At 47.0% G+C, this 72,089-nt stretch overlaps 1 protein-coding gene across 11 annotated transcripts; it reads right to left on the bottom strand.

Moving 5' to 3' along the window:
* Positions 1–19,087: 19,087 nt before the first annotated feature.
* Positions 19,088–70,527, bottom strand: CD99 (CD99 molecule (Xg blood group)). Of its 11 annotated transcripts, none has more exons than XR_005215019.1 (10): positions 70,199–70,527; positions 45,350–45,382; positions 43,978–44,031; positions 43,286–43,330; positions 42,637–42,681; positions 41,106–41,150; positions 33,581–33,694; positions 33,395–33,443; positions 22,558–22,614; positions 19,088–21,181 (listed from the first exon to the last, which is right to left on the bottom strand). XR_005215019.1 is itself a non-coding variant. In XM_037824598.1 (9 exons), the coding sequence occupies exons 1-9, from the start codon at positions 70,263–70,265 to the stop codon at positions 21,174–21,176; spliced, it is 465 nt and encodes a 154-aa protein (XP_037680526.1). In that variant the 5' UTR covers positions 70,266–70,525; the 3' UTR covers positions 19,088–21,173. The 11 variants fall into 11 exon arrangements, 8 of the variants coding, with proteins under 8 accessions (XP_037680526.1, XP_037680525.1, XP_037680527.1 ...); XR_005215020.1 differs by having other exon boundaries at positions 22,558–22,611; XR_005215021.1 differs by lacking the exon at positions 41,106–41,150 and having other exon boundaries at positions 70,199–70,519.
* Between the last annotated feature and the right edge of the window lie 1,562 nt (positions 70,528–72,089).

Below are 72,089 nucleotides of genomic sequence, written 5' to 3'. Positions count from 1 at the left end.
CCAGATCTATGGAGGTCACGGACAATTCCACCTGCTATGTGCAGACCTGGAGGTCTTCCTGGAGGAGGTGATGTTCGAGCTGACTGGGATACACTGGCTTACCTCCGAGGAGAAGTTCTGACCTACATCTTTACATGTGTGAATGGTCCCAGGAAATGTGGTTTGTACCACCAGAACCTTTTAACTAACATTTGGAGACATTTTCCTTTTTCCCTAAGGCATCGTTGCCATTCTTCTCCTTGCCCCCTTATCAGGAACTTCTCATGAGGTCGAGAGCCTCCGCTGGGAGGGCGGACACACGGAGCCGAGAAGCCCAGCTGTGGATCACATTTGAGGCATGATTTCCGTGCGAGCTGTGCCAAGGGGGTTCTGAACCGCGCCCCCCTGAGGACCCGAGTGCACAAACATCTGCTTATTGACTCACTAAAAATAATAAAAGGAAATCTGGAGAGAACCCAAAACTGTGTTTTGGCATTTTACTGACTCAACTTGGAGAGAAGCTTAAACAGACTAAAAAAGCAAAAACAAAACCAAAACGAGCCATGAATACGGGTGGGGAGTGCTGAGTGAAAGGGGGCGATGAAAATTTTCTGGAATTAGAGGTGACGCAGTTGCACAGGCACTAAAAATCACTGAATTGTGCACTTTAACATGCTTAAAGTGGTGAATTTCATGTCATATACAGTTTTTTTTTTAATCTCCATAATGTTTTTTTTCTTTACTGAGCTGAGGTTGGGGAGGGGCTGCCCAACTCCTTCCTGCTGACTAAACCTATACTTCCTACATTTTTTTTCCCCTTTCCTGCCTCTAAAATTAGAGAAGCCAGATCAAAAAAACTTTGTGATCCCAACCAATTTGAATCTCATCTTTTGGTAATAACTTTTTTTTACACTGCTTATGGAGACATATAACTAATATGCCATACAATTTATTTATTTCAAGTGCACAATTCAGTGGCTTTTAATATATTCACAGATATGTGCAGCCATCACCACTGTAAATTTTAGAACATTTTCACACCTCAGTAGAAAGCCCTGAACCCATCAACCAGCTATCCCCCATTCCCTCCTCCTGCAGCCCCCAGCAACCACTGCTCTGCTATCCATCTCTATGGGTTTGCCTGTTCTGCATATTTCATATAAATGGAAGCACAGAATGGGTAGCTTTTTGTGCCTGGCTCCTTTCACTGAGCACCATTGCGGGATACTGATTACGTGCTTCAACTTGGCGGGCCTGGGCCAGGGGACCGGATCCGCCCCTGGGGAGGGTGGTGGGCACGGGCGACAGCGCCCTCCACAGCCCCCCAGGCCTGGGAAAGTGAGGCCGGAGGCAGGCCCCATTTCCTCACCCAAAATACCACCGTTAGGGGAGGCTTGCCGGAGGGAACCGCCTTTTCCCCACCCCCTTATCTTGCCCGCACACCCCCCGTTGCCAGAGCAACTCCCGCCACCACCAGTGCGCATACACTGTTGCCAGACACCGTTACCGGAGCAACTCCCGCCCCTTTTCAAACTACCTCCGCGCCCTCTTAGAACCAATCCTAACCTCCGCACCCTCTCAGAACCAATCCTAGCCTTTATCCCCTCAGCATTGGCTTGTAACAACCCCCGCCCTCTCTGCCAGCCTATATAACCTGTGCTCACCCCTAATAAACGCTCTTGGCTTTACCCCCCTGAATAAAGGTCCTTTTGTTCTACCCCTACTGGAGGAAGAGTGTCTTGTCTTTCCCTTCTCGCCGCCCTCCACACCTTGCACGCCACCGCCGGGGACCTGGCCAAGTCCCCCGCCTCGCCTTCGCCTCCGGGAAAGAGCCCCCGCCGCTGGTACCCTCAGAGCAACGCCGAGAGCCGAGGGTTCAGCAACCGGCCGCCATCCCCCCAGACAATTTAACTGCGACCGCACACCATGTTTTCAAGATCTGTCCACACTGCAGCATGCATCAGAACTTCATTCTTTTTCATGGCTGCATACTATTCCACTGCATGGAGAGACCCTGTTTAGTTTATCCATTTTTATGCTGATGGATATTTGTGTTTTTCTTCTTCTGTCTTTTGGCTATCACAAATATGCTGCTTTGAATGCTGGCTTCCATGCTGCTGTGTGGACATGCAATTTCCTTGGACGTCTGGCTATCTTTCCAAACTGGGCAGGATGACAGCCCTCCAGCTCCCACCCTCACCAGGCAACTAAATGGAAATTGCTTCTCACCCCCTGCACCTGCAGACCCACAGCTGGAGCCCTCTCAGCACAATGTCCTGGATGTACTTTCACCTGCATTTCCGTCTTGCCCACAGAGAGGGAGAGACCCCTCCCCAGCCTGCCAAAGTCTGGTAATCAGTGCTAAGACCCCCAGCCCTGGTTCCAATATCCATACAGCTTTGGGATCCAGCATTACTGGCTTGGGCTGCTTTCCATTTCCCCATTATTATATGGGAACCCTCCCCTCAAGACACCCCTTCTCTTCTCCCTCTCCCATTGCCAGCTACCGCCAAGCCCTCAAATGGAGAAGCCTACCTGTGCCCTCAGATATCACTTACTTGGCTTAAAAAATAAAACCTGCCATGCAACCAATAACCCCATATGATCCAGAAAGCACGTCCGATCAAGCTGGAGCTACCGCAACTCCTTGCCTGCCCACGGGTAGAAGCGACAGCCAGCCCCCAAGATGAAAACCCACCTTCCTGCCAACTTGCTTTTGAAATGGCTTAATGGGAGCATCAAGTGAGGCAGCCCAGATAATCAGGGCCAGGAAACCTGAATTTAGTTTTCTCAAACATTTTTTTATTGAGTCAAAATTCACATAACATGAAATTCATCATTTTAAAGCAAATGATTCAGTGACATTTAGTGCATTCACAGTGTTGTGCAACCATCCCCTCTGTCTAGTTCCAGAATATTCTCATTCACCCAAAGGAGACCCTGTACCATCAGCTATCTCTCCTATCCCCCTCCCCCAGCCCCTGGCAACCACTAACCTGCTTTCTGAACCCACAGATTTGCCTAATTTGGACATTTCTTATAAATGGAATCACGCATGTTTTAGTTTCCTGGGTGGAAAAGCAAACACCATGCAATGCATAGGTTAAAGTAATGGGAATTTATTGACTTTCATTTTGAGACTTGGAGAAGTCCAAAGTTGAGGCATCAGCAAAGCAATGCTTTCTCCCCAAAGACTGTGGCACTTGGGGGCTGGCTGCCGGTGACCCTCGATCCTGGGCTCCTCTGCCACATGGTAATGCATATGGCGGCCTCTCCTGGGCTCTCCTTCTCTTCTGGGTTCCACTGATGTTCAGCTTCTGGCTGCTCGCTCTGTGGCTTTCTCTATATATATCTGAATTTCATTCTTTTATAAAGGACTCCAGCAAGAAGAGTAAGGCCCATCCAGAATAAGGTGTGACACTCCTTAACTAAAATCACCTCATTAAAAGGTCCTACTTACAATGGGTTCACACCCATTGGGATAGATTGGCTTTAAAACATGTTTTTCTGGGGTACACCACAAACCACTGCAACAGAAAACTTGGCTTCTTGGTGTCTGCCTTCTTCCTTCACTCAGCCTAATGATTTTGAGGTTCATCTTTATTGTAGCGAGGATCAGCTGGGAAACCCAGATTTGCACGGGAGATGTCTCCACAGTTGCAGATACTTCGTTATTCCAGTGCCAGGGGTCTGACTTCTTATTCTGCCCCCATGTGTGTCAGCACACCCCAAGGCTCATGCCCCTCCTGCTCAGTGTGCTCTCCAGGCCCCCAAGACTGCAAGCCCTTTGTCCCCCACTGCCCACCCCTCATCCCACCACCCCATCCTGCAGAGACAGAACCTCCCGAGTTGTTATGAAAAAACAGGGGACAGAAAAGGCGTCCTTTGTCACGAGCCGTGCGTATGCACTTGTGAAAACTTACAAGCATTTTCAGGTGTTCTGGCCTTTAATCCCTGCACTCACCCCAGGACGTGGGTGTTACTGACAAGCTTGTTCATTTCACCGAGGAAGAGCCTGAGGGTCCAGAAGGCCAAGGACAGAGAGCAAATCCTTGATAGGCGAGGAGCTTGCACGCGGACTGCCAGATGCCCAAGTCTTACCCTGGTCCTGGAAATTGAGCTTATTTGGAAATACAGTCTTTGCAGATGGAATCATTTAAAACGAGGTCATACTGGAGTGGAGTTCACCGTAACCCAATTCAACTTGTTTCCTTTTAAGAAGAGAAGAGACGCAGGGGAAGGCCACGTGAGGACAGAGGCAGAGTTTGGGGTGATGCTCTACAAGCTTGGGAGCACCTGGGGCCCCCAGGAACTGGAAGAGGTAGGAGTGCACCCCAACCGCCCTGACCACACCTCAAAGTCAGACTTCCATCCCCCAGAACCGTCAGAGAACAAACTCCTGTCGTTTAATGCATCCCTGGTTTTGGAGCTTCTTTACGCAGCCCCCAGAAGGTCAGATACTGGGTCAGAAGCATGCTGCTCTGTAAGAACTGGGAATTCCTCTATTTTGGGTCTCCACTAACTTTTGGGGTGTGCCCGTTTTGGAGAAGGCCTTGACCGGTTCAGCCTGGGATCCACTCAGCCCCCGGCGAGACCCAGCCAGGCTGCCGCGTGGGCAGGCTCGGGGACTCCCGGCTCGGGGTGCACACGGCCATCTGGAAATCGCCCACCCTAGGAGCGCCGGGCCAGGGAGGGGTCGCCCGGGATGGGGGCAGGTGCTAGGAGCGGGTGGCATTCCAGGTAAAATCCCAGCGCCGCTTCGCTCAGGCTCGGGGAAGCCCCACGTCTCTCCCAGACGCCCCCTCCTCACGGCATCTTACCACTCCCTGCCCCCCTTCGCCATCACCCGCATGACGTAGGCCTCTGCCCGGGGAGGGGCAGGGCTCCACGCAACGTCTGGAGCAGTCAAGCGTAGTGTGGCACATCCTATGAGTGGTTTGGACCAGCCTACATCCATTTCAACACGCTGACGCACACCCAGAGCCATCCAAGTCCAGCAAACTTGCCACGCGCGGGCCTCACCAATGTGGATTCCAGTAACCCTCCGCAGCTCACGAATACCTTCCGTGCGTCATGCAAATAATCGAGGGCCGCCCTTTGCAACTCATCGCCTGTGTCCTTCCTTTTTCAGCAGCCCCCGAAAGATGCTCTGCATCCCTGATGTGTGGGGGTGGGGCAGAAAGGAGGGGAGCCCCAGAGGAAGCTGAGTTTGGGAGTTTTCAGTGTGGCATTTTGGGCAGAGACGTTGCCACAGGCGTGAGCATGAGTCACGGGGCGGGGTGCTGGTGGCCTCGCCCCGTTCTTGTGACACACCAGGGGCCTCCAGCCAGCTATCCAGTGGCCCCGCATTGAGAAGGACTGGTCCTGGGGGCCGGGAGGGGGGCGGGGGGGCAGCTGCGAAGATTTTGCAGGGGTCCCCCATGCTTTAAGGGGAAGCACAGGCTGAGGACCCCCACCTCCACCCCCAAGGAACGCAAGGGGGTGCTGCTCACAAGGAAACTTCTATTTTGCTTCTTTCCCTCGGGGCGCCAACCGAGGCATGGGAACTCGCCAGCTGTTTCAGATTTCTTTTTTTTCTCTTCTAGCAAGCTTAGCAGCTTTTAATCAAATCCTGGTGTTCTGGATCCCTGAATCCCTAAGGAGAAAGTAGCCTTGTGGGTTCTGAGACCCTTGTGCTACTCCATGGTTGCTGAGAAGCTGGGGAGGTGGGTTTAAATTGGCCTGGGCCGGCAGGGTGTGAGAATTTAGTTTTATACACAAGACTCAACACCCCCCCCCCAAAAAAAGACAGCCTTGAGGCTGTCATTGGTCGAAATCCACATTGAGTGGCACTTGGAGAAATTCTTCTGTTGCCTTGAGTTAGCACACTCCAAGCTGCAGCCCCTCCAAACCCACCTCAAATTCTATCCCTAAATTTGAGAAATTGGGGTTTTCTTGCCCTGGCATTCTTGCTTCCAGTCGGACCCTATGGCAAACACCAGTTGTGCAAAGAATAGAGCTTTTGTGACAATTGTAATAACAGGATTCAGAAGCTGATTCTGGTCAATAAAGAAAATCCACTGGCTGGTGGAGACTCCCAGGCAGAGCAGGAGAAGAAAACCGAGGCACATCCAACCTGTCACTTCTCATCGAATTATTTACTTCTACCTAATGGAGAAAAATCAGCCCCAGGCAGGCTCAGAGGGGAAAGAAAAAGAAAAAAACACAGTTCCTGTCCAAAAGCCTGGCATCCATTACAGTTATGACCAGCAGAATTTATACACCACTGGATTTGATTATCATCTAGTGTGTCTGTCACTGGCCTAAAAGTGCCTGAGTTCCTGCATATGGATTTCATATTTTATTATTTAAGCTAATGTTTTTTTAGTCGGCCTGAGATGTGTCCTTGAGGCAATTGCTTAATTTCTTTTCACAGGATTTTACTGGTCTTCCCTCAGATTCAGCCACTTTGCAAGTTTCCATCTCCATCACCCTTTTTCGACCTTGAGGAAATTTGTAAGGGGTCAGCGACTCAAAGGGAATCCAATATTGATTCCGTTCAGGCAAATTCAAATGCTCCCCTTTAAATCTGGTTCAGGAGTTATATATATATAAAGCATATTATAGCAGCTCTTTCTCAGCAGTGATTTGCTGAGTAAAGAAAATAATCTGCCCAATCTAGTCTTTTAGATTAAAACAGAAAAGGGAAATGAAAAGCATCTCCTAGTGGGAGGATCTGGTCCTAGTTCCTTTTCTTGGACTGTTGGTGTTACTATCTCCATTCAGTTCTCCAATTTCATGAGGTGTCCGTTTCCAGTGGGACAGCAAATACTGTTAAAGAGAGCTGGATTCTCAGCCTCAAGATGGATGTCAACAGATCCAGAACCACTCCACGTGGACCAGATCCTCCAGGCTGGGACCCTGTACCCCACAGGTGGCCAGACCCCCTGGAGGCGAGTCAGCAGCCCTGGTGGGTGGGATGCACCTGCCAGGTGGGCTCTTTGGGTCCGGAATCCTCATAGCCTTGGCTTGCACTTGCAGCTGAGCTCCTCCCAAGCTGGTCAACAAGTTTCCCTGAGTCCCAGTTCCCCAAAGACCCTTGCAGCCATTGTACAACTCAGCCCTTTGCCATGGAACATCCACATCTTGGAGGGAGAAGAGGTGTCTTGTCCAAAAGGACTGAGGAAGAGAGAAACAACAAGAAAGAGACACACCAAGGAGGCAGCCACATAAACAAGGAGGCAGAGCTTGCAGTGATGTAGCCACGAGCCTGGCACCACTGGAAGCTGGAAGAGGCTAGAGCCTCTGATAGCACCTTGACTTTAGAGTCTTGTTCTCTAGAACAGAGACAGAATAAATGTTTGTTTCAAGACACCTGCTTTGTGGTGCTTTGTTACAGCATCATGAAAGGAAGGATGTCTGTCAAAAATGGTCATGGCAACACCTCTGATGAAGACATGGCAGCAGTGGGTTCTAAATCAGCCAAACTGGAGGGGGTGTGCCAATCCCTGGGTTCTGGGAGAAATGCAGACTGTGCTCCAGCTGGTCTGGGGTGGGCCGGGCAGCTGCGTCCCTCACCAGTTCCCAGGGGAGGCAGAGGCTGAGGGGCCAGGACCTCAGTTTGCAAAGTGAGGGGCTGACAGTGGGGATGGCACATACCCTCTGCATACTTCTTTCTTGGAGATGGCATTTCCACCTCCAGTTGCCCCAAATCCCCTCTTCCCAGTGTGCAGGTGGTCCTCAGCCCAGGAGGACAGAACCTTGGCCACAAGCTCAGACCCCAGCTGCCCTTGCTTCCTGCTAGGAGGGAGGAAAACCTCGAATCCAGTGCAGGGACCCCTGGGGATGGAGCCTGCAGAGGGCTGGTGGGCTCAGCTCTGGGACAGCCATGAAACACCGGGAGCAGGCAGTGTTCCTCCTTTTGAAAAATCCTTGCTTCATCACCTTCCAAAATGCCCCAAAAGTGTCTTGAGTGAGGAGGGGGCTTTCCCAGAAGATGGACAGACAGCTTTGCTCTCTTGGAAAAGGAGGACACCCTTTCCGTGAATTCCAGGTGATTCTGAGGGTCAGAGGGGACAGAGGCATGCGCTGTCCTGGAGGAGGGACCCCCCCAACTTGCCGAAGCAGAGAAAAAAGCACCTGAGAAGGAGAAGGGAGCAGGGACTCTGCATTTTAATCCCCTTCCCAGGCCATCCCGCTGCCCTCCAATTTGCCAACTGTAGCTCATAGTGTTCATAGTCTGTCTACATTGTCTCATTGCTGCAAATAACAAAGAGGAAAACTCTAAAAGAAAACATGCAGAATGCATTTGTCTAATTTCATGAGAGTGTTCTTTGGGTTAAAGGCACTACTTTGCATTTTTTGAAAACTTGGGAACCATTTTGTCCGTGGTTGCCTTGGTGACATCAGCAGGATTTTCTTTGCAGGAAAAGCCAAGCAGGTTACGCAGATCCACTCTCCGTTCGCCACCATTCGGCAATTTCTGCAGCAGCTGTGCTCCCTGCAAAGGCGCCCCTTGCAAGGAAGCCGTGAATGAGGTTAGGACATTGGGGTGGTGGGGGGGGGGGGGCAGAAAGATTTAAATGGCACCAGCCTGCTGGGCAGACAACAAACACATGCACTCGTATTTGGACCAGGAGATACTGAAAGCAAGGAAGACGGCCGCAGGCGCCTTCAAATCCTCTGCAGTCTGCCCTTGAGCCAGGGATATTCTTATGCCATCAATACTCGGGGCCCCCTTCATTCGGGGTATTGGATTCCGGGGCACGCGACAAAGTCTGCCTGGCAGAGCCACCTCCCCAGAAGGCCAGGGACCTTGCAACATCTCCCATGCCCCAACACGGGGAGCCAGAGAACCTAGGAGATTCATGTGCTTTTCCAGCATGCCATGGAGGGCAGGCAGTGCAGAAAGACGAAATCAAACCAGCAATCACACAGAAGAAAACAAAAACTACCCCAACCCCTCATCAGGGAGCATCACCGCCACAACTGGGAGCTTATCTTGTGTGTGGGCATGTGCATGTGTTTACAAAAATGCAACCATACTATTTTTATAACTTTTTACGTAGGATTTGGTGTATAACCTGCATAAAATTTCTGCATGACAGGACAAAGCCTTGCGTTCTTGAACATCCTTCGGCCCCCTCCCCAGAAAGGGGGATGAGGTTCCTTGGCCTTGGCACTGTTGAAGTGTGGGCTGGATAAATCTCTGGCCCCTGGCCTCTGGATGGATGTGTTGAGAAACGTCCCAGTGCCGGCTCTGTGGTGAGCATCCCTGTATCATAATCCCCTAGTCAGCCAGCCTGAAGGCTGAGGAGCCGCACGTAAGCCAGCCCCTGGTGGGGAGGGTCCGCTTTGGCCCAAGCCCTCGTTTGTCCTGGGCAGTCTGCTCTCTTCCAGAAAAGGGGGAACTGTTTTCTCGTGTCTGTGCCTGTCTGGCTGTGAGCTCTGGTATTTTCCAAATGTTCCCACAGCCTTGTGCGGTGGAGTCTGCAGTCAGCTTAGCTGACCCCCTGCTGCCCCTCACCCCCAACCAAAAACAGCGATAATGGGTCTGTGCTACGTGGGCTCAAGGCCTCGCAAGTGACAGGGTCCTACGCGAGCATCTGAGCAATGAGGCCATCTGGAAACGGCCTGGCTCAGCTCCCTCAGTTTTGCAGGAGGGGGGCGGTTTCCCACATGTCCCTCTCCCTGCTTAGGAGGCACGTGGCAGTGGCAGAATTTTCCACATCTGCAGTTTGGATATCTGGGGCCAGATGGTTCTCTGTGGAGGGGGCTGTCCTGTGCATTGCGGGGTGTTGAGCAACATCTCTGGACTCCACCCTCTCAACGCCAGGAGCACCCCCAGTTGTGACAAAGAAAAATGTCTCCAGACATGGTCAAGTGTCCCTGCTGCAGTGGTCTCACCCCAGGCTGGGACCTGCCAGGCTATGGCCTCTCTACCTGGGGCTCACCCTTTGTACTGGGCCTGCCCTTTGATACATCCCTAAATAGGGACCCCTGAGCAACACCCCTTAATGCAGGGATCCCTGATGCCCAGCCCAAGAGGAAATGAGATGGGCCAGCCACCCAGTCCTCCTGTCAGAAAGCTTGTCCCTCACCCCAGCCCTGGTGTTGCCCAGAGCTTCTTGCAAAGTGTGTCCCCAAAGCCCCGTCCCACACCTCATCAATGAGCATCTCTGGGGGCTGGGCTGGGAAGGAAGCTTTTCCCCCAAGCTCCCAGGTGACTCGTCTGCACATTAAGGCCTGAGAATCACCCCACGGAATCAGAATCGCCGGGCATGTTTGGCCACCACCACTCTGCAGCCTGCCGTGGGCGGTTGACAGCAGGCAGATTCAATGACTCACTTGTGCTCGGTTCCCACACCCATCCATTTGTCAGGTCAAAGGATCCTTGGCAGAGATTTGAGGGAGGAGGCAGAGTCCAGAGTGGGGACCTTGGGGAGCGGCCACCTGCCTGGGTCCCAGTCCCAGGCTTTAGTTAAGGACGTTAACCTCTGCACAACTCGACTCTTCACTGGTAAAAGCAAAGCAGCCCCTGGTGGCTCCATGGCGAAAGGAGAGTCACCTCTCCAGCAGGGCGCCTAGCTTTACCCATCAGGAAGAGCTCAGAAATATGATGAGTGACTTCAGGAGCTGTGAAGGGCATTCATGCTATTTTATACTATGTATTTGTACAGAGAAAAGCAGTGCAAAGCTTATACAAATGCACACACTTCTTTTCTGATGTCTGAGAATAGAGTAACACACAGGAGATAATGGAAGAGAATGCCAGAACCAATTTAAATTGATACATAGTATGATTGTATATTGTATACTATATATTATACATTGTATATTGTGTATGATACAGTATATATTGTTATAGATTATATTATACATTGTGTATTATGTTATATACTATTATACAATGTGTATTATACATTATACATTGTATAGTGTGTATGATACAGTGTATATTATACTATACACTATATCATACATTGTATACTGTACATGTTATATAATATATAATATACTATATATTATGTAGTATATACTAGATACTATATATAGTGCATATTGTTACAAACTATATTATACATTGTATATTATACATTTTATATAATATACAATATACTATGTATTACATACTGTAAGATACTATATAGTGTATATTGTTATATACTATATTATATATTGTATATATATTAGATACTATATAGTGTATATTGTTATATACTATATTATACATTGGATATTATACATTTTATATAATTTACAATATACTATGTATTATATAGTATATATAGGTACTATATAGTGACATTGCTATACACTATATTATACATTGTATATTATATATGTTATATAATATACAATAAGCTATATATTATATAGTATATATTAGCTACTATATATTATATATTGTTATACAGTATATTATACATTGTATATTATACATTTTATATAATTTATAATATACTATATTATATAGTATATATTAGATGCTATACATTATATACTCTATTATATAGTATATACAATTTTCTTTTTTCTCAACCAATCAAGCATCACTAGTATATATTCTATACATAGTTTTCTCTTTTCTCAATGAATCAAGGACAACTAGCTGTGGGATTTCTATTTCCAGTTCTTCCCTTCTGGTTTTGATGAGCTTTGAGAAGGCCTCATTTGAGCTCATGTCCCTTTAAGCTCATTTGGGTTGCACTGTGGATCCTAGTTGAATAAAGTAGAAATTTGGAGTCACCAAACCATAACCCTCATCTCTGTCCTCCTACTCCAGGGATATTAACCACGACAGCACCCTGCTTTTGTACAGCCTTTGTAAGCAGCATCACGCCAGCCTTGCAAAAGGTTTTGGGGCTTTGTGGTCTTGCTCAATCAGCCCCCAGCTGGCAGTGGCTGGGGAAGTGGAGGAGGGGGTCGGCTGTGGATTTAACTAACTAGCTGGGACCTGGGGCCACACGTGTCCACTATGTGCACATCTTATTTACCCAGAAGCACCCTGATTCCAACTTTTTCTTTTTCATGTCCCCCCTTGGTGGGAGAGGCCCTCCCGAGAAGGGGCCATTCGGATTTCCAGAACGGGACACTCCATATAAAGTAGGCTGCACATGGATTTCAACACAGAAATGAGAGAGGAAGACTTGCAGCCACACGAGTGGCCTTCAACTGCACACCACCAGCCCCTCCTCTGTAAAATGGGACCAGGTCCCCAAGCCAAGCACAGCCAGAGAATGAGCTGCCAGGGGGATTGCTGGTGTGTGTGTTTGCGCACACACACCCAAGAACCAGCTCCCTGTGCAGAGCCCTGCCTCTACTCTTTACTAACAGTGAGACCCCAGGCAAATGATCAAAATGCTCTGGGCCTCAGTTTACCCATCCATAATAGGGCACCCCCATGGCACCTACATCTTAGAGCACAGTGAGAATTCAGTCAACGATGCCTGTAAAGTGTTTAGGGCAGGCTCTGCATGTTGGAAGTGTTGACATCATGCAAATAGCACAGCTTGAACGAAAGGTAACGACCCTCGGCCAATGTCAGTGCCTTCTCTTTTTTCTCTTGTGAGAAATGTCTGTGGATTGAACAAGGTCCCTGCGGGTTTACAATGAGCTGGAAGGTGTCTGAAAGGGTTTGGCGTCCAGTTAATCACAATGAACCGAATAGGCTATCCATTGTAGAGTGAGATTCCTGAAAGCAAGAGGGTTTGACAGCAAACTCCAGCAAAAATAGTCTCAGAAGTGCGTTTCTGGATTGCTGCTGAATATCTCTGCCTAAACCAAAGATCCTTCTTCAGCCCTTGTGTAAACCATGGGACAAACATCTTGCTACATACAGAAGCTTCCATGACTAATTTGCAGTCCATCCCACATACAGGATATGATATAAATATGATGTGGGTTAACAGAAGGGTTTCGCTGAAGATTCTGGGCTTGGAGCACTGGGATCTGTCCCCACATCGCATGTAGGCTGTAAACAACCAACTCTTACATTAATAATATGCATTGCCCTTAAACAGGACAGACAGGAAAGTCACGCTGTCAACATCTGAAGGAAATCGTTTCATCCTGAACTCAACGCTTCTCACTTTTAAGGTTCAGTTGGATATTTCATTCCCTAGAATTAGAACATTAAAACAACAAAAGACTTCACTTGCCATTCAAATCCTATATTTCAGAGATTCATTTTAGCTCCTTGAGTAGTTTACCCCAAATGAACCAAAACAAACAAACAAACAAACAAACCCAATCCTGGAGTCCATGAGAAAGCCTCCAAGCTTTATTAAATCCTTGACATGAACAATTCAGATGATTTTACTTTTCAAACATGAACTCTGACATTTAAACAGCTGAAAAATATTCAGTAGAACCCAATATCTTGTAAGTTATCCAACAAGATGAAGCAGTACCTCAACTGCATTTTTATCATACAAAAACAGTCAGAGCTAAAATTTTAAGTTAGAAACAAATAATTTAAATCCCCCATGTGCCCGGTCATGCTTAAATCACTGAGTGAAAAAGGCCAGTTTTTAAATGCGTGAGACAATCTTGTTTTAGATCAAAGCCGCAGAATAGTTGATTTCTGAGTGTCCTCAGCATCCGGCATTCCCAGCTCTGATTCCCAGATCTAAAATTGGCCCCCATCCCCTCTTCTCCTTCCCCAATCGTCATGTTCAACCTCCTTTCTAACCCAGTCTGCAAAACCATAACAATTGACTTAGCAGAAACTCCTTCGGAAGTTTTTAAAAGCGGCAAAAGGGAAGTCCACACCCACGCGGCTCTCCTCCAAAGCAAAATGGCTCTTACCTCGGACGTGCGTCAGCAAAGTCAGGAGTGCAAGGCAGGAGAAGACCTCCCTACAGCTCCCCATCGTCGGTCCCAGGTCCAGATATCCCAGCCCAAAGCAAAGAGACCCCACTCTCGTTTCGTTGACTTCCCAGCTTGGAAGGAAGAGAAGCGACGTCCTCACCTGGAAACTATTAGCCAGATTCCCATCCCCTGTGCCAAAAGCAAATGGGCCTGAGGCTCAGATTCCAAATGGCAGCACCATGGGCCTCAGGATGAGTGCGTGCATGCGTAGGAATGTCTGGGGACAGCCTCTCTGAGTGGCACCCGCCAATCAGCACGAGGACAGCTGACGGGGAAGCCAGGGATGTCACCCAAGCCCCAATGAGCAACCTGGGCTTCTGGAAGCTGGCACGCCCTCCCAGTGGATCTGTTCCTTGCAGGCGTGGGAGGTGCTGCTGCAAGCTCAAAGGAGCCAGCCCTGCACCCAGGGAAGGCACCGTCTCAAGAGAGGCAGGAGACGGCTCTCCCAGTTCAGCATCCTCCTGCAGGGCGGGGCTAATCAGGTAAGACCAGGTGTTGGGCGAATACCCGAGTCTCAAGTCTCAGCTTTTGCAATTGCCTTCTCCATGACTTAGAAAGGTCTCCTGCCATCCCTCAGTTATCCACAGGAGGGGACATTGGTGTGAGCAAAGCAGATGACACTTGGCCTTCTGTGCATCCACCTGAGTAGCAGTACAGCTGATGAGAAGTCATGGATTTATAAACTCCAGGGTTTCTACTTCCTGGATCTGTGACATCAGGCAAGTTGTGCATTCATTCAACAAACGTTCGATGCACACCTGTTCTGAGCCAGGTAACATGCAAGATACAAGGTGCTAGGTGCACAGCATTTAAGAACTCAAATGTTTACAAAACAGGGGGGATGCAGATAGTTAAACCAGTTTTATTATAATATTATATCATGTCAGGGTGCCTACTACGGTTTTGGGGTTGCTAGAAGATCCTGAACTCTGCCTGACATCAGGTAAGTCTTCTGGACAGGGCAATAATTCCACACTGGCGTTATAAAGCATGGGAAGGGTGGTGGCTTGGAGCCTTGTATCCAGAAAAACACGTTCTTGAACTTGATCCATTGTCATGGGTGTGAACCCATTGTAGGTAGAACCTGTACATGAGGTGACTTCAGTTAAGGTGTGGCCCACCTGAATCAGGATGGGTCTTAAACCTATTTCTTGAGTCCTTATAGGGAAGGTCAGAGAGAGAGAGAAAGCCAGAAGGCAGCATCAGAAACTGGAAGTCAACAGGACCCAGAATAGAAAGGAGAAGCCAAGAGTGACCGCCATGTGCATTCTCAAGTGATGGAAAATTGAAGGACCAAGGACCACAGGCAGCCAGCCCCAGATGGTTTTATCGCCTTCCTGCTGCCTTCATTTTGGATTTCTCCCAGCCTCAAAACCATAAGCCAATTAATTCCTGTTGTTCAAGCCAACCCATTCCATGACATTCTTTTCCGGCAGCCAGGAGACTAAATCAGGTGGAAAAAGTGATTAGGTAAGGAGAGCTGGATGTTGTAAACAGAGGAAAGCCAGGACAGAGGGACAAGGTAGGCTGGAGCCCGAGTCCGACTCCAGAAGGTACTGCACACTGCCGAAGAAAACCCATTGCTTAGAGTCGGAGATTGGCTAATGACCGCACAGCTCCTGGTGACACAGAGAAAGTGTGAATTCAATCATGTAAATCTCACAACACAAGAGGGACTGCTTGTGATATTCTTTACATCCTGGAAAATATATTTTCTCCAAAAACCGTTCTTTGTCCATGTAGCTGCCTGGTGATTTAGGGATTAGGGAAGGTGTGGATTTACATGCTGCTGCAGTTGGCAAATCCACTGCTTTGAGGCTATCAGAACAGAGTGGAGATTTTCACCAATACTTACAGGTCAGAAGAGAGTGTGAATTTATATCAATAATTACAGGAAGTCAGAAGAGAGTGCGGATTCACACCTATACTTATGGGACATCAGAAGAGTCTGGATTTATACCAATATTTATAGGCTTTCACCAACTCTAGTTTTTTTGGTTGCCAACAACCAATTGAAATATACCGAAGACAGTTTTACATGAAATTCCAGCCAAGGTTTAGCTCTATTTGTGAAATGTTTTGTTCTGCGGCAGAAGGGGCTATCGAAAGCGTGAAACGAAGGAGCTGCATCTCGTCATGGAGTAGCCGTGGCTGCCCCTCCGAGGCTCTTGAACCCCGACAAAGCCTTATGACCCTTCCTGGTTGTCAGAGAACTCCAGCCTTAGCACCCCAGAGATGGGGACCCCTTCTCAGGGGACTCAAGGGAGACCCGGGAGCAGGGGGACATGGAGACCCCTATGGAGGGTGGACGGAAGGATGCTGAAGGAGAACTTTCAGCCCTAGTACAGATTAATATAAGGAGCCTCTGCCTTCTGCAGGGGTCTCACAGCTCTGTTAGCAACTGGAGAGCCCGATCATTGTGTTCCCCTAGGTGGGTGATGTGTCAATGATGGTTGATTGGAACTCATTGCATTCCATTCTCTAGGTGATGGGGAGCACTGATCATTTCTTCTCTTTTTCTTTCCTTTCCTTTGTTTTTTTCTTTTTTTGCCTATGGTGATATTGTGGAAGTTGTGCTCTCCACATCACTCTTTTGAAGAGGAAGATGAACTAAGGACAGAATAATGGCTCCAACACCACCACATCCCCATCTCTCTAACCTGAGAACATGGCACCTTCCATGGGGAAAGTGGCTTTGCAGATGTGACTCGTTAAGGACTTTGACATAGGATTTGAACTAGGACACAATCTGGTAACTTTTGAATAACAATGGAGGTGAATAGAATTCCTTTTCAAAGTTCCTATCCATTCTCCTGAAACAGCCAAGAATTCTCCTTAAAAGCAATTCTAGGAACACAAAGCCCAGCTTTCAAGAAGGCACTGGAAGTTGGAGAATGATGAAGAATTGAAGGAAAAAAGCCAGGCTATCATGAAAGATGAAAACCGTAATTGCTGCATTCCATTACTGCTGCCAAACCACTAAACGGCCGGTAAAAGGGACTGCAGTGCAATTTGAAATAATTAACTGCTCTGCCCCCTCAAAGGCTCACTCTGCACCACAGGATGGAAATGTTCCACAGAGGCTTTTAAGCTTGACTTGGGGAAATTTTCTCTTTGCTGTTTCATTTTGGCTTCTTTCTACCAAAAAATCAAAAAAACAAAAACAAAAACCAAAAAGCAAAACAAACGAACAAACAAACAAAAAACCCCCACAAAATGTATGCTTTATAGACAGAACACACATTATCATTATTTAAGTGTGAATTATTTTATGAAACTAACAAATTCTTCAAATCTTCCATTTGAAATCTCCCTCAAGAAGAAATATGGTCAGGTTGAGTCCAAGGATTTAATCCTGTTTTCACAGTTACTTTTGTGCCTACAATTCTGTGAGAGTGTCAGATTTACCCGTATGTGTTCACTGATTAACCCTTGTAAGCTAGCCACCTCAGAGCAGTGGGGAAGATGGAAAAGTTAGCATTTGCAAAAGGCTCTGAAGTCGTCTGATAAATGGAATAGTAAGTGTCTGAGAAGGAAAAAGAAAACCCCAGTTATAACAGCAGTCTCTACAACCCCAGAGAAGCTGGGTTTATGCCAAATGAACCCAAAAGGAAAAGCCAATCTCGACCTTTTCTGCATCCAGCTCTTGGCGCCTGAACATGTATATTTATGTTGCCTGGTGTTTTAGATTTGTTTTCCTTGTGACAGCTTTATAAAGAGCTTTCCTTAGGAGAATGAGGTCCCAGTGCACACAGGTGTGTTGTGTACATGTTGGGGAAGTGCTTTACAGAAACCCACCTGTATAATCCTGACCGTGAGTGGGTCAGTCGGTGAAAGCAGCTAATGTGCTTAGAAAGATGTTGCCCTGAATGTTGCCTGACTGGAGCCCAATCACCTGGAGCAGACACACCTGTTCTCCCTCACCTTGTGGGTCCTTCACAGCAGCTTATGGGGGTGAAAGACCTCCATCCCCCCAAGCATGAGGCTGAGCTTGGGGGATGAATTGGGGGTGCTGAGAGCCTCAGCGAGCCACGCAAAGTTGGCTGTAGGAGGGAGTAAACCATCGGTGACACGGGTCACTCAGGTGGTCACTCACTCATGCACAGGTAAGCTACATGGATGAGGTTCCAGGGATCAGGCTAACTGCTGAGGAGAGAAAGGTGTGCAGGACAAAATGCATCTGCCCCAGTTGCCCTTGGACCAGCAACAAGAAGGGACATGGCCACAAAAATAAGGGGACTGCACAGCCAAGGAACAGAATGCAACAGAAGCTTACCTGGGAGCAGAGAGAAGACTCTTGCATCTGCCTGGGAAGGAGGACAGAGGGCGTCAGGAGGATGGAGATGCCTTAAGGGCTTTCCCAAGAGGACCGCTGCAGAGCAGGAGGGAAAGGGCTCTTCGTGGGGGGCTGAGAGGATGGCAAGCAAACAGCCAGAGGGGCACTTCCTGTTTCCTCATTATACCTGGACGCCAGGTGTGACAGGAAAGGTAGCTGACACGAAGTGCAACAAGGAGCAGGAAGCCAAAGAGGCAGCTGAACTAAGCCATACTACACATGGACAAGCCCATGTGTCCAGACCTGGGAGCCCCCTAAGCACCGTCCAAAAGATTTATTTGCAGATGCAGTGGAATAGATAAGAAAGGAAAAACACCATTGTTGGGTGAATGGCTTAGATTCAGAAAATCCTTGTAGAAGAAAGAAATACACAAAATTATAACTAACACTTTTCATGGGCAAGGCAACACTCAAAGTCTTTTACATATATTAGCACAAGGGTCTGCAAACTTTTTCTGTAAAGGTCCAGATTGTAAATATTTTCATCTTTGCAGCCCAGAGGTTCTCCGTCACATCTACGCCATGTGAAAGCAGCCATAGATGATGCATAAATGAATTGGTATGGCTGTCTGCCAATAAAACTTTATTTAAGGACACTGAAATTTGAATTTCATGTAATTTTCATGCACCGTAAAATATCATCATTTTTCTTTTGAATTTTTCCAACTGTTCAGAAATGGAAAAACCATTCCTAGCCCATGGGTCATTCAAAAGCAGGTGGTGGGCTCAATGTGGGGCACGGACTGCAGGTTGCTGGGTGCTAAATGCTACTCATGTTATATGTTCCCATGTGTTCCATGAAGTACACAGTCTCACCACCCCCACTTTGTCGAGGGGCCACAAATTTATCAATGTCAGATTAAATGACTGTCTATGAGAATATCTGCCCAACCTCCACCAGTAAAAAAGGACCATTTGACATATTTCCTAATCATATATTTTTATTTATACATGATCCAAAATTGGAATCCTTTAAAAAATACCAATCCTTTTACCATTCTGCTTTTTACTTTGAGACATGCATGTTCATAACATGATTTCAATGCTTATAAAATGTCAATGTTATTCAAAGAATGACAAAGTAGGCTTTATGCATTTTTTTTGTAATTATAAAGTAAGCCCATGTACAGGATCAGAGCTAGAAGACAATCCCTAACAATTCATTTGAGAAGACTCTGCACACGCTCCTTTACTTTTATAAAATGTGTTTGTTGCTAGTTAGCAAAAGGCCTGGAGCATGTTTCTAATCCAGCCTAAAGCCTGCTGACGGCTGGGCAACCCCGTTGCATGTTGGCTGATGGACCAGGGAAGATACCTGCGAAACTTCTGTTACATCCAGTGGAATCTAGAATGTCAGGTGCATCTCTGTGCTCACCTGGCCCCTAGGGGGTGCCGGGTATTTGTTGACTGAAATAATGAATGGATGACCACACAAATAAATGGGGTTTTCAATCCATTTTTTTTCCCATTTCATGGGCCCAAAATTTATTCAAGACCAACAGCTCTGCCCACCAACCTTACCCCTTCCCAAATTCAGTTGATTTGTGCTAACCACCAAAGCAGGTCTGATTTTAGTGAACCCTGACTTTGGTGACATACATCAGCTTTTTACACTATCATCAGTGATAACATTAAGCATTTTGCTGAAATTGTTATGCCTCTGTATAACAGCCTTCTAAGACTTTGCATTAGCTTGTCTATAAACATGGAAGCATCCCTGACAAGATCCTAAATCTTCAGGGAAGAAAAGCTTATTGATGAGGTCAACTCTACTGGGGAATATCAGAGCCTCTATCCTTTATAAAATTAAAACAGAATTCAAAATGAGGCCCTTCCCAAGCCTTCACATAAAAACACGGATTTGAAAAGCCTTGCTGTGTAGCCCTAACCTTACATGGAGAAATGCTTCTAAATGAGGAAAAGCCATCCTTTACTGCATGGAGAAAACGATGCTTTCAGCTAATTCCGGCATGTTAGAAACTGTATAAAGAGATCCTCTGTCACAAAGCGACTTTACTGTGTAGTTAAACCACACTCTCACATCAAAGTTATTGAACATTTAGTAAAGACTGTGCAGTTGACAAATCCATGACATTTATTGGCATGAAATCCATAAGAAGGCAGGGGAGTATCTGAATATGGGGGGAGTATCTGTGTGCAGGGGTGTGTCTGAGTGCAGGGGTATCTGGATGTGGGGAAATTTGGATGCAGGAGAGTATCTGGGTGTGGGGAGTAGCTGGATGTGTGGGAGTATCTGAATGTGGGAGGAGTATCTGGATGCAGGGACTATCTAGGTGTAGGGAGTAGTCTCTGGATGTGGGGAGTAGCTGGATGTGGGGGTGTACCTGTCCCTGAGGTGGCAGGACAGTTAGAAAGAAAAGGGCAGAGAAAGGAAACCCTGAAACTAAAGAGCTAGCACTCAGTTTGATCCTTCCTCTAAAAGCCTCTATAAAGGGAACGTGGAATCCACACGCCACTACTTTCTACAGCCTTCTTTAAACATCACCAAATGGCAAAACATGTAAGTAAAAAGCAAATTTCCAATTTCTAATTAGTCTGGTATGAAAAATCTTAACAAATAAAAGAAATTTTGAGGAAACACACCGAAGGCTTACCTTACTTTATAAAAGATCAATTGTATGGAAATTTCAGATGTGTTCAATATTGATATAATTAGTAAATGACCCTGGGTCACTGCATTGACTTGGGTTGTTATTTGAGCACCTGGGGCTTTATAAAGGTCAACCCCTCACATCCCACGAAGAACCCCCACGAGCCTTGGGGAATGAGCTCAAGTTCCCTCTGGTTGCAAAATTCATGGTAAGGAAACCTCACTGCACTGTAACAGGGGAGACAGAGCTCAAGGTTAAAATGAAAGGATCCGACGTGAGTAGACGTGCCTCTGCCTGCAAGATGTTCGCTGGGAATGAGCAGAAGGCTCGTTGTCCGATCCTGCTGTGAAGTCCGGTTTGGTTTTGCTTGCAGAGCTCTATTTCTCCAGAAGAGTTCACGGAACTGCCGGGGCAAAGACACAAGACAAGACTTTGAAAGCATTTCCCAGCTTCCCAAAAGCACAAGAACATTTGCTTTTTACAGTACAGAAGTGGGGGACTCTATCTCTGTATTAGATAAATGGTCTCAAACTCTTCAATGAGGAAAGGCAAAACCTAAATCTAACACATTAAAAAAAAAACAATTTGATACATTTCACTGCATGATACAACTGTAGCTTAGCAAGAATGGATACTTTTGGAAAAGTAAAAAGAAGGCATTTTATACTAGCAACTTCTCTGAGATAGTAAAAATCTCTACCAAATTTCAGAATAAAAACTTTTCTAAATGAGGATGCATGACTTTTATTAATTAACTATGATTCAGGGGCTAAGGCTGTAGGGTTCATTAAAGTATTAGAGGTTTATTTTGCATTTAATTCTTAAAACTTAAGTTTCCTAAATTCTGAATGCTACCTATTTTGGAGGGAAGAGGTGGATGAGAGAAAGAAGAATCATGATATTTTCCTTTCAGATGGGCGGACAGAAAAAGATGGAGAAGGTTGATTCCTCTTTAGGACGATAGACGAAAGAGCTCCCCATCAAGATTAGCATATTAGCTAGTTAAGCTGACCATCCTGAAGGGATTCGTGTTGACACAGTCTTCTTGCCTCCTTAAAGACAAAAGCTAATTTTAAACACCTGTCCCTGATATGAAAAAGTGGTGAGCTGGACGCTAACTTTCTAAAAGTCTCTAATTTTAGAACTCAAAATATTTTGAAATTTCATTAAAAATTCATCTCAATTCAATAGGAACTCCATTAAATCAATGCTGCTTCTCTGGCAAATGAGTATTTACCATCATATACCATATACATGCACACACAAACATACATGTACACACATACACACACATTTTCCCCCCTGACATTTTAAAAAATGGTCCTAACTGCAGAATGCCTGTCTTTGGCCCTGAAAATTCTCTACGTGGTTGGGATGAAAAACTTTTAAACACAGCAAGAAATCCTTGACAAACAATTGCAATTAGGAAAGTTCAGTTTTCATGCTGTTTGCGCACTGGCACGCCATTGACTTTTTGGCGGTGCAGCAACTGGGAGCATCTTGGAAAATTATCTTAATAAACACTTAGTTATAATGTGGGGCTCAAACATAATCAGTCTCACGGGAAGGCTCAAGCCCCCAATATTTTAATCCATTATCTCCTGAATGAACCCCCTGGAAAGCAACGAGACTGAAGTGCACACATCTAAAGCAGTCAAAGGCGCTTTGAGGATGTGCTGAGGGCAGCAAGGCTGCATTATGCTGGGAACAAATAAAAGTTAAAACCTCTGGGGGCGAGTTCCCCACGTCCCCTCCAACCCCCACATGCACTCCTCTTACTCAGTGGCTTGGCTTTGGTGATGGGATGGTTTTCCATGTTGACATCATTTTCATCTGCTGAGAACAAGAACAGAATACACAGAGAGTCTGAATACGACAGAGAATACACTGTGAGATGCATTTAAATCACCGTAGGAGACAGTGAGGTCTAGACAAGATGACAATTCTAAATCCCCAACTGCACTGTGGCATCAGGTCTGGGTTTACACCCACGCTAACACCCTATAAACGAGCCCTTGGCTATAGCTTTCTATATGTGCGCATGTAGGAATGGCCATCGTTAGTGGAACCCAAGCGGTTCTATCTTGCTCGACATTCACAGTCACGTTCTTCCCCCTAAATTCTGACATGCGGTATGGGGAAACCCCGTTGTCAATAAATAGACACAAGTCCATAAAAATAAGAGATTTATCTCTCAGCCCCAGACCCATGGTTAGGGGTTGAATCATGCCACCCCCACCCCCATCCCCCCAAAAAGACACACTCAAGCCTTAACTGCTGGTCTCGTGATTGTGAAAATCTTTGAAAATCAGGAGGTCTCTGAAGATGGGATTAGTTAAGCTGAGGCCAAACTGGAGTAGGGTGGATCCTGATCCCAAAGGACTGGGGTCCTTACACGCAGGGGAAAATCAGACAGACAGACACAGGGAGAATCAGACAGACAGACCCTAGAGAAGGCTGTGTGACAGTGGCAGAGATGGAGCTACAGGTCTACAAGCCCAGGAGCTCCAAATCCACCCGAGACCACCAGAAGCTGGAAGAGGCCAGAACCGCTGCAAGGAAACTGAAGCTGAAATCTACAGATTTCCGAGGGAATTGGCCTCACAGACACCTTGATTTCAGATTTCTAGCCTCAAAAACCCTGAGAGAATGAATTTCTTCTTCTTCTTCTTCTTTTTTTTTAAGCCACGCATTTAGTGTTTCTTTGTTACGGTCATCCCAGGAAACTAAGACTCCCAACCAAGATAAACACATTCTCAGTAGCCTAGTATGTATTCTGCATCTGGGAAATGAGACTCCAACCCACGACCCTGATTGTTATTCTCAAGCAGAAGCCATTGCCCCCTCTCCAACACCATCCCACCTACCTTGTGGCTCCTGAATTTTAAACCCTGACCCCGAAACACAAACACAAAAATTATCATCCCCTAAATGTTCTCCATTTAGCTTCTCCTCTAATGGGTAGTAGCATCATCGGACAGAATCCAAAGTGCTTGGGGGATTTACAGATAAGATATTTATTTTGTGACTGCATTGTCACAAATGTAAACACAAACTATACACTTGAAACATGAAACGAGGCAGAACATGTTCACAAATCTGGGACAATTTGTTCTCCGTTCACAAATCTTTAATATTTGTCATGCCGCATCGGGAGTTAACATACCTGGATGAACAAATATGTACAGTACATCAACACATCTTTTAATGAAGAGGGTAGAAAAATTGATGACAATTTACATTAAATGATTTCGCTGATCTGTCACCCTTTCCCCCAACCACTCAAGGCAAACCATGCTAGAGTGTACAAAATTCTAAGGTAACAAAGAATCTCCTGAAGGGGGAGTTTGAAGAGATCTGTGGGTTACGAGGTCACTTTTTCTGCTGGCTGAGCAGATGGTCAGTTCCAAGCAGGTGTAGTGAAAAAAAAAAAAAAAAAAAAAACAGTTAAAGAACAAAACTGTAAAAATTTGTGATTTCATATTGCAAAGATATTTTCTTATTAAAAAAACTATGAATGGCTAAAAGGGCAAGTATTCTCCCTGGGTTGGGAAAAGCTAAATTCTGGCTACCTTTAAGGAAAAAAAAAAAATTCCATCCAAAATAAGAAATGATCATTGGACCAGACTTTTGGCAAAAGTCATTTCTAACAAATAAAAGCCATGTTGGATTCTCTAAACTCTGAGTAGCAATGTTGGGAGTGGACTAGCACTCGGCATTTTACTCTGGAGTGACAAACCCCCATGTGTGCAGGGAAGCAGACGCCACCCAAGATGTCACACTTATTGTATCAGAATTGAGAAACCTTCTGACTTATCCTTCAAATAATTAGAGAATTCTAAAGGGGATCCCCATGGGATCCTGACTCAGAGCCTGGGGAACAGTATTTAGACCCCAGATCCAGAGTGTTCAACCCTCTTTATGTTTAAACCATCCATCCTAACCCCAAACCTGCAGCTCAGCCATGACTTCCTCCCCTGAAACGGGAGCTTATCCTTAATCTCAGCCCATGGAATAAATCAGAAAAATGATTTCCACACCCAGGGATAAGAAGGCAGAATCTAATAAAGGAGGGCAAATCCAGCTATCATTTAGATATTTATAGGAATACTACAGACTTCAGGGCAAAAATGAAGCACAAAAGAGACTGAATGCTCAGCTGTAAATAAGATTTGCCTTCAACACCTTCTCAAATGACCTTGAAAATTTGACATCCTAAGATTTTTCAGATCATTCCTAAATATACGGTTCTTACTGTTTTCTCTGAGAACTGGGAGGTTTACGTATTTGGAAAAACTGATAATGGAGCTAGGGGCTGCTTTGAGGAAATGAGTGAAAAAGGCACATAAAAATTCCAGGGTTAAGAAATCAGAGGATTAAAAATTGCATCAGTCTCATGAAAGGTGAAATCCTTAAGATCACATGGATTTTGGCCAGGCCACAGCAGGGAACATGGCGGCCAAACCTTGCCTGTCCCCATTGGCAGAGGTGGACCTGGTGTTGAGTTCATCATTACATGAAAGTTGTCCACCTCTTTCTTTCTCTTGGATATAAGTTTAAAAGAAACTATCTGTATTTCTCTTCAGTTTCTGAAGCCACCTTTGCAATAATATATTGTAATATAATAAGCTGTGTATTAAGAAGGGAAAAAACATTCAGAATTCAAGAGATGCAATTTGCTCTCTGAGAATCACGTCATGATAGTGATTTGCTAAAGGAGAGAGGAGAGTGACAAACACAGAGGTTTGCTTGGGGGGCTGAGGACTCTGAGGCTAAGGAGATAAACAGTTATCCATCAGACGCATCTTGAGGCCTGGGCACGGTTCTCTCATCATCCCTAGATCATCGAGTCATCTGAAAAGGAAGGTTGGAAAAGAAAAAAAGAAAAAGTAAACTTCCGATACGTTTGCTTCAGGTATATGCAGGGGCCCTGGGCCACGGCAGCAAGCGGGGGAATTAGAAAGCGATTTTTGGCCTTAGAATAGTGATAGGGGCTTAGAACTGGCATAAAGTGTGAAGCAAGAATCAGAGGTTATGAGGGGAATCAAAATTGGGAAAGAAGATAGGAGGGAAAGAAAGAGGAGGGAGGGAGGGAAGGAGGAAGGAGGGAGGGAAGGAAGGAGGGAATGAAAGAAGGAAGGAAAGGAGGAAGGGAGAGAAGGAGGGAACAAGGGAGGAAATGAAGTAGGGAAGGAGGGAAGGAAGGAAGAAAGAAGGGAGGAAGAGAAGGAAGGAAGAGAGAAAAGAAGACAGAAAGGCAAATAAAAAAGGGAAATTATTATGCAAAGATGAATAGGAAATGCCACCCTGTTGAAATGACTTACTGCGGAAACTAGAAGAAATTTTAGATGGTTTTGTGTTAGCAATAAGAGTGAAGAAAATATGGACCTGGTGAAAAGTGACAGACAAAAGAAAGGATGGGAGGAAGGGAGGGAGGGAGGGAGGGAGGAAGGTAGGAAAACAGGGAATAAAAAAAGGGAGAGGGAAAAGGAGGAGAGAAGAGAGACAGAAAGAGGGAAAGAGAGAAAAGGAAAGAAAGGAGGGAGAGCAGAGGAAAGGTAGGAAGGAAAAGAGGGAGGGAGGGAGAGAAAGAAAAGGGAAGAGAAGAAGGAAGGTAGGTAAGAGGGGAAAGAGAAGAGGGATGGGAGGAAAAAGAGGAAAGAAAAAAGAAAGAAGGGAAGAGAAAGAAAGGGGAAGAGAGGAAGGAAGGGAGTGAGAGAAGGAAGGAAGAGAAGGACAGGGAGGGGAAGAGGGGGAGAGAGAGAAAGAAAAGAAAAGAAGGAAGGAAAGGAAAAGAAAAAAGAAAGAAGGAAAAAAGAAAAGAAGAAAGAAGAGAGGGAGGGAGGAGGAGAGAGGGAGAGAGAGAGGAGGAGATGAGAGTAGAGCTCAGTAGCTCAGGTCACCAAAGCATCAAGAAAATGCCTTTGGGAAGGGACACTGAGGAACAGTTAGAAGTTGACCTGCAAGCAGCAAGAATCAGCCACAAGAGATGCAGAAGGACAAGTTTGTTAATGTCGGGACGCAACAGCCAAAAGCCGGGTTCTGCAGGACAGGCGTCAGCTACGTCTTGCTAGCTGCTTGAGCCAGGTACGTGACGCAACACACCACAAGGCACGAGGCCAGGAGCCCACCAACGGAGACAGCTGCAACTGCTGGCAACAAAGTATCACTTGCATAAAACCAGATTAAACTTCTAGAACCGCAAATACAAATTTCTAGAAATAAAGGACAAGTCTACCAAATTCTGTTGGCAGTGTATGTTTTAATACTTTAGCTCAGAATATAATAGGGAAAAGCTTTTAATATATTTATATTAAGACTGACAATATTTGATCGATTTATCTTGGTGTTGATTTTCCTGAGAGGAATTTTCATACAAACTTAACAGACACTATGAATTTTTGTGCAATAGCACAATTCTGGAAAATCCAACTTTTACACACATGGCCCCTATAGAATAATAGATTCAGGATACTTTCCCCAAAACCACGGACCGAGGCTTGCTATATCCACAGCATTCTTAGGAAATCGCCAAACTCACAATTACTTACTGGTTTGCATGTATTAAAATTACCATCCCTGAAATAAAAAATGCCAAACCATCCTGTATAGACCCTGCAAGTTCTAACATCATATGCCTGATAACTTCATCTCATAGGTCAATAAAAAACATGTAACTGAAACAAACACTGAATTTATTTTATAATACAGATGCAAAGACCAAACTGAGTGTCAATGTAGTCAAGAAAGAGACTCACAATATTGAACTAGGTTCTCAGTTTTTAAATGAGAATAGTCCCTGATTTTCTTTCATTGTTATTACTGGGCATTTTATCTCTGGAGACAAAAACCAAGTCACAAACAACAGCTTCCTCCCCTCTTCATGGTTTACTTACTTACTTCCTTTTGTTTTGCACATCTACTTGAGCTCAAGATCACAAACCCTTTGAAAACTAGAAGGCAAACTAGGATTTAATATTGTGCCTTATGCTAATTTAGCCTAAGAAAAATAAAAGACTGTAGAAAATGTGGTAGGGAAATGAACAAAGCCCCTCTACTGGGTAAAAGTTTTACCCTGGACTGCTCTGAGCCAATTTTCCAGAAAGAAAAATAAGGCAACGATTTCTACTCAGGGAGAGTCTTCTGTTTTCATGTTCTACCCCCCTCACAATGGAGAGAATGCTGCAGCCAAAGACAAAAAACCAAGGCTAATGGATTGGGATGGGAAACACTTTGCCTTTTCTTTTCCTAATTCCATTGCCAAATTTTTGACCAAGCCGAGACTATTTAGATCTCGTGACTGGGATAGTCTGTGACTGGGGACAGGAATACCAAATAGCTCCACAATATTCCAAAGGTTAATATGTCCCAGTCACGAGCCCATAGAAATGATTTTCAACTGGAGAATCCAATTTGAGTATATTTAAAGATTTTCAAAAACCGGTTGGACCAAGACATCTGCCTAATGCTAGAGTGTTCAACACTGTCCAGGATTCTAAAGAGAGATGGAGAATTACAAATAGAATATCACACATCCTCTCTTGAGGACAGAGCTTACTTGTCTGTGAGCTGAGTATTATGCTGTGCATTGAGACCGCTTCAGAAAAGAGGGAAAAAGCAATTGAAGAGGAAAAACAAATTTATTTCCACTGAATCCCTATTAATTTAGCCTCTCAGGTATTTCTAGTAGAAGCAAGAAAAAAATACATTTTGTTTTTCTCGCTCCCCAGTTCTAACCATAGGCTTTTTCTATGCACCTCCTTGAAGCTTGGTCACGTCTCCAATTGGGAACAACTCAACCCTCTTCATCTGATCAACCAACTACACTTTCCAGGTGGAAGGCACCAGGTCATGCAATGCAATCAGCAGCCTTATCCCCCACACTACACCTGCAGAAAAATCCACAGCAGGAAGGGGGGTACAGAAAACAGCAGCCCAGGTTAGACATCTGAATCCACAAGCAGTTTAGGACTGTGAACTTTAGGTCATAAATAATCACGGTGCATATAAAAAACATGGAATGATGGAGGGTGACGGGTCCATTCTATTCCGTGTGATCTAATTTCACCGTCACCAGCAGCTCCTCAGACTGCCTGGGAATTTCAGAGCCTTAGGAGGGTGAGCTCAACCAAGCCTGAATAAGGCCAGTGAGGATGGTTCAGGGTTGATGGGATGATGCAGAAAGCCCCAAAACCACTGATCGTGGAAAGAGTGTATTCAAGATGCTGAGCCCTATGTCTTGGGACTTGCCCCTATGAAGCTTGTTACTGCAAGGAGAGGCTAAACCTGCTTATAATTGTGCCTAAGAGTCTCCCCCTGAGTGCCTCTTTGTTGCTCAGATGTGGCCCTCTCTCTCTCTCTCTAACTAAGCCACCTTGGCAGGTGAACTCGCTGCCTCCCCCCTAAGTGGCACCTGACTCCCAGGGGTGTAAATCTCCCTGGCAACGCAGAATATGACTCCTGGGGATGAATCTGGACCCAGCATCATGGGATTGAGAACATCTTCTTGAGCAAAGGGGAATGTGAAATAAAACAAAAAAGTTTCAGTGGCTGAGACATTCTAAATGGAGTTGAGACTTTTTTTAGGTTTTAATGTATTGGAATAGCTAGAAGTAAATATCTGAAGCTACCAAACTCCAACCCAGTAGCCTTGACTCTTGAAGATGATTGTATAACAATGTAGCTTACAAGGAGTGACAGTGTGATTGTGAAAACCTTGTGGACCACACTCCCTTTATCCAGTGTATGGAAGGATGTGTAGAAAAATGGGGACAAAAACTAAATGAAAAATAGGGTGGGATGGAGGGGATGATTTGGGTGTTCTTTTTTACTTTTATTTTTTATTCTTATTGTGATTCTTTCTGGTATAAGGAAAATGTTCAAAAATAGATTGGGGGGGGACTCGGGCAAGATGGCAGCATAGAGAGGAGTGGAAGCTAAGTAGTCCCCCTGGAACAACTACAAAAAACCAGAAACAACTAGTAAATAATCCAGAATAACTGTGGGGGGACAAACGAGACCATCCATTCATCATACACCAACCTGAATTGGGAGGAATGCCCGAGAACACAGCATAAAATCTGTAAGTAAAACCTGCAGAACCAGGTCGGGAGACCCCCTCCCCCATAGCCTGAGCTGCAGAGCTGCGTGGTGCCACAGAGAAGCTCTCTCCCAGCAAGCGAATACAGCTCAGCTGAGCTCCAGCTGGGGTTTTAAGTAGCAAGTGTGAACTGCTCACTACAGGTACGCAGCCCCAAAAAACAGACAGAGGCTTTGGGTGACAACTGACCTGGGAGAGCCGGAGGGTTGCCTTGACTGGGTCTGAAGGGGACTATCTGTTTCTTTTTCAGCTCAGTGGAGAAAGCCCCAGTCATTTTAACTTTCCAGGGCTGTGACTCGGGGAAGGGCGGAGACAGCACAAGCAGAGAGCAAGACCATTGAAATGCTAATGACCTCCACCTGGGGGGTCTGTCTTCTCTAGGAGGAAAGGGGTGGGGCCCTTTCCATTCAGAACCAGACCCCAGAGCCTGGGGGAACACGGCCATACCTCCTCAAACCAGTCAAGAATTATAGGCTAACAGGTGTCACCTGCTGGGCAGAAAAGCACAGTGACCTGAGGCATCAAAGTGTGGAGCAATTTTCTAAGACACACCCACAGGGAAACCAGATACTGAATATTTCTTCCCTCTGGGACCTGAGCCTGTTCTGGTCTGGGAAAACCTGATTTGGATAACCAAGGAAACCATGCCTAGACAACAGAAAATTACAGCCTACACTACGAAAAACAAAGTTATGGCCCAGTCAAAGGAACAAACGTACACTTCAACTGAGATACAGGAATTTAAACAACTAATGCTAAATCAATTCAAAAAGTTTAGAGAAGATATCGCAAAAGAGATAGAGGCTGTAAAGGAAGCACTGGACATGTATACGGCAGAAATCAATAGTTCAAAAAACCTACTAGTAGAATCTATGGAAATGAAAGGCACAACACAAGAGATGAAAGACACAATGGAGACATACAACAGCAGATCTCAAGAGGCAGAAGAAAACACCCAGGAACTGGAGAACAAAACACCTGAAAGCCTACATGCAAAGGAGCAGATGGAGAAAAGAATGAAAAAATATGAGCAACGTCTCCGGAAACTCAAGGATGAAACAAAGTACAATAATGTACGTATCATTGGTGTCCCAGAAGGAGAAGAGAAGGGAAAGGGGGCAGAAGCAATAATACAGGAAATAATCAATGAAAATTTCCCATCTCTTATGAAAGACATAAAATTACAGATCCAAGAAGCGCAGCGTACTCCAAACAGAAGAGATATGAATAGGCCTACGCCAAGACACTTAATAATCAGATTATCAAATGTCAAAGACAAAGAGAGAATCCTGAAAGCAGCAAGAGAAAAGCAATCCATTACATACAAAGGAAGCTTAATAAGACTATGTGCGGATCCCTCAGCAGAAACCATGGAGGCAAGAAGGAAGTGGTGTGATATATTTAAGATACTGAAAGAGAAAAACCACCAACCAAGAATCCTATATCCAGCAAAGCTGTCCTTCAAATATGAGGGAGAGCTTAAAATATTTTCTGACAAACAGACAATGAGAGACTTTGTGAACGAGACACCTTCCCTACAGGAAATACTAAAGGGAGCACTACAGGGTGATAGAAGACAGGAGTGCGTGGTTTGGAACACAATTTTGGGAGATGGTAGCAATGTAAGTACACTGAACAAAGGTAACTATGAATACGGTTGGGAGAGAAAGATGGGGAGCATGTGAGACACCACAAGAAAGGAGGAAAGATAACGACTGGGACTGTGTAACTTGGTGAAATCTAGAGTATTCAACAATTGTGATAAAATGTACAAATATGTTCTTTTACGAGGGAGAACAAGCAAATGTCAACCTTGCAAGGTGTTAAAAATGGGGAGGCATTGGGGAAGGGATGCAATCAGCATAAACTAGAGACTGTAACTAATCGAATCATTGTATTATGCTTCCTTTAGTGTAACAAAGGTGATATACCAAGGTGAATGCAGATAAGAGGGGGGGATAGGGGAGGCATGTTAGACACTTGACATTGGTGGTATTGTCTGATTCTTTATTCTACTTTGATTTAAGGTTATTTTTCCTTTTGCTGCTTCCTAGCTGTCATTTTTTTTTGTTTCCTCTTCCTTTTGCCTCTCTACCTTCTTTGACTCTCCCTCCTGCCTTGTGGAAGAAATGTAGATGCTCTTGCTTAGTATGAGCAGAATGTTCAATTAGGATGAACTTAAATGTTTGGAAATGAACAGGGGTGTTGGTAGCAAGATGTGAGAATAACTAACAGCGCCGAATGGTGTGTGAATGAGGTGGAAAGGGGAAGCTCAGAGTCATATATGTCACCAGAAGGAAAGTTGGAGGTCAAAAGATGGAAATGTATAAAACTGAATCCTATGGTGGGCAATGTCCATGATCAACTGTACAAATACTAGAAATCACTTCATGAACCAGAACAAATGTATGACAATACAATTAGAAGTTAATAATAGAGGGGCATATAGGGAAGAACTATATACCTATTACAAACTATATACTACAGTTAGTAGTATTTCAACATTTTTTCATAAACAGTAACAAGCGTACTATATCAATACTAGGAGTCAACAATTGAGGGGGGTTGGTTAGGGATAGGGGAGGTTTAGAGTTTCCTTTTCTTTTTTTCTTTTTTCATCTTTCACTTTATTTCTTGTCTGGAGTAATGAAAAGTTTCTAAAAATTGAACAAAAATTAAGTGTGGTGATGGATGCACAGCTGTATGAGGGTACCCAGGGGCAAGTGATTGTACACTTTGGATCTCTGGATAATTGTATGGTATCTGAACAATCTCAATAAAAATGAAAAAAAAAATAGATTGGGGTGATGAATGCCAACTATATGATGGTACTATGAACAGCTGATTTTACACCATGGATAATTGTATGGTATGTGAATATATCTCAATAAAACTGAATTAAAGAAAAAAAAGAGTGTATGCAAGATCCATATAAAGCAGTCTAGAGATGCCTGAAAAATCAGCTGAGTTCAAGACAGACTTATTTACTTTAGGGTGGATGTGACATAACGTAGGAACTTTTATACAAGTGCGTGAGGCTATAAATGCCCACTGGCAGAGGCTGAATCACTGTGGGGCTAACTGTGGCATCTCTGTTAATTTTCTCTCTCTCTTGAGGATATGCCCTTAAATTTTATATCCTGTCTGAGGACTTTCCAGGTACATGTTGGAAATTGGTTTGGCAGAAAGGGTGGGCATCATCTGTTCCATATTTTGATCTTGATACCCCTGGGTGAAGAAAACTATGTGGCTTCCCTGTGGCTAACACTCCTTCCCTAGTTCTGATGAGGATAACGACAATGGCGGGTATCTACGAGTAAATCTTCAGAGCTGGCATTTCTTGAACACACCGTCTGCAGGATGGTGTCTGAAAGCTTTCACGGCTGACCTTATTGAATGCTCACCAAAACTCTATGACAGATGATCTATAATCTCCCCCACTTTATAGACCTAAAACCCAAGGATTGGAGTAGTTAATAACACAGCTGAAAAACAGGCTAACTCTGGGATTCATACCTGGAAAATCTGATGTGGCTGCCATCGTGATTTTATAAAACATCAGCACCTAAAATTTGTGGTGCAAAAACATGAGTCATTTACTTATTGTTATTTTGTTTGTCTGTTTGTTTGTTTGTTTTAAGAAAGCACACACTTGTCGAGTTAGCAATTCACAAAGGGAGAGGAACCGGGTGAGAATCTTACTGCTTTCTTTGAAGCACAGCTTCTTTTTCTGGTAAGCGATGAAACTGGAGATGGCCCCTAGCACCGCCACAACCGCGGGCACCGTGATTCCGGAGAGCATTGCCGTGAGGTCACCTGTGGAAGGAAGGACAAGACAGTCTGGTTGGGATCCCTCCTACAGACCACATCCCAGGACACGCAGGTGGCTGGCAGAGATGCTCGATTGTGAGAGACACAGGAAGTGACCGAGCCAACTGTTTTCCAGAGGAAGATCCCTGAATTGCAAAACACAGACAGAAAAAACCAAGAGACCTTCCTTGAGCACGATGGTCCATTAAGGAGATGGACTCGAAGGACAAGGGCAAAGGGAAACAAAACCTGAAGACCGACAGTGGAGAAGGGGACAAACTCAGCCAAACAAAGACAGAAGATAAAGCAAGACAAAGAAAGACAGAGGAGCAAATAGGAGCTCCAGATGAAAGGGGGGCACACAGGGTGCAGGAGAGAAGAGAATGTCCCAGGGCAAAGCTTGGGGCTTGGAGAGGAATTGAGAGGGGCAGCCAGCATCCAAGGAAGCCAACAGCTCTTATCAGCACCTTACACTTGCTTTAGCTTTCAGCTCAGTTAGAAAACCCCCTTGGCTCCAAGAAGGGTATCTTTGGGTGTTAATGCAAGCATTCCAATTTACCTACTTTAAAAAAATATTTAACGTCAGCAAGAAATTTTAAGACCCCGTATTAAATGGAAGGACTTTGACAAATTCCCTTGGAACCTTGAGGGATCAGAAACCAAGGAGAGGGCAGGGCTTTCTCTCCAGCTGCTTCTCCAAGTGGCTGTGGAGGCTTGGGGACAGGGACGGCTCGGTGGTGACCCCCACTGAAGGTCAGTGGAACCCCCCCCCCAGACTCTGCTGCAATTTCCAAACCAGCCTCAAATGCTTTCCTGCTCTGAAAGAACACCTCCTCCTGAGCCCAGAAGTTCATGGCAGCAATCAGAACTGGTTATACTATGCAGAGCACCCCAAATCCAATTTCTTGGGGAGCCTTCATTGGTTTCCAGTGGGGTGGCAGGTCGTGTCTTCCCAACCCTATGCCCAGGGCACGTCCTCGTCCCCTGGGGGTGGAGAAAGCTTTCCCTGTCGATGATGATATTCCAGCACTGCCCAAATAACTTGCAGCCTTTTTCTTTCCTTTGGAAAAGTGCCCAGCTCGGAAGCTTGGCGCCTTAAGCATTCTTACGCATTCCAACTCTCAGCTCTTCTTCCCCTTTTCAAAAGCCCAAGCAATGACCTGTTAATTATTTTTCCTTTATTTACAACAAGGGCATTTCCACCCATTGTTGATAATTATCAAACCATTTTTATCTGTCCCGTGTCTACAGCTGTTTCTTGGACACGATAAGCATTCAGAAAGTCCTGCTGCATGGATCAGTGAGGGTCTATATACATGGACTTGTTTTTCTACATTCTTTGGATGAAAATGATGATCAGCTCTATGATCTATAATCAAGAGAGAATTCCCAGAGCCACACCAGGATTCCCAAAGCCGCCTTTGTGTCAATCCCCATTAGTGGAAAATGAAAACATTCCCTGTTTTGATAGCTGGATTTAAGACTTAGGTTTTTTCTGCAATAAAAGTCTTAGCAGCCCTTTAGCAGGGGAAAAAAATTATTTTCTGGGTTTCAGGAAAAACACTGACTTTCAACATTGAATATTGGTGATTGGGATTTCTCATCTATATTAACTACATTTAATTAATGCAATTGTATTATTATTGATACAATGAATAAAAATTATATTATTAACATATATGTGACTCTATATTAAAGTAAAGCAGGGTCAGAGCCATGGAAATGTTCTTCAAGTTTATCTTCTCTCTCTGATAAAGTCATACATTAAACATCCCCTATAAATGAGAAGCTAAGAATCATGGTTGGAAATAAATGTGCTACACATAAATTTTCCTATGGTATTTCCTTTTAAATGACCTTCCATCTTAGGTGACAGCTAAAAGCAAATGATTTCCTCTTCAAGGATGGCTTAAAAAACAAAAAGTGCATCGTTAAACATGATGATTACATGAAAGGGGCTCCCGCATGTGACTTGTCTTTTTTCCATGAATATTCATGACTTTTTAAAAATCCATGTTTGAAGAGCAAATAGATGTTAAAATATTTGGCCAAATATCTCCTCTGCCCCAGAAGCTGCTCAAAACCAGGGATGTGGCTGGAAGTAAAGTTAAAGCAAGACCTTGAAAATGTTTAGGGGCATGGGAGATGAAAACATACAGCTGTAGCCGTCACTTGTATGTATTTTTACAGTTTTTTAAGGAAATATTTTCATTGTTATTTCCTCATCAAAAGGAGTATGAAAAAGGCAAAACGAGGTAAATCATTTGTCTCCTGTGTCAAGAAAACAAAAAATCTTTTAGAACAAGGGGGTGGAGGTGGGGGGTGGACAAACTCATGCTTCCCAACTGCCCCTCGTAATTTATTTTACTCAAGGGCAAGTGGACCTGGGATGGCCCAGTGTTCACGAGCTTTAGTTACAAGGACTGAACAAAGGAGCAAGCCTTCTCATTATACGCAGGGGAGTGGAAGAGAGGGTGGGTTTAGCTGTGTCTCTTGCCAGTTGGGGGAATTTGGGCTGAGGGCAGACCTTAAAATGGGGATCAGACCCCCCATTTGCTGGGTCTTTTGGGAGAAGCTAAACTAGCTGCTTCGGCTAAGTGCTTGGGGACATTTGGCAAAGAGTTGCCCTTCTTTGTGCCAACGTCTTTATGGTCAGGATGAAAGGGCTGAATGTACAGTCTGGAGCATTTTCTTCCCCATTTTCTCACAACATGGGCAAGGAACCCCAAGGAAGACGTCAGAAACCAGATGCACTTACCTGACTGCTCTTTATCATGCCTTCCACCAGGAAGATTTTTGGATAAAGGAAAAGTCACACTTAAAGGCAGTTCCCTATTACCAGGGGCTGGGGAGATATCTGAGTGCAATGAATAGGGAACTGGTAAAGCCATTTTAATACAGCAACTGCATACTGGTAGTTGTTCCAATTTTAGCAGGGAGATATTCCCTCTCTGCTGTAACCTCCAGTTGGCCAAGGGCCAAGGGTATCCTGTTTTATGCCTATTCACATGAAAACCAGGCTCAGCTCCCATCTCGGACCACTGCATCCCCAGTTGTCCACGGGACTCTGCGGTGAATCTGGACAGTGCCTCATTTCCCTCTCATTGGTTTTGGAGAAGATGCTAGCTGGGGCCATGCATCCTGCCCAAGACACAGAGCATGGCTACAAGCTCAGCCCTTAAGTCTCCTGTTGATTTCTGGGATCCAGAGAATCCACTGATCTCACCAGCAGTGGCCATTGGCCAAGACCTAACCCTTCACCCCTGGGTGTTTTCTTCCTGCAAACTTTCCCTAAATTTCAGAGACTCTGTCTCACCCCCCCTTTATTTTTTTCCATGTCTAACATCAACATGTATTTGATTTGAAGCCAATGCTTGTACATTTATCAAAAGACGTTTGCATAGTCCAGTAACTCACCCAGTGATCTATAAACTTGAGAGTGTGTCTTTAGTTTTGTTTACTTAATATCAGCTAATCACTTCCTGGGCACCCATTATTCCAGGTCTGCACAGGCATTGCATGTCACACAGCTATAGAACTAAGGACTGCCTGTTACCCAAAAAGAGGAGAGAGCATGCAATATAGTGAAAGAACTCAAGCACTGCTTATTATACTAAAAGGAGGGAGTGCATGCTACAGAATCATAGAACTAGAGAACTACCTGGAACACATAAAAGAGTACATGTTACACAGCTATCAAACTAGAATATTGCCTGTTACACATAAAGGAGGAGTGCATGTTACACAGCTATAGAACTAGAGTATTGACTGGTTCACTAAAAGGGGAGAGGGCATGCAACACAGCCAGAGGATTCAAGTATTGCCTATTATACTGAAAGAGGGGAGTGCATGTTACACAGCCATAGAACTAGAATACTGCCTATTACATTAAAAGGGGGCAGAGATTGAACAGCACATCTAAATGCAGATTTAAATTGGAAAACATTTAATGTAGATTGATAGCAGTTGTGGACACGATTTCAGTGATGAGTCAAAAGGGTTTACTCGGAAAGTTTTTCCAGCTGAAAAGGGAGAGGGGGGCATTCTCAGTGGAAGGTAAACAAGCCATTCACTGAGCATCTCCCAGTGAGGCCCCAAGGAGGTGGTTTACTATGCTTGCAGGATTCATTCATCAATCCATGACAATTCAACATGAAAATATTTTTAATAACATAGAGAACAGACCAGCAGGGCATGAATCCAACATTCTCTTACATGACTGGTAGGACTGTACGTGATTCCAACCATTCTGGAAAGAATCTAGCAAGCTGTCACAGGAGTTAAAAGTGGCAACCCCTGTGAAAAACCTCACTCTGGGAAACTGCCTTAAGGGAGTAAAAATAGAGGATTTCCAACACCAGAATGTAAGGATATGCACAGGGATATCTACAAGAACCCCAAACTGGAATAACCTAAACACCTAACAATGAGGACTTGTTAAATAAATTGTAGCATGAAGGGGAAAGACCATGAAATAAAGGGGGGAGTGGAGCAACCCTACAAGGAAAGTTCATGTGGCTTCTTGTGGAAGTCTCTTTTGGAGGAGGAAGGCACATGGAAAATCTTCACCCCATTTTATTATTGTTTGTGGTTTAGGCTCAATTCTCAAAGAAGGAAATTCACCATTTGTGATGGTTAGGTTCATGTGTCAACTTGGCCAGGTGATAGTACCCAGCTGTCTGGTCAAGCAAACACTGGCCTAACAATTGCCATGCAAGGACATTTGAGGCTGGTTAATAAACCAACAGGCTGGTTTATTAAATCATCAGACAATTGACTGCAGCTGTGACTGATGACTCACCAAAGGGTGTGCCTTCCACAATGAAAGAATGCAATTGGCTGGATTTAATCCAATTAATCAGTAGAAGACTTATAAGCAAGACAGATAGAGGACCCTCACTTCTTCTTCAGCTGCCCAGTGAAGCATTTCCTGAGGAGTTCATCGAAGTTGCCGGTTCATTTCCTGAGGAGTTCATCGAACACATTCGGCGAAGATCCCGGTTCATTTCCTGAGGAGTTCATCGAAGTTGCTGGTTCATTTCCTGAGGAGTTCATCGGACGTCTTCCTTGGAGTTGACAGTTTGCTGACTGCTCTACAGAATTTGGAGTCGTGCATACCCAAAGTTCCGTGAGTAACTTTTACAATTTCATAGTCAGAGACACCTCTCATTGATTCTGTTTCCCTAGAGAACCCTAACTAATACACCTTGGTACCAGGAGTGGGGTCTTGAGAAACAGAATCTTAAAACGGGCTTTTACAATTTGTTTTCTACTCTGATTAGATTCAACGGCACTAATGACTCTATTTCCAATAATCAAGAGGGCACTGACAGTCCATGGCATGAATTGGCAAAGGAGATATGCAAAATAGCACCATTTGATTCTCCTAATCATACTCTAGTATGAAGCAAGGCTCTGGGTGACAGTGTTTTCAACACCTTCACAGAGTTTTGCAGAATTAAGAGGTATAATGATGTTGGCTGGCTGCTCTTAGATACTTTGGCTAAAGTTGTAAGAGAAAGGGATGAGCTAAAGGCTTCAAATTCAAAACTTAAACACCGTATGACAGATGTAAAGCAAATATCATTGCTTTCTTCTCTGTCTTATCCCCTTATCATATGGCATAACCCATACTGTTCATTTTGATCTATTTAAGCTAAAGGGAATCAATTTTAAGAGCTAATGTCACCCAAGGACTTGCACCCTATTCTGGAGAGATTTAGTGCATTTCCAGTTGTATGCTGCACAGAGGAGTATTGTTAGGCAAAATATATGTCTGTTATTGTTATCTACTTAGAGATAAAGTATGGTTTTAGGTGATGTGTATAACTGCCAAGTTGACAAGGGGTGGACTGTGATGGTTAGGTTCATGTGTCAACTTGGCCAGGTGACCCAGCTGTCTGGTCAAGCAAACACTGGCCTAACAATTGCCGTGAGGATGTTTGAGGCTGGTTAATAAACCAACAGGCTGGTTTATTAAATCATCAGTCAATTCACTGCAGCTATGACTGATAACTCACCAAAGGGCGTGCCTTCCACAATGACAGAATGCAATTGGCTGGATTTAATCTAATTAATACATTGAAGACTTATAAGCAAGACAGATAGAGGACCTTCACTTCTTTGGCTGCCCAGTGAAGCATTTCCTGAGGAGTTCGTCGAAGTTGCCAGTTCGTTTCCTGAGGAGTTCATTGAACACGTTCGTCGGAGGTCCCAGGACAGTTCCTGAGGAGTTCGCTGAAGTTGCCGGTTCATTTCCTGAGGAGTTCATCAGACGTCTTCCTTGGAGTTGACAGTTTGCTGACTGCTCTACAGAATTTGGACTCGTGCATACCCACAGTTGCGTGTCACTTTTACAATTTGATAGTCAGAGACACCTCTCATTGATTCTGTTTCCCTAGAGAACCCTAAGTAATACACCATTGCTGAATACGCTGAGGTAGAAATAAAGAATTTCCAAAGACTTTGTGTGGTGGTTTGAAGCTGTATGTACCCCAGAAAACATGTTCTTAAATGAAATCCATTCATGTGGGGGTGAACCTATTGAGTGTAGGAACTTTTTATGAGGTTACCTCAGTTAAGGTGTGGCCCAGCCCAATCAGGGTGGGTCTTAATCCTATTACTGGAGTCCTTTATGAAAGAATGAAAGTCAGGCACATAGAGACAAAGCCAGAGAGGGAGCAGCCCGAAGCTGGAAGTCAGTGGAACCCAGAAGGGAAGGGAGAGGCCAGAAGAGGCCGCCATATGCATTACCATATGACAGAGGAGCCAAGGATCAAGGGTCGCCAGCAGCCAGCTCCAAAATGCCAAAGCATTGCCTTGATTATACCTTGTTTGGGACTTTTTCCCAGCCTCAAAACCATGAGCTAATAAACACCCATTGTTTAAGCCAAGCCATTGCATGGTATTTGCTTGAGTGGCCAAGGAAACTAAAATGTTAGTGAAGAACCCCTGGTTTATACCCAGAGATCTGTAATGATCAGGAACTTGAAATGCATTTTATATGCATTTTACGTCGTACATGTGAGGCAGGTAATAAAACCCTCTTCTCTCAAGGAAGGTCAAGAACATCTGGAGAGTGGAACCAAAATAACCCTGGAAGGAAGACGTGTGGCTGTGATTTAAGCCCAAAGTCAAGGCTGATGTCAAATCTCCTTCCATCTCATGAGGGCAACTGTAAGGGCAAATTCTCAAGGAATCCTGAGCGATTCTGACCTGGTACCTAGCTATGCATTTATATTTACTTGAATACTGCTTCCAAACCCTTGAGGCATCTACAAATAGCAGAGCTCCCAAACCAACTTCCAAACATATGGCTTCACTGAGGGCTAAAGCTGTAGACCATAGATACTGCAGAACAGTTAGTAAACGTGGGATGGGGGGAAAACAGACAAAGAGGATGGGAATGTAACTGTACTTCCATCTGAAGTCCTGTCAGAGGGGTCAGAATCTGAGAAACCATCTAGGAAGGAAAAACACAGCGTCATCTCTCACACTGAAAGTTCTGAGGGGTCATCATGTCTTGGAGTAAAAGAAAAACAACATTAGACTCAAAAGCATTTCTGGGAGAACCCAATAAAGGAATTATCATTTCCATAGAAGCATAAAGGACACCACGAAGGAAATTTTACTTATTGTCAAAAAATAGTGTTAAAAATATTCAAAGACAACAATGAAATGGGAAAACATGTTCATAATGATGGGCAATAATTAACATCCATAATCAATGAAGAAGGCTTATAAATTAGCAAGGAAAAGTGGATGTCTTAAAATATTTAAAAAAGGGCAAAGGACCTGAATAACCAATACACAAAAGAACTAAAAATGGCCAATTGACATACTGAATTTATTTTGTTAATTCTGAAATAAGTCATGAAATTAGGACAATAGTAAAATACCATTTTATGCTCTCTCCTCGACAGAGATTTTCTAAGTGATAATAACCAGTGCTGGACATGATGTGGAGATAAGGACATTTGCTCACACTGCAAGGTGATTTTGTAAAACTCCAAAAGCAATTTTCAAAAATATGTCAAAAGATACAAAACTACTCACAAAAGTGACCTAAATTACTTGACTTCTAGATATCCTTCTAAAAACAATAATAATAATAATAATAATAATAAAGTGCAACAAAGATGACTTAAGTCTGCTTTCTACTTCATAATTCTAAAATATCAGAAGAAACATAACATTTTCAAAATTAAGAATGAAAGCAATTAAAGCATTATATTATATTATATGAGAGTCTTTAATTGCCACTGAAAGCCATATGATAAAATGACTAAATGGCATGAGAAAATGTTTATAGAATCTTGTTAAGCAAAAAATAATGTTACAACTCGGCAGGGTACAAAAGATTGGCACTTTCATTTTAAATTTTTTCATTTAAATTCATATGTAAAATACTGGAGAGAATAACCATCAAAATGTAAAGAGTGTTTATTTCACAGTATTAGGATATGGACACCATTTTCTGCCTTAAAAATTAAAAACAAACATATAGGCAAAAAAATCTAAAAATCTGATATTTCTGCAGTCATTCCATTCCAAAACTAGTGCTGGTCAGATCACTCTGAGAATACTGTGATATATCAGAAAAGCTGATTTATGCAGTCTTAGGCAACGCTTTTAAAAACCGTAACTTTCCTGCAGGAAATGCACAGCTGACACTTTTCTCCATCTCTGTTTTACATCATTAAAATCTCAGAATCCATTTTTGAAGGTTCTACAAAACGTTGGAAGTCAAATCAGCAAGCTGAAAATCAAATCCAAACCGACAGTACCTCTTTGAAAACCATATGTTCGACCCTTTAAAAACTGTAATTACCTTGTGCAAAGAATAAACAGTAAGCACATGCTAATCTACTGTCAACTCTCTCCGCTTAAAAGGAAATCCCTGCTCTTTGAAAAATTCAGAGGGGGCTCATGGAGCCCAAGTGTCTTACCAGAGGAGCCAGGTTTCGGATTCGGCTTCGGCTTGGCTGGGTCATCTGTTCACAAAAGACACACATTTCGATTGTGGACACTCTGACGTGATGACAAGAAAGCATCAGCCCACCAGACAGAATGCAGAGCTCAAGCTTTGTCACAGAGGGGGTACACATAGGTGCACATACAGCCATCTGTCAATTATTTCCACCCTCTCCGAACCACGGCATTTAACTTCATGCATTTCCAAGAGAAGCAAAGGCCAGTGTGTGGACTAGCTACAGAATTTGTAGGCTCCAGTGGAAAATAGAAGTAAGGGCACCTTGTTCAAATATCATTAATAATTTCAAGATTGCAATAGCAGGGTTTGAATCCACTGTCATTTTCCCCTACGGGCAGGGGTTCCTGTGCATTCAAGAAGCAGGCTCTGTCTAAGTGCAGGCATATTTGCCGTAGATTACTCCAAAGTGTGTAAGAGTTTAAAAGAAAAGTAAACATGCAGGCAAAGCACAAAAATACAATGACAATAACATATTTATTCCCTAGGTGTTCACTGTAAAAATGTGCATTCTAGCTATAATTTAAAAGACACAAGACTCTTAAATAATAGTAATTTGGTGATTATGAGCAAGACAGCAAGCCAGTCGGTTTAAATTAAGTATTCACTTTTTCCTCCACCAGTCAGGGCGTCTTCTAAGTTGAAGCCATCATCTGCAAGGGAAAAATGGATTGTGAAGACAGAAGTTCTGAGTGAAACCAGGAAAGAAATGAAATCCTAAGCAGATGGAGGAATCTTAAATCCCACATCCCTAGGATACCTTCTTTTTTCCCCTGAATATCACTTGGACCAGGATCTCACTAGAAAGTCTGCATTCCTGATTGTTTTCACATCATCTTCTCTCAGATGGAAAGAGTACAAAAATTATATACATATATATTTATAATATTGTATATATGTCAGGTCAACAGGTTATATGGGCACCTTAGCCTCAAATATTTATATTTTGTCCCACATAAAATGACCACACAAGGAGAGAAAATCTCAGATACTCAGAGTAAAAGGATCCAAGGATGCTGGCAAGATAACCAAAACTATTTCATAGATGTGCCAGTGTTCCTTTCCTTAAATCATCACATGAGATGACATCAATATCACACAACCATTCAAATATTATTATAACATTCTAATATTAATCATAATATGCCATGATTATAACACCAAAGCATACCCAGAAACCCTGACCTTTCTGTCCCTCCATTATATTTGTTTTCACAGCCACACCCTGCTCTCTGGGGAACCCCAGCACAGAAGGCTTTTTTTTCCACCCTCTTGCATGCTAAGATCAATTCCTTCTTACCAGCCGAGGGGGGCTTTTTGGGTGGCGCATGGGTGGGTTTCTTGTCATCCTTGTCTGAAAAGAAAGACATTTTATCAGTAAAACTTGCACTTGGAAAAAAAAAAAAGGTCAATTCCCAAGGATATTACATCTCATTAAAAATAGTGGGGGAATGCACAGCGTCTTTTTTCCCCACCACCCCCCACAGTGGCCACGTGGAGGCTGGCTCTTGAGCTCGTGTTTGAGGTCCTTAGGCTGGCTGTGGCCCTGGCTTGTCACTGAGACCCAAACCCAGCTCTGGGGGCTGAGGGGGGCTAGGAGGGGACGAGATGGGAGGAAGCTAGGAGAACAGAAAGGTGAGCACCAAGACTGGACTTTGAGGTCCTGGAACCATGCAGGAGGAGGAGGGATAGGGGGTACCCCCTCTTTGCCTCTTGTCACCCCCACACCGAATGCCCCCTCTGGGATGCAAAGCCCAGCAGGCAAAGGTTGGAAGAAGCGAGCAACCTGCTATCGCAGGCATCCTTCGTTCCCATTGTCCTGTCCCATTTCCCCTGGGAAATACTGCAGCTGGTTTGGTCTCAAGCTTTCTGTGCTGGACCACAGCAGTTGAAATGAATAAACACGGAAAGTTTTAGGGCAGAGGAACTATTCTGCATGGTACTGTAATGCTGGAGGTATCATGGTACGCTGCTGTGAAAACCCATCAAAATGTCTACACAAAGAGCGCCCCCTCTTGAAAACCACAGGCTGTAGTTAGTAACAATGTTTCCATACTGGCTCAGCCTTTGTTACATTGTAGCAACTAATGCAAATGCTAATAGGGAAAACCTTGGAGGGAGGGTTTCATTAGATAGGAATTCTGTACTTTCTTTGCGACTTTTCTGTAAACCTAGACTGCTCTAAAAAATGGTTTATTATTATTGTTTAAATATAAGAAAAGGATAAAGGATGGGGGGTGTGCAAGAATGGGAGCCAGAGATGAAAGTCTTAAATGCTTTTTTGTTCGTGTGCATCCCTGAGGGGAGCTGGGACGGAGGAGAAACAAGGGGTGGTGGGGAGGGTCCCCCGCACTCACCATGCACTGACCAGGGGTGGAGAGAAAGGCAGGTGTGAGGGCAGCGGACGGGGGCCGGGAACCCACCCCCCCTTGCACCCCGGCATGCCCAGCGGGTGTCAGCCCCCTCCCCAAGCACCTCACAAATCCACGGAGTGTTTGTGCACATTGCAAGGCAGTACCAATTATTCCACCAGTGAGGGAAGCTTTTTCCTCATGCGGATATTCTGATTTTCCTCACCGTGTGTTGATGGAGCTATCATGACACATACAAATGTACGTACGACATTAAAATAAAATATTTACCGTATTTTCTTAAATGTTATTATGACTTACCAGGAATAGCATCGGATAAATCAAAATCTTCATCTGAGAGAGAGAGGAAAAAAAAAAGTCACGTTAGAAATGAGGAAAATAAAATTAAATTGGAAAATCAACCTAAATGATCTGCTGTTTTTCTGGATATTGCCATGACAGAGGTGTTCAACAGCTTTAAAAAAATGTGTCGTGTGTTGCAATTTATCTTTGTCAGACCCCAGAAAAAGAGTCTAACAAATAGAAGAAATGTCTGATCTATGGGCCCTGCTGCTTATCTCATAGATACCAGGTGCTCCATAAACTAAGGGTTGAAGGCTGTTTTAGGAATCCCAGTCACAGTGGCACCTAGACCGCAGGGGGCGGACAAGGGAAGATCAGATATGCCCATAAAGATGAATGACCATAAACAAGCCAAAAGGCCTACTAACTCCACATAGATAATACAGTGCACATCAAAGAAGAGTAGTGTGTTAGAGTCTTAGTAACCAGTCAGCAGAAACTGATAAGCACTCACCCAATCGAGGCCCAGAACACACTCAGCAGAACCCTTCCCCCCCAACACCCAACGTGGGTTTTTCCTTTAAAAAATGCTGCTCTCAGATAGAGGGCTGGAGCCATTTTTCCTTTCTTTCTTTTCTGATGGCTCCCACCTGCTTTCTTCTGCTTTCTTCCTCTAATAAACCTTAAATTCTCTACTTAAACCATGACGCGCTGCGTTGCATGGATTCTTGAACGGCTCTGGACCTAACAATCTTCTCATTCTGCGGGACACTGTTTACGAGTTCCGACTTGGCGGGCCTGGGCCAGGGGAACTGATCAGCCCCTAGGAAAGGTAGTGGGGCACGGGCGGTAGCGCCCTCCACGGCCCCCCGGGCCTGAGAAAGTGGAGCCGAATGCAGGCCCCATTTCCTCACCCCAAAGTACAACCGTTGGGGAGGGCTTGCCGGAGAAAACCCCCCCCCCGTGCCTTACCTGCACCCTCCACCCTCTTCGTTACCATAGCAACTCCCGCCCTCCCCGTTGCCGAAGCAACTCCCGCCCCTTTTCAAACAACCTCCGCGCCCTCTCAGAACCAATCCAAGCCTTTAACCCCTACAGCTACCCCGCCCTCTAAACCGCCCGATATAAGCTTGTACTCTCCCCTAATAAACTCTCTCGGCTTCATCACCCTCAAAGAAACGTGTCCCGCCTGTTTCTTCTCGCCGCCCTCCACACCTTGCACGCCATCGCCGGGGACCGGGCCCAGTCCCCCGCCTCGCCCTCGCCTCCGGGAAAGAGCCCCCGCCGCCGGTACCCTCCGAGCAATCCCGAGAGCCGAGGGTTCAGCAACCGGCCGCCCCCCCCCCTCAAGAAACAAAAAAACAAGGCCGCAACTGGCGCCCAACGTGGGGCCGGTCCTCTCCACACAGCGGTCCAGTAAACCACCCGCTCGCCCGGACGCCTCTCCAACTCCCCTTCTCCTCGCCTGCAAGGTAAGGGCCGCCTCTCCCTCGCCGCCCCGCGGAGCCGCCTCTCCCTCGCCGCTCCACGTCCGGAGCCGCCTCTCCCTCGCCGCTCCACGTCCGGAGCCGCCTCTCCCTCGCCGCTCCGCGCCCGGGCCGCTCTTCCTTTCCCGCATTAACCCGGCTTTTGCCCCCGACTACCTTTCGTCTTCTCTTCCTATGTCCCCCCATTCCTCCTAACACTCTTCCTCCAGTAGCTTTCCCTCTTCCCCTCCATCACTTTGCTGTAGTCCTTTGTGTCTTTGTTTCTTTGTTTGGCGCCGTGTGCCTCTTTGCAACCGCCCCCCCCCCAGACTGCTCTCGCTACCAGAGGGTCCTGCTTTCTATTCTCGCCGTCTCCTTCGGCCTCGCGGCCACGGTTTACCTCATTTTCTTTACTCAATAATCAACCCCCCCCTTTTTTTTTTCTCTTTCCCCCTCCGCTATGGGTAATCGTCTATCTGCACGCCAAGCACCTCAAGTTCACGCTCTAGCGGGTCTCCTAGACACACATCGCTGTAAGGTGTCTGTCCGGCAGCTGCAAGTATACTGGGACCTCCTGCTGCCCTTTAACCCATGGCTCACCACTTGCCATCTTTGGGACCCTGTTACTTATAATCGCCTTATTGATCGGGTCACCAACGCCATGGAACATGAGAGCAAGCGCTTCCCTCCCGGCTTGCTCCCCACCTTAATAACCGTCCGCTCCTGCCTTCAAGGCTCCCTCCCCCCTGATCGAGGCCCCATTAAATCCAAGGAGGCCCTATCAACTCAGTCAACAGATTCAGACAGCGAGACCAATGCAGACCACGATTCGGACGCAGAATCCTTAGTCGAGCAGATTAACAACGCACTCGAAGTCGCCCCCCAAAAACAAAGCAATACTAAGCCTCTCCAAAATGGCGAACTTCCTCCTTCTTCTTCCACTGAGGGGAGGAAGTGCTCTAGTGATGACGTCAGCCCTAAGCCGAGCCGAAAACCGCATGCGCTTTACCCCGCCCTTTCACAGGGCGGAGTTAGTCCGCCATCTTATGCCTTAGGCCCCGCCCTTTCACAGGACGGGGCTAGTCCGCCATCTTATGCCTTAGCCACGCCCACCGCGCCACCATCTTGCGACGCTTGGGGCCTCCCACTTTCGCCTCCCCCTTCGGCGAGCTCCCCCTCGAAGCTGCTACTGGCAGCTGCCGCCGCTCCTCCCACCCTGCCGACTAACAACCCCTGGCTGCCTTCTACACCTCAAGGCAACCCTTGGGACAACGCTCCCCCTACCCCCACTCCCGTGCCAGGCCCTCTGCAAGCGCGTCCTCCTTTCTCTCGTGCTTTTCGCTGCTTTCCCCTTAACCTTACCCCCACACCACAGAAACCGTATGACTGGTATCCCATTGATTCGGATACTATCAAGCAGCTTCGCAGGGCCGTCAAGGAAGACGGGTTAGGTAGCCCATACGCTTCTCAATTATTGCAGGATATCGCCATGGACTTTTGCCTCCCCCAAGATTGGGCCTCGCTTGCCCGTACCATCCTTAACCCCGGCCAGTTTGTTAATTGGCGTGCTCACTTCCAGGCGGAAGCAGCTAAGCAAAGCGAGCAAGACGCAGCCACTGGAGTCTATCATCACCCCGAAGCTTACTTGGGCACGGGAGCGTTTATAAATGCATCTGCTTATATTAATGCACCTGCCACCTTTTGGCCTATCCTTCGGGGAATCGCCTTGCGAGCTTTTGCCAGCTGTTCCGCCTGTCAGCCTGCCAAATTCACCAAGCTCCTTCAGGAGCCAAATGAGCCTTTTGCCACCTTTGTCTCCAGGGTTGAAGAAACCTGCGCTCGGAAGGTTAGTGATCCCCAGGCCCAATTGGCTCTCGCTCGAGAACTCATTCTCGAGGGAGCCAATCCCCCTTGCAAGCAGGCTATTCTTCCCTTGCGGGAGAAAGGCCTACACGATTGGGTACTCGCCTGCAGCGCCTTTGACCCAGCTGCCGCGTCCCTAGCCCAGGCTGTCTCTGGCGCTGTCACTGCCGCCTTAGCCGCCACCACCGGTTGCTTTAAGTGCGGGCAGAGCGGTCATTTTGCCCAGGAGTGCCCCAACGCAGAGGTCAACCGCCCGCCTTTCATGCAGCGCAATGGGCGCCCCCCTCCCACTCCTTGCCCACGCTGCCAGTGTGGCTATCACTGGGCGCACGATTGCAAAAATAACCCCAAAACCCACTGCCGCTGCCCTGGTGTCAATCAGCGCCAAAACGCTGAGCAAGCTTTAAACTCCAAGCGGAGCAAGCCTCAGCCCCGCCCCTAAGAGGCAGCGTGCCGGCCGGTTCTAATAAAACTAATCACCTCACCGGCAATAAAACGCTTCTCTGGACAGTCCCTATCACTCCGGAAAAGCCTACCCGTAAATTAAGAATAGGGGGGCAATGGTACACGGGCACGCTCGATTCAGGGGCAGAAGTCTCTTGCATGCCCGCTCAGTATGCCACCATGTGCATGGTTCTCGATGGTCCCTCAGTAGTGGGAGCCACTGGTACCTCCACCTCTCTCCAGGCCATGGGACCCATTAAGTGGGAGGATGAAGAGGGCCACTCAGGCACCTTCCGCCCGTTATTCCTACACACCATAGACCAAATTCTATGGGGCCGTGATATCCTCGCCGCCTCTGGGGCAGTGCTTACCACGCAGCCCCCCCAATAATGTGCGCCACTGCTCGTTTAACACCTCCAGCGCCCGTTCCTCTGCAGTGGGATACTGAGGAACCTATATGGGTGGAGCAGTGGCCCCTTCCCACGCATAAATTAGTGGCACTCCAAGCCCTTGTCCAAGAACAATTGAACGCTAGCCACATAGAACCTTCTACTAGTCCCTATAATTCGCCAGTGTTTGTTATTCATAAAAAAGCCACAGGGAAATTTAGGCTCCTCAATGATCTGCGGGAGATCAATAAGCATATTCTTCCCATGGGCTCCCCGCAGCCTGGCCTCCCCCATCCGGTGGCCATCCCAGCCCACTATCATGTAGCCACCATTGACATCAAAGACTGTTTCTTTTCCATCCCGCTTCATGAGCGAGACCGCCCTCGCTTTGCCTTTACAGTTCCCGTCCCCAATCACGCGGGCGCGGCTAGCAGGTACCAATGGAAAGTCCTCCCTCAGGGGATGCGTAACAGTCCGGCCATCTGCCAAATGTATGTTAATCACGCAGTGGCCCCCCTGCGAAAGCGGGCCATGCTCATCCATTACATGGATGACATCTTGGTGGCCGCTGAGGACGCCGAGGCTCTTCCTCTAATCCTTAAAGACCTCACCACTAATTTAGCTGACCTCGGCCTTACGGTTCAGCCCGATAAAGTTCAGATTGTGCCACCATTAGCCTTCTTAGGGTTTAGTATTGATAAAACCATTGCCCCGTCCGCTCCCCAGCTGGACATACCGGATCGGGTCACTATCACTGAGCTTCAACAGCTCTGCGGTCAGATTAATTGGCTCCGCTCTGCGTTGCCAATCACCACTGCGCAGCTCCAACCACTCTTTATGCTGCTGAGTGTCCCAGAAGCCCCGCCGCTAGCAATCTCCCAGCGCATTAAGCTCACCCAGGAGGCAAAGGAGGCCATTGCCGCCATTAACAAGGCGCTCGCCGCCTGCTGTCTCAACAGGTTCAGCACTAGAGAGGGCAATCTTATAGCACTCATCCTTTCTACGCCCGGAACACCCATGGGCTGCCTGTGGCAAAATGGCCCTCTACTTTGGGCGCACCCTGCTAAAAGTCGGCTCAGGAAAATCTGCCCCGCAGTGCGGCTCTGGATCAGCCTAGCTTCAGATCTAGTCACCCTGGCTGTTCATGTATTTGGAGAGCCGCCGGGAAAAATTGTTTGGCCCCTGGACGCAGGCCAAACCCGCCTGCTTATACGTGATAACCCGGACATGCAAATCCTCTTAGAAGGATTCCAGGGGGAATTCAGCTGCCACTATCCTAGCCATCGACTGTTACAGGGGCTCGCCAAGCTTCCCTTCCGCAGCCCCTTCCACCCTTTCCCCTCCTCTGCACCCATCCAGGGTGCCACTACCGTCTTTACTGACGCCTCCAAAACCCGTTTCGCCTTCCTCTCTTATTCCCAGGACCACCCGGAACCCCGCCTATTCAGTTATGTCAACCTTCATTCAGTCCAAGTGGGGGAAATTCTGGCGGTGTCATACGCGCTAAACACCCACTGTAACCACCCAGTTAACATTTTCACTGACAGCCTCTACACTTATCAGGTCTGCCGAGTCCTCGCATTTTCCACCTTTTTCCCCGGGAACTCGGCCATTGATAAAGCACTTTCTGACCTCAGGAGCATCCTGGAGCATCGACAGGATCCTTGGTTCATTAGCCACATTCGTAGTCACTCAGGCCTTCCGGGGCCCCTGGCTAATGGCAATAGTATAGTAGACCAAGCGGTCTCAGCTCAGAATACCCAAGCTATGCTAACTCACACGGCAGCCCCTCCGGGGGATGCTGTTAACCAGGCCAAGTTATTGCATTCCAGGTTTCACTTTTCGGCTATGTCGTTACATCATTTATGTGGCCTCCCCCTAGATACCTGTAAACATCTTGTCCGCAATTGTGCAACTTGTGCGCCCTTTGCGCCGCTTGGCCCCTTGCAACCTCAGGGAGTCAACCCACGAGGCCTAAAACCCAATTCTAGATGGCAAATGGATGTAACTCACGTTTCGTCCTTTGGGCGCCTCAAGTATGTACATGTAATGATTGACACCTTCTCAGCCATGTGTTATGCAGTCCCCCTCGCCGGGGAAACGGCCAAACACTGTATCAAGGCCCTAAGACAGGGAATTCTCTTCATGGGAGTCCCCTGGGACATAAAAACGGACAATGGGCCTGCCTATCGCAGTGCCTCCTTTGCGGCCTTTCTTCAGTTATATAACATCACCCATCATTTCGGCATCCCCTATAATCCACAGGGGCAAGCCATTGTGGAAGCAGTCCATCGCCGCTTAAAAACACAAATTGAAAAAGAAAGGGCAATGCTCCCCCAGGCAACTCCAGGGGACCTTATCATAGCAGCCCTTATTCACCTTAATCTACTCACATTCAATAAAGAAGGGCTTTCGCCCCTACATAAACATTGGGGGCCCTCGTATAGGCCCACCCAGGCCCCGATGGTCTACTGGAAGGACCCAGAGAATAATGCCTGGAAGGGTCCCTCCCCACTCCTCGCCCAGGGGCGCGGGTTTGCTTGTGTTTTCCCAGATGATGCATCACAACCAATCTGGATCCCGGGAAAAGCAATCCGACCCGCCACCAGCAGCCAGACGGCCGACAAGACGAGAACGCCGCCGTCTCCGCAGCCTAACGTACCAGATGACAACCTTGCAACTGGACCAGGAAGGCCGTCCGAGAGCACCCCCGGAGAGGCATGAAAACTCGCAAGAGGAAAGACAAGAAATCGTCCAAATCATGCGCCTATACAGACAGGCAAAAGCCAGCCCCCTACACCTCCATAACCCCCACCCAAGCATTGCTTCCCTTCTAATGGTCATGCTTACCCTCGCCTCTTCCACCCAGGCCAACTCACTACACCAACCTTTTAACTGGACAGTCCATATCATGGGGGGAATAGAGAAGGACCTCCTCTATAATGTTACAGCCGAGGCTCCTTCGTTTACTGCCAGCATTTGTGATTTTGTTCAATTCACAGGTTTATACAATAATAATTGGTTACGTAATCAATGTCAAGGCGGCCTCGTTTCTGGTTATTACATATGTCCCTCCACAGGCAAAGGCTGTGCTGACCCCTCGCATTTTTATTGCCCCTCCTGGGGGTGTGAAACAATGGCCTACGGATGGTCTGAAGCTCCCAATAGAGATCAGCACCTCCAAGTGTCATGGACAAAGCCAAATTGGCGCAATATAACCCTTAAGGTAAAAAACCCCGGCGAGGACAATTGGCTTGGTGGCCGCACATATGGCCTCCGCCTCTACATGGAGGGCTATGATTGGGGTGGTCTCTTCTCTATACAAAAAAGACACCCCACCGCCACCGATCCGAGCGGCGTTGGCCCCAACAAAGTCCTTAACCCCCTTAATCCACGGCCCTCCAGCCGCACCTCAGCTGCAAACAGCGCATCGCCAACTCCACCGCCCCAACCTTTCCTACCCCCCTCTCGTTACTCCTCTCCCCTCCTCGACCTTATCCAAGCGGCCTTCACCTCAGTGAATTCCTCCAACCCCAATCTTACCTCCTCTTGTTGGCTTTGCCTCTCCACCTCTTCCTCCCTGTATGAGCCCGTCGCCTCCAACCTTTCCTTTTCAGAAAATACAGAGAACAGCCCCTCGGAATGCAATTGGAATACCTCTGCCGTCCCCCTAACCTTTCATTCAGTCTCCTTTACAGGAAAGTGTATCCGCCCTCGCTCAAACAACTCTCCCAACCTCACAGCTTGTGCCAACTACTCATCTCCCAGCAGCTCTGCCAAATTTCTTATTCCTCACAACTCCTCCCAATGGCTCTGCTCCTCTACAGGACTTACCCCCTGCCTTAACGTGCAGACCCTTAATACAACTAATGAAACTTGCCTCCTAATTGTCCTTATCCCTAGGGTCCTATACCACAGCGAGGAAGACTTCTTTCTCCGCCTGGAAAGAACTGCAGCTCCTGCCCCACTGCAAAAGCGAGAGCCCATCACCGTCCTCACGATTGCCTCCCTCCTAGGTCTTGCAGGCGCTGGCACCGGAATCGCTGCATTAGCCAGTCAAGGCTCCGCCCTAACTCACCTCCGGGCGGCTGTTGACGAGGACATTCGTCACCTACAAAACGCTATTTCCCATCTTAAAAATTCTGTCAACTCCCTCTCTGAGGTCGTGCTCCAAAACCGCCGAGGTCTCGACCTTCTCCTCCTCAAAGAAGGAGGCCTTTGCGCCGCCCTAGGAGAAGAGTGCTGTGTATATGCCAATTCCACAGGTCTCGCCGAAGACAGCCTAAAGAAGGTCCGAGAGGGACTAGAACAACGCAAAAGAAACCGTGAAACCACCAACTATTGGTCCCACATCTTTACCCCCCTCCTCCCATACCTCCTCCCTCTCATCGGCCCCCTACTAATGATTATTCTAGCTCTCACCCTAGGGCCCTGCATTATCCGCAGAATTGTCCAGCTTGCTAAGAACCAAGCCGATGCTGTCTTTTCATCATTTGTGCAAATCCAGTATCAACAACTCGCCTCTACTAAAGAAACTAACCCTCTGCAGCGTCACCACCCTCGTCCATCCCGCAAGCAGCGAGGCCCCTCTCGAATGCCCGGGCGCCACACCAACGTCGAGCTCCAGCCTCTCTGACTACCATCTACCCCTATCCCTTCCCCCACCTCCCCTTTCCCTCATCCCTTGGCGGATCTCTCCGGTAAGCTTCTTCCTCTAATTAGAAAAGAAGGGGGAAATGCGGGACACTGTTTACGAGTTCCGACTTGGCGGGCCTGGGCCAGGGGAACTGATCAGCCCCTAGGAAAGGTAGTGGGGCACGGGCGGTAGCGCCCTCCACGGCCCCCCGGGCCTGAGAAAGTGGAGCCGAATGCAGGCCCCATTTCCTCACCCCAAAGTACAACTGTTGGGGAGGGCTTGCCGGAGAAACCCCCCTCCCCCCCCCCCCCCCCCCCCGTGCCTTACCTGCACCCTCCACCCTCTTCGTTACCATAGCAACTCCCGCCCTCCCCGTTGCCGAAGCAACTCCCGCCCCTTTTCAAACAACCTCCGCGCCCTCTCAGAACCAATCCAAGCCTTTAACCCCTACAGCTACCCCGCCCTCTAAACCGCCCGATATAAGCTTGTACTCTCCCCTAATAAACTCTCTTGGCTTCATCACCCTCAAAGAAACGTGTCCCGCCTGTTTCTTCTCGCCGCCCTCCACACCTTGCACGCCATCGCCGGGGACCGGGCCCAGTCCCCCGCCTCGCCCTCGCCTCCTCCGGGAAAGAGCCCCCGCCGCCGGTACCCTCCGAGCAATCCCGAGAGCCGAGGGTTCAGCAACCGGCCGCCCCCCCCCCCTCAAGAAACAAAAGACAAGGCCGCATCATTCTATATATTCACTTTCATGCCTAAAAATACGAATAGAGTAGCCCTCCTTTCAAATAACTTATTATTGCTCTATAGCTTAGCAGAAATTAAAATAGTGGGGAAACAAGGCAATTTTGTATATTATTCTTAAAAAGCAGGATCTTTGAAACAGAAGAATAACAATGTCCAATATATAATGGAAAAGACACCCAAAATGCAAAATCCTTCCTTTTATCAGCAACTTGTCTGTAATCCACAAAACAAAATATATTTTTTATAGAAACATGAGACAACCCAGAAAAGCACATATAAAGGGGGAAAAAAGTCTTGTGATTCCACAGGGTTAGAAGACTGCCATAATTTCTTGGCTCTTTGATCTTATTGCTACTTTTCTCGTTAAAACAATCTCAATACCATTTCTATCTGGACATCTCTGATGGATTGTGGGGGTGGGGGGAGAGCCAAGTTAAGAACATTCTCAAATAACTTGCTTGGACTGTTTGGCCAGAGAAACTGAGGGGGACGTGAAAGTCAAGTTTCTCCGTCCCTCACAAGAAAAGGACACAGCCCTTCAATCTCAGTAAGGACTAAATGTTTCAGGCTCCAAACATCCCACAGATGTCATCTTATTATTACGATATGTTCAATTCTATGGAAATGCAAACAGACATGCTGTATTCTGCCATTGTCTATCGTCTGTGTGTGTGTACGTGTGGGTTTGTGTGTGTGCACATATGTACGTGTATATATCTTTCTGAACACGTCTTGAGAATGGATAGGAAGTAGAAGAAACTCAGAAACAACTGATATTGGACCCATATCAGGAAGCACAGCTGGTTGCTTCCACACTTGGAGAACGTGGAAATGACTGTTTCAGAACCCCAAGGCTAACACTGCACACACGGGCATGGGATATGGCAAACACAGTTCCTGTTCTCCCTGTGGTGTGCAACAGATTTTTATGCACCAGCAAGTGGAGGCATTGTGGATGCAAAATATCCCGTCGGGCAAATGCATCAACTATTCTTGTGGACATACATTTCCACGTCAATGTGTAGAGCTATTTTAACTCCTTGACATGCTCCTTGCTTGAAACAGCATCTGAGCTCTCCCAGATGTGCACCAGCCACAGGATTTCTAAATCTTTGGGGCAAGTTTACCATGTCAGAGCAAACTGCCCCATACAAAGGGATTTCAAGAGTAAGTGATCTAGGCTTTAGGGTAGAAAAAGGGACTTAGAAAGAAACAGCAGAGCGAGACTTTAGAATGCTAAAAACCAAACCAAATCCCCACGGACTTGAAAGTCAAACACAATTGGTTTCCTTTTGCTTTTAATGTTTAAATCCTTCTAATTTCTAATAGAGAAGTTAGCTACAGATGCAACTACCAAAGAAACAAAACAAAACAAAGCAAAACATAGCCCTTTATATTGACTCATAGACTCCCACCTTCAGGAAACACTTACTTGGAAAAGGGGAAATAAAGGGAGGCAAGAGAGTTTTTCGAAGGTTTCCACATTGATGGCCTTGTTTCTTTCTGAGTCTCCCCAGAGCCTGCACCAGCCTCTGCTCACAATGAAGTCACCAGCAGATTGTTGGGGTGATGCAGCCGCCGGGCAGCCCCTGAGGTAGTGTCCCGCCCCCAGGTCCCCAGTGTGGCTCTCATGCAAGCTCAAACCCCACCACACCCAGGAAGGGAGTCCACCTCCTTCCGGACCCACAGCCCTGTCCCACCTGCCTGCCTCTCAGTGCCCCCATTTACCCCAACATCCAATGGAGAACACACAGTGCAAGTTCCCAGACCAATACTCACTTCATGTCAAGTGTGAGCTTGCGTGAGGTTGAGGCAAAGCAGAACTGAAATCTTGGCACCTCCGTTAGATGGGAGAGTAAAAGAGTGCCATGCATTCTTCTCTAAAAATCTTTCCCCAGCTGCCTGACTTATTGCAATCAGACATCTGGACCAAGGGGGCCTTTGGCTGCCCACCCCCTTCTTACAGGATGCACTATGTCCCTCAAAACAATATGCCCACGTCCTAACACCTTGTACCTCCCCATGGACCTTATTTGGAAATAGTTTCTTTGAACTGGATTAGAGTGGGTCCTCATCCAATAGACTGGTGGTTTTATAACAGGAAATCTGGAATCACAGACAGACAGGTGAGAAGGGCATGTGAAGATGAAGGCAGAGGTTGGAGGGAAGCACGTGCAAGCCAAGGAATGCCCAGAAGAGGGAAGGAAAGAGGTTCTCCTGCAGCTTCCAGAACTGGGAGAGAATAAACATGTTGATTGAAGCCGCCCAGGGACATGAAAAACCTCCTCCCCCAACACTCCCCCAGCTCAACCACACCCAACTTTACGTCAAAACTGCTTTCCCTGAAACCTCTGTGTGCCGGTTTGAATGTATTATGTCCTCCAGAAAAAGCCATATTCTTTGATGCAATCTTGTGGGGCAGACATAATAGTGGGGATTAAGTTGGAACGTTTGGATTAGGTTGTTTGCATGGAGATGTGCCCCACCCAACTGTAGATGATAACTGATGGGATATTTCCATGGAGGCGTGGCCCCACCCATTCAGGATGGGCCTTGATCATTGGAGCCGTATAAATGAGCTGTCTTAAAGAGAAGGAACTCAGTGCAGCTGTGAGTGACGTTTTGCAGAGGAGCAAGCTTGCTAGAGAGGAACATCCTGGGAGAAAGCCATTTTGAAACCAGAACTTTGGAGCAGACGCCAGCCACGTGCCTTCCCAGCTAAGAGAGGTTTTCCGGACGCCATTGGCCATCCTCCAGTGAAGGTACCCGATTACTGATGTGTTACCTTGGACACTTTATGGCCTTAAAACTGTAACTGTGTAACCAAATAAACCCCCTTTTCATAAAAGCCAATCCATCTCTGGTGTTTTGCATTCTGCAGCATTAGCAAACTAGAACACTCTGGCATCGCCAGCTCTGCATAGGATGTTTGGAGTCCTGCCACAAGGAGGGCTGCATGTGTGATTGTGTGTGCATCTGCATGTGCCTCTGTGTGTGTGTGTCCTGATAACACTGCATATGGACCCTGGCTCCTTCCTTCCCAATCCCCACTTGCCTCTCCCATGTCCCCTTTTGCCTGCTGACACCCACTGGCCTCTGCTCTCTGGGACCTCACTCTGGGTCCCTGTCCTCATCGTAGCTGCTGCCCTAAACCCCAGTCTCACCATGAAGCTGCCCCTCACCCCAGCTACACCTCCCTGCAGAGGCTTAGCCACTCCAGGCTTCCCCCAAGGCCCCTTCTGCTGACCAGGTGCTCTGTACACAAACCTAGCCCACCTGTAAATGCAGACCCAATGGGGACACACACCCCCCACAGTCACCTCCATGACCCCCAGGTTGCAGCAGGTTTCAACCACCCTCTTTTAGGACCATGTCACCATCCGGGGCCCCAAACCCACCCTGGAGACCCAAAATCAGCCAGGGAGGTGTGCAAGACAAGACTTAGCATGGAAACAGGAATCTCCTGGCCCCCTCCCCTTCTCCCACCCTCCACCTCCAACCCCAGGCCTGGAGCACCTCCCCCCACACACACAACCACTCAAGCAAGAGCTCACCTCCGTGCCTTCAGTTCACTCTAAAATCACCGCTGCACATGGAGCACACACAGCAGATACTCAAGCTCTAGTGGGGTGATTCTGCCTCAGGTCCTTGACTTCAGATTCCTGTCTCACAACCTCTGACCCTGCAGGACCCCCTCTTTCCTGGACATACAACCCCACTGTCACCATTTGCTTCTCCCAAGCACATACCTGGACCTCCCCACAAATACCACCCCACGGAAATTAGGTAGGGATGGGCAGCGGCCTGTTCTTGTTTTCATGCAGCTGAGAAGGCTGTCAATGAATCCACCAAAAAGGTTTCATTTCTGTGGCTTCCTGCTCTGCAGAAGCCCCGAGACCCTTCAACCAGGAGGTGTAGTGGGGGCACCGAGGACGGACAAATGCCTTCAGCTGTGGGCTACCAATGTCACATCACCCAGTCATAGCTTCTCAGCATCTTCTAAAAGGGTAGATGGTCAGGAAACACCTGTGGACCCACCCACATCATGCTCACAGGCGTTTGCTCCAAACCACACTCCCAGTTCATCATAAGCGTCCGTCCACCAAAGCTAGCGGCCAGTCGCGACTCCTTCTGTCCAGGCCAAGGGGCAGGGGGCTGGGGGCCGCCAGCCAGAAACTCCCTTCTGCCTCTCCAGGGATGGCCCTCTGGGGCTGGGGAATGACAAGAAAACACCACACAACCCGCCCTGATGGGACGGGAACCGAGCCGCCATTTGGGGAGGGGTCTGCTGGGAGCTGCAGAGAGGCTGTTTTGAACTGTGACTGTGTTTTGTTTCCTAGTCAACTTGAAAACAGACCATCCCACCAGCAAAAATCTGAAGGCCCTCCGTGGTTTCCTCTAAACACTGGAGCATGACAGTGACTCAGAGATGGGAGGCTCTGCCTTTCAGAGAACGTGAGTCACCCTCAGCCCAGAAGACACATCCTTCAGAGGCAAACCGTTGGTTCTTTTTTTAAAAAATCAGCCAGGCGCTTGCAGAAGGGTGATGAGCTTGCTGGACAAATCGTCCCTATAGCTCTGAGTGCCGGGCTAATTGAGGATGCACAACCGAAAACGAGCTTGGCCTGGGATACAGAGATGCTAAAGCGCTCTTTTGAACAGGTGGCTTTGCACACGTCAACTGTCCTGCAACTGGGAGCTCCTAAATCCTGTCGTGATGGAATATTGGTATTTTATATACAAATAAAAAGGCTTATAATAATAAGCTGTAGTCCCTGGCCTTGCCTTGGGTCAATAAATCAGAATATTTAGGAGTGGGACCAGGCTTCAGTGTTTGAGCCTTTTTATGAGACACCTATTTAGACTAACTCTGCAGACCACTGCTAGGGATTTCCATGTGCTTAATATGTTTCCAACCCGCCCCCTGTTTTCCATCTCTGATGTCTGGGGAGCCCCTTCCACCCACTCTCCCTGCTGCTGACCCCAGACGGGTCCTGTGAGCTAAAATCCCACTCTCCTTGGTGGTGGTAATCGACATCACTCACCATCGGGCCCCTGCAGCAACGACCGTGCACAAAAAACTGCAGCTCTCCCCATCCTTAGTGCTTCTGGCTTCCCTAGCATCCTCCAGGCAGCCCACCCACAGCCTCCCTGCAGCTGCAAAAGTGCCCACACCTGGCTGTTTTTCTACACCCAGCCTCCCCCTTCACATCCGGCTTCCCCTCAGCTCACTCAAAGAGCCTCTGCACAGAGCAGGAGCCTGCAAGAAGCCCTCTCTGACCCCTTCGGGGAGGGAGTCTCTGCTCACAAGCCACTGGGTGCTCAGGGCTTACTGACATCCACAGTGGCACATACCTCACTGCACTCACATCAACTCCCGGGCTGAGAACAGAGGATGCGGACCAGGTCTTTCTTCTCTGGAGCCCCAGCCACCAGCAAGGGCAGACTAATCCTTGCAGGTTGGAGGGGTGCATAAGAGAGCTAGTGCAGGGATGGACGAGGGGGCAAATGGATGGGTGGGTGGGTGAGTGGATGAGTGAGTAGATGGGTGGGTGGATGGATGGATAGTGGACAGATGGATGGGTGGGTAGGTGAGTGGATAGGTGGTTAGGTGACTGGATGGGTGGGTGAGTGGGTGGATGATAGGATTGATGGATGGATGGATGGGTGGGTGGATTGATGGATGGGTGGGTGGATGGATGAATGGATGGATGGGTGGATGGATGGGTGGGTGGATGGGTGGTTGGGTGAGTGGATGGATGGGTGGGTGATGGGATTGATGGATGGTTGGGTGAGTGGGTGATGGGTGGCTGTATGGGTGATTGGGTGGGTTGATGGGTGGTTGGATGGACTGATGGATGAGTGGGTGGATGGGTGATTGGTGGGTGGATGATGGGATTGATGGATGGGTGGGTGGGTAGGTGAGTGGATGGTGGATGGTTGGATGGGTGTTTGGATGAGTGGATGGGTGGTTGGGTGGGTTGATGGGTGGTTGGGTGGGTGGGTCAATGGACTGATGGATGGGTTGGTGAATGGGTGGGTGGGTGGATGGGTGATTGAGTGAGTGGATGGGTGGTTGGATGGAAGGATGGGTGGTTGGGTGGATGGATGGATGGGTGGGTGGATCAGTGGGTGGATGGGTGATTGGTGGGTGGATGATGGAAGTGATGGATGGGTGGGTGGGTGGGTTGATGAGTGGTTGGGTGGGTGGGTGGATGGACTGATGGATGGTTTGGTGAATGGATGGTTGGGTGGATGGGTGATTGGGTGAGTGGATGGGTGGGTGAGTGATGGGATTGATGGATGATTGGGTGAGTGGGTAAGTGTGGCTGTATGGGTGATTGGGGGGGTGGCTAGGTGGGTTGATGGGTGGTTGGGTGGATGGATGAGTGGTTGCATGGTTGAGTTGCAGAGGCCTCAGCACCTCATCTGACATGAGTTCACTTCCAGGATAAGAAGCACAGGGAGCTCTCTCCCAACAAGCGTTCTCTTGCAGGCTGTGTTTGCTTTAGCTACCAGAGGTCACTCCCTCTCCATCATGCCCAAGTGTCCTGGCTGTCCCAGCATGGTCCACGTGCCCACTCCTTGAGAGCTTGGTGCTGCCACTCATGAAGCACTCTTTCTGCCCCACCCCCCACCCCCACACACACACCGGTACTCAGGGACAGCAGCTCTGTACTCTGGACCCCACTGGCTTCTGGAACAGGCTTGGCACTCGGTCACCTCACGGCTACAGTCAGCCACACCCAGGACAGTCCGGGACATTCATCTCCTTGTGGCTCGCTCTCTGATCCTATTTCCCTGCCTCTATTTCTCTCCTCCCTTCTCCACCCGATGATTTCCTTCTTAGCAGATCATAGCTTAGAACCTAAGAAGAAATTTAAATGTCACCCTATAATGAAGCTTCATGTTTGCCCCACTTGAAAGAATTGATCAAATTTATGTTTGCTAAAGAAATGAAATACTAATGCCTGTTTTCTGTAGGCTGTTCTTTTCTTTCTTCATTCCTGCAACTCCCTTCCCACTGGAGTTATGCGGGAAAAGGAAGCAAAGTCTGAGCCCACAGAAATGGGATCTGGGGCAGTATGGGGCTGATCCAGAAGTCAAGAAAGTAAAAGGGGAACCAACCAGAAAAGGGTGGGGGGTAAACTGACCACAGCTGCTCCCAGTTGGGCTCACCAGCATCCACGTGAAGTGATCCATGTGAGCCCCATCCAGCATTCTAGTGGATACACTTGTAGATAATTTGGGCATTTAAAGAACAACCCACGTTGAGCATTGCTGAGCAGGCCAGTGCCCCTAGTCACCAGGAGAAGGCCAGCGGGACCATCGGACAGCATCCTCGGGTGCCAGCGCATCGTCCCCGAGCAGAAGTTCCCTCAGTGCTGCCTCTGGTGGCAAAGTCCTCCCACCAGAAAAAAATGGAAAGCATGCAAAAAGGCAGATTCCCAGTAGGCACAGGTTTCTCCTGACCCTTAAAAAGACTGTGTGCCGAGTAACAAAGTTACATTACAGTGTTAGACGATAGGTGCATTGGATAACGGTTTCTCCATTTCTGTTACAGATCGTTGCACGTGTTTATACTTGCCCGTGGCATGGCCTGACATGTGCCAGCTTTTAAAAACCGAGAGGTTCTGATTCCAGAGGTGGGGAGGGGGCTGGGCACCTGCTGTCTGGGGGAGTCTAGAGGTGGCTGCAGTGAAATCCAGGCAGCCGACACCCACGGACACCATCCCCAAAGCCCACCCCGGCTCTACCATCGGTGCCAATTGCTTCTGGCTGCTTCTTCCCTCGAATTGCCTGCATGTTCTTCAGCACATGACTTCATCTTCTAACCTCCACGTCTTCATCCATAAAAGGGCCACATTAAACCTCTCCAGGGCTACCGTGGAGATGACATTAACGCTGTGAACACCCATTGAGAAGCGCAACGCAGCACAGAAGGGCAAGTGGGGCTCAAGAAAACTGTCACAAGAAATCCAGTGTTATGGGGGAAAAAATGGAGTGTTTGGTAAAATGACAGTTCAGCAGTTCTCAACCCCTGAGGGGCTTTTTAAAAACCCCAATGCAGCCAGGACACAAACCGATAAACCAAAGGATGTGGGGTGGGGTCTGTGGAGGTGAGCGGTAGATTTCTACAAGCTCCCGGGGAGCCTGCTGGGGATCATGGCTTCCAGGGGTCCCGGCTGGGGGAGTTGAGCAGATTTTGATGGTCACCCAGGCCTTAAGAGAGAGAAGGAGTAAGCAGGAAGGCAGGAACACAAGTGGCAACATTCAAAGGTTTTTAGCCCAAGCATTGGATACAGCTGCAGCTTAATATACTTAATTTTCTTTGCAATCCTACATATTTTATTTTATGCAATAAAAAAATTATTCTGAGAGAGTCTTTAGGCCTCCTCAAGTGCCCAAAGTGTCCTGGGGACACAGTAATTAGGGGCTCTTGTTTTAGTCCAGGAGAAACATTATTGGGGATGGGAAAGGAGGGGAGTCTGAAATAAGAAAGCAGAAATGAAGAAAAAGGATGGGTCAAGAACGGTTTATCAAATTAAATCCACAGGATTTACTAATAGATCAGATCAGGGACGGAGGAGTTGTCAGGAATGGAGTGCAATGCTTATGTTTGAGAGTCTGAGCACATGGTCATATCATAAAAGATAAGATTGAAGGAGGTGATGCAGACTGGGGAGGAAATAATGAGGTGTTTTGCACAGGGGCATTGGGACACCACCGCTGACCGCTGACCGCTTAGACCCAAAGGAGCAGATCAATCAGCCGCTGACCACGTAACTGTCACCTACAGTCAGGCTTGGACCTGAGAGCCTGGGGGAGCAAGCAGAAACATTCCAGAAGGTGGGCACAGAAGCTTACTCTGCTGTCCCCGGGTTCAGGGTGACTTGAAACTAATCTTCCTCTCTGCTGACCCAGCTCCACAATTCCCTCCCAAACCAAGCCCCAGCTCCTTATCTTGTTGGGATGCAAAGAATGCAACCCATCGCCCTGTGAAAATGCTTGTGGTTTCACAACAGCAAGATAGGGTACATTTCCTACTGCAACCCTTTGCCATATGTTGATGCAGCTGCTTCAAGGGAAAGAGATGTCAGCGCTGGGAGCTGGGGGTGGAATCCGGCTACCTCCAAGGTCCAGCTCAGCCAGGGTCCTCCAGAAAGTTCCCCAATGTGAAGATGCCTGCTCTCGGCCCTCACCGCTGCATCCCAGCCCACATGTCACCCAGAAACGCCATTAACAGCCATCTCCAAACCCCAAACAGGCATCCCCAAACCCTGCCCTCTTCCCACTACAGAGTGTTCTCGGTGTAAAAAGTCTAACAATTCTCTCACCACAATCTTAAAAAGAGAGGGACACTAAAGATACAAGGACAATTAAAATGCAGTGCATGATTCCAGACTGGATCTAATAATGGAGAAAAAAATGCCCAAAGGGACATTATTGGAACAACTGAAAAAAATTGGAATATTGGCTGTAAGCTCTATTCCAATGCTAAATTTCTCGAACTTGATAGCTGTATTTAAGGTGGTTACATAAATGGGCCTCCTTGTTTTTAGGAAATGTACATAGAAATGTTAAATGTTAGGGGAGAATGATGTATGCAAACTGCTCTCAAATGATTAAATAATAGAGACAGGCATAGAGATAGAGGTAAAAAGATGAGTGATAGATTATAGATAGAAAGATGTAGATAGATACAGATGACAGATAGATAGTAGATGTGCATATATAGAGAGATAGATGATTGATAGATATATATATAGTTGATAGATAAAATATGTGATACATTGATAGGCAGACAGACACAGATGGAGACAGATGATTGATAGATAAATACATAGGTAGATAGAATATAGATAGAATGATTAATAAATGGAATGATAGATAAATACATAGATGATTGATAGATAAATAGAATATAGATAGAATGATAAACAGAATGACCGGTAAATACATAGATAGATGATTGATAGAATGATGATTGATAAATAGAATGATAGATACATAGATAGATAGAATGACAGACAAATAAAATCTGGTTGGGGGTATGTTGGAGTCCCATGTTTTGTTTTTGCATTATTTTTGCAAACTTCCTGTAAGTTTGAAGTTATTTAAAAATAAAAAGTTAGGAAAAAAGATCTGACAATCCTCTTTCCTGTACCTCTTCATCAGGTGAGTTACATTTTGTGCTGAATAAATAAAAAAGAGACCATTTTAATTCATATCTAGATTTGAGCCCATGTCCTTCTCTAAAAGAAGAAAGCTAACAACTGCTGACTGGCAATCTTTGGGTTCTGGCAGTGTTTAAAAAACATCTCCTCGGCCAACTCCATTTACTATGAGGACAATGGGCATTAACAATTACGGTTCACTGTGTTCTTGTTGAAAGTTCTGCATTTTCCAGTCTGCAGTCCCTTACGGATGACTATCTTGCCAGAGCACATTTAGACAGTGCCACAAACACTCAGACACGGAAACGGACAAAAGAAGCCAGAGTTCTTTGGCCGTATTCTCTAAAGCTGAGTCGTGTCTTTCTTCCAAGCACGGGGAATTTAACAGCCTCATACACATTCTGCCTCTTCAAGAGGGGCTGCTGTGTTTCAAACAACTTCAGTTAATTCTTTTCTTAAAGCACCCCTGGAATAACTCATCTGCTCTCGAAAGATTGCAGATCGACTGTGACTCTAAGTGACTTCACAAAACCGAACGGAAATGGAATGTCTACTTAGCAAGGTGTGAGTGCTGCCTGCTGATGTTTTCCTACTCAAATCTATTTTTTTTTCCTTTTTAATGTGGCTGGCTTTGTGACTCGCTAACGGGTCTCTATCTGCAGTCTGAGAATCACCGGTTTGAGGGCTTTGTCTAGCTTGAGGAAGAGAGAGGGATGTTTCTGGCTTCCTGTTTAGGAGAATTGTCAATAACTTCCCTGAGGGGACTACAGGAGATGGTAGTAACCCTGAAACAAAGCTGGAACACACCTATGTGTGATCTCCAAAACTAATATGAAAACTAGGCAGAAAAACGTGAACAGGAAATTCAAGAAGAGGAAGTCCTACAGCATGTAAAGAAGCGAAAAGAGAGCAATAGTTCTGTGAATGCAAACAGAATCTTTGATTAGCTACCGTCTTTCACCCAAGAGATTGGCACAGATGAAAAGAAGTGCCAAATGTTTGGTCACTGCAGCCAACCCAGAGATTCCACCAGATAACGACGAAGCCACATCCAATGTGGTGGCACAATCTTGAAGAAAAGGACTTTCTCAAAATATTGTGTGTGGCCTCTCTCCCTAAGCCAGCTTTGCAAATATACTCACTGCTCTCCCCTCAATGTGGGACCTGATTCCCAGGGGTGTAAATCTCCCTGGCAAAGTGGGACATGATTCCTGGGGATGAGCCCGGACCTGGCATCATGGGATTGAGAAAGCCTCCTTGACCAAAAGCGGGGGAAAAAATGAAACAAAATAAAGTTTCAGTGCCTGAGAGATTTCCAGTAGAGTTGGAGAGGTCATTCTGGAGGTTGCTCTTATGCATTATATAGATATTCCTTTTTAGTTTTTTGTGTATTGGAATAGCTAGAAGGAAATACCTGAAACTTCTCAACTGTAATCCCGTAGCCTTGATTCCTGATGATAATATTATAACCATATAGCTTTTACAGGGTGATCATTTGATTGTGAAAACCTTGTGACTGACACTTCCTTTTATCCAGCATATGGGCATATGAGTAATCAAATAAAGACAAAGAAAAAAAATGGGGGGGGAGGTGGTATAAGGGGTATGGGATGCTTTGGGTGTTTTTTATTTTTATTTATTTTTATTTTTTATTTTTTTTTCCTTTTATTTTTGGAGTAGTGAAAATATTCTAAAATTGATTGTGGTGATCAATGCACAGCTATGTGGTGATACTGTGAGCCATAGATCATATTCCTTGGATGGAAAATATGGTGCGTGAATACATATCAATAAAATTACATTTAAAAAAAAGCAAAGATCATGGATGTTAATCTCTCCAAGGTGAAATGTGTTCAAGCTTTATAAGCAGAGAAAGGGGAAAAAGCAAACACACCAAGTTAAATAAAATGTAATTAAATTTCATCAAAGCCAAGGGTGCAGGTGACATATGAAGGCAAGGGCTAGGATGGATGGAGGCTGCTGGACAATTAAAAGGCCAGAAACATTCTCTTAATGGCCTGGACAGACAGATACCCACAGGGGTACAAGACATGGCCAAGAGGAAACTGCGAAAAACAAGCCCACGTCTGCCCTGGCATTGTTGAGTTCCTTTCAGTGGATGGGAGTGTTTGCATTTTCAAATAGCAAAGGCCACTGCCCAAAGGCCCAGGGGAAAAAAAAAATAAAAAAATAAAACTGACTTTGCAGTTGGCTCCATGTTTGGCCCAGGACTGAGCTCCTGAATCCATCTCACAGAATCCCATCCAATATGCTCCAATCACTTTCACACTCATTGATTTCCAGTAACTCCAGCTACTGCAACCACATTACAGTCTGTCATGAATGCAGTTCAGCCAAGGCACCCGCCCACCAGCATCCTACACATGCAAATTCCAAATGCTATGCCCAAGCACCACTGACATTTGCAGCCAGATAATTCTTTGATGCAGGGGCTCTCTTGTGCATCGTAAGACATCTGTGAGCCTCCCCACACCTGCTAGAAGCCAGTAGCACCCCCCTCTCCCCCAGTTGTGGCAACCCAAAATGTCTGTAGGCATTGCCTGGTTGGGAAGTCTGCTCTCTATAAAGCTAAAGAGTCTACTCTTTCCTTCTGCAGCCTCATGGCCCCCACACCCACTCTTGGGAGAATTTCTGAGGATCTGGGACCACAGAGCCCTGGGGAGCCAAGAGTGTGGCACAGCAGCACTTAAGATCCATGGCAGGCTCAGTGGGCAGAATGGAAACCAAGCCAGACACATTTCTATAAGAAAGTGTGTTCTAAGTTCCACCCACTCAAAAGCAAACTTTTCTGGTAAAACCCCATTTGTATCTTTGGAATAGTCTCCCATCCCCAAAACGCTCAGCTCGTGTGTGTGTGTGTGTGTGTGTGTGTGTGTGTGTGTGTGTGTCTGTCTGTCTGTCTGTGTGTGTGTGTGTGTGTGTTAGGAGGGGATGGGCAATGAATGGGAGAGAGTCCAAGGAGAACAACCACGCCCAAGGTCAGGCCTGCTCTTTGTGGGAGAAGCTTGCTCCTTCTCACCTCCCTGCTCCCACATCTCCCTGCCCTCCACCCTCTCCCCCATCTCTGCCACCAGAAGCTTCAGTCCTGCCTGCCGAAATAATAAACAAATCTCACAGTTTGCAATCCAAAGAGACCATTCCGGGCTAACATTGCCTTGGATTTGCTGAAACATTGTATAATTAGATGTCCAAAGAATATGAGGGTGCCCCTGGCTTGGAACCCCAGATCTGCCAGCAAAACTGCTACCATCACTGCAAGCCCCATTCAGTATGTTACTAGAAAAAAAAAATTCAGAATAAAAAATTAAAGAAAAAACACATAGGTGGTACAACACAAACAGTGAACCCTTACATAAATTATGGACTATAGTCATTAATACAATTGTTTCAATATTCTTTTATCAGTTGTAACAAGTGAACCATAGCGTTAATAATGGGGGGTATATGGCAACTCCATTGTATGCATGATTTTTCTGTAAAACTATAACTTCTCTAATTAAAACAACAAGAAAACATTCAAGCCCTCAGACGGCAAGATTTGCAACCATGAGCTCTTTAATTATGTGACAATTATACCTGATGGCTTGTGTCCAATTTTCCTGTTTAGATGCCTCTCTTCCTCAGTAATTGTAAATTCCTGGAAGAACAGAATCTTCTCTCATTTATCCTCCTGGTGCCAGGCACACAGTGGGTGCCCAGTAATGAATGAATGAATGAGTGAATGAATGCATAGCTGGACAGATAAGGGAAAAACCCCTTCAGCAGTCCAAAGAGCAGCAGAGAAAACCCTATGACGAAATCCTCTTGGTTTTGGCAGCTGGGAATGTAGAAGGACGTTGGGGAGACAGGCAAAGAGAGGGACCCCAGTTTCAGACCTCCCCTGCAAGCTGTAAGCTATTTTGGGGTTCCCGAGCACCAGACTTGATCGTTCCTCAAGTTTACCAGCCTAAAGCACCCTTTCTTGGATACAGGCGGCAAATACCAGAAGTGCTTCAATCCATTACGAAATCCTCCGTAAAACAAACGCATACGCCAATCCTCCGGGCGGGGCGGAATCTGCCAATGCTAGACACCCCCCTCCCCCCCACTGCTCAAACCCAATCTTCTGGGGGTTTCTCTACCAGGTGCACAGGCCACGCCAGCATATTTGATGTTCTTAAGCCATGAGCAGTGCCGAGAAGGCCGTCCTGGGATTGACACTGCCTGCAAGGCTGCTCAAAAATGTGCCCATACTAGCAAGAAAAAAAAAAAGAGAGAAAAAAAAAAGCACCGCGAAATGGAAAAACGCTGCAGTTTTAAAACGCTGCAGCCAGCACAACCCCAACTTTTAGTGATAAAGGAGAGGGGAAAAAAAAAACAAAAAACCCCACAGTAAGTAAACAGGAGATAGCTAAGTTCTCTGTGGGAGGCTGGGGTGACAAAGACTTTCGTTTTCTATACTTTATATATTTACCGAATTGTCCACGGGGACAGAGGTAGGATCTGGTAAGAAAAACACTATCCTCTGTCTGGGTCACCAACTCAGAGAGTCCCCCGCGCGCAGGCGACGCTGAAATCCCGGTGGCACGGGCACCCCGGGATTTCCGAACGTTTTCCGGGCCCAGAGTTCCCGCTCGGCCTCCCCTCCCCCGCTGCGGCTCGCTCCCAGATTCCAAATCCAGGCCCGGGACGCAGGGCGTGGCTGGGGTCCCCGCTCCAGGGCGGCCTCCCTACGGCGCAAGCAGAGACCCGGGACCCCAGGAGACCCTGGCGAGTCGCAAGGACTCGGGGCGCCTGCAAGGGGCGAGGCGACGCAAATGCGGGTACCGAAAATATGAGAAAGTCCCCGGGGGAGTTGGGGGGAACTGGGGGGAGCAGTCAAGTTCTCCTCAACCTCGAGAGTTTGCGGCTCTGCAAACCAGCGCGGACCCTTCACCCCTGGGCGCGTCCTGACCGCCCTCGCGGCTCTGCAAACCAGCGCGGACCCTTCACCCCTGGGGCGCGTCCAGACGGGCATTGCCAAGTGAGTTGGAACAAAGAAAGTGCGGCCGCCTCCCGACGCAGGAGGAGGCTCGGCGCCCCCGTTTGAGCCCCTCCCCAGCCTCCCGACCTGCGCCGCTAGAGAGCCCCCCGCGTTCACTCACCCTGGGCGGGCGCCAGAGAGCAGAACAGACCGACAAGCAGCAGCGCGAGGACGGCCAGCCGCGCCATGGTGCGCCCCGAGCGCGCGGGGCAGTTCTGGAGTGGCGAGCTCAGACGGTGGCCGCGGGAGGGAGCTGGTCTGGCCGGGGCGGGGGCGGGGCCGGGGCGGGGAGGGTGCTGGGGATAGGGAAGCGCTCCCGCCCCGCCTCCGCTTTCCCCGCCTGCGTCCCGGGCTCTGTCCCCGAGGCCACTCGGCGCCTGGCCGCGGCCTCCGGGAGCCTTAGGGGAACCCGCGCGAGGGGACTGACAGCGGGGCTGGAGGGAGGCGTGAGAACCCAGAACCCCCGGGAGGCACCTAGGGGGAGCGCAGGGAAACCCCCTCCCTTCGGGGAGAGTGTGGACCCCCTCCCCAACCCTAACGGAAATCCCCAGGGCGGCCCAGCCGGCGAGCAGAGCGAAACCTCTCCTTTCTTGGCAAAGTATGTCCCCTACCCCCAGAGCTCGTACCCCGACCTAACTTCAAGACTGGGGCAACCCATCTGGGAGCTCGCGGGGCTGCAGGCGGGGACTTGGAGGGACAGCGCGCGGCCTCCCTTTTCCCCAGCCGTCAGAGGGATTTCTCTCCGATGCACCTCCGCCTGTCCTCAGCACCTTATCCCCCAAGTCCGGGGCTGGGGGCGGGGGGTTGGGTGGGGCACACGGGAAGGCCTTGCAACTGGTGGGGAGGGGGCAGCGACCCCGCGCCCTGCCCGCGTCCTGGTCGGGGTGCTTGAGGATGATTCTGGGTCTAGAGAGGACGGGAGGACAGACCCCAGCATCTGAGGCGTTGCTGCTTCCTCAGACCCCAACCTAACCATATATATTTAAATTAAGGTGTTGACTCAAGAGATGAACATTTTCCTCCAAGTTCCTGGAAAAACAGCGCAGACTGACACACATCCGTGAGTCACTTCCCTGCATGCAACACTCAAAACCCCATCCAGCTCCGACCCTGAAGGCCCCTCGCGGGTGTTCGTTCCAGCTATCCTGACACCGGTTCTGTTGGATCTCCTGTCCAGCTGGCGCTGGCGCACACCCCCATGCGCCCCTGGGTTGGACTCGCGGCCTCTGGCTGTGCGCCCCCGGAGTCAGGCTTGCGGAGCTCTGGCGTCTTCAGGAACACATATCTTACACCACACCCGTGGATCAGGAAGGGTGTTTCCTTCTTAGCCAAGGACATGACTAGAGATGATTTTTAATAGAAAGCCTGCCTTTGGGAAGGTCCGTCTTTGAGTGAACCTGAGCTGAAGGTTCACATCTTTTTCTAATTCCCCATACAGCTCTCATTCTCAGCCAATGAGTACTTTCTGCTCCCCTGGGCACAGTCCTGGACTCTAATGGAATCAGTGCAAACAAGAAGATCCCAGGGATTTTTCTGGAGCTAGGGAACCAGAGCTGCTGCAGCCACTTTGGCACCTTGGGGGAAGGCTGTCTCAGGGTGAAGCAGCCAGACGGAAGAAACCAGGCACTTGGAGACATGGTGAGCTCTGAAGACCTCTCCCTGTGGTGAGCTTTCCAGTTCAGCTGCATTATCTACAAGAGACAGTCCCTGCCTGGCAGATCTCCAGCCCCCTAAAATGGGCTCCTTTCTGGCTGAAGTTTCCCTCCCAACCAGTAATATTCTGGAAGGGTATAGAGGCTGGGTGCATTTTATCACTGAGGACATAGATCAAGATCAACAGCCATAATAAATATGCATGCTTACTCTCTGACTGCTAGGCTTTCAGGCTTTTAAATTTCTTTTCAACAAGAAGGACATTTTGAAGACGTGTTTCTAATTCATTAGGATGGTATTCTTTTTTTTTTTTTTTTAATGCTACCTTTCTTGGCTCAAAATAGTAATATCCATAATAT

The sequence above is a fragment of the Choloepus didactylus genome (assembly GCF_015220235.1).
Source record: "Choloepus didactylus isolate mChoDid1 chromosome X unlocalized genomic scaffold, mChoDid1.pri SUPER_X_unloc1, whole genome shotgun sequence".
Lineage (NCBI taxonomy): Eukaryota > Metazoa > Chordata > Mammalia > Pilosa > Megalonychidae > Choloepus > Choloepus didactylus.
This window is presented reverse-complemented; position numbering and strand designations above follow the sequence as displayed.

Coding starts and splice junctions, on each gene's coding strand:
- CD99 (XM_037824597.1), bottom strand. CDS start 70,265: ATGGCGCGGCTGGCCGTCCTCGCGCTGCTGCTTGTCGGTCTGTTCTGC. Junction 45,383..70,198: donor CTCTCTGGCGCCCGCCCAGG/GTGAGTGAACGC, acceptor TCTCTCTCTCAG/ATGAAGATTTTGATTTATCC. Junction 22,615..33,580: donor GCTGTGCTTCAAAGAAAGCA/GTAAGATTCTCA, acceptor TCTTGTTCTCAG/CAGATGAAAATGATGTCAAC.